This window comes from Lycium ferocissimum, chromosome 9, assembly GCF_029784015.1.
Source record: "Lycium ferocissimum isolate CSIRO_LF1 chromosome 9, AGI_CSIRO_Lferr_CH_V1, whole genome shotgun sequence".
Lineage (NCBI taxonomy): Eukaryota > Viridiplantae > Streptophyta > Magnoliopsida > Solanales > Solanaceae > Lycium > Lycium ferocissimum.
In genome coordinates, this window is record NC_081350.1 from 31,018,838 (window position 1) to 31,087,677 (window position 68,840).

The window sequence follows — 68,840 nt, forward strand, 5'->3', positions numbered from 1 at the left end:
GAATAAGATCTATGAATATTTGTAATACGTGGATTAAAACTAAATAACCCTTATGTATTATACAATTTTTTTTTTTAAAATGAAGCTCAAACTTGTACTATATCAAATGTTCAAGGCAGCGGAGTTTCTAGACATATTTCCAAATCATTATGGGGCTAAGAGTTTCATAAGCTAACACCTCAATTGTGGGCCGGGACATTTTTCTTTTATTTCGCGTCTGATATTCGGTGTTTGTACTGGAACTTGACGAAATTTGAATTCGCAATTGGAAGTCCCGCGTAGGAGATAAAGCTCTCCTTAATAAGGAGATATCTAATTAAGAATGAAGAAGTATTTAACACTCCACTACAATCATCGGTGTGATTGTGGGACATTCACTCTTATATATATATATATATATATATATATATATATATATATATATATATATATATATATATATATATATGTCCTAAGAGTGCTCTTACATGCTTACTTTCAGAATGTCCGCCTTGTACACTTCAGAATATTCTCGTTACACTTTTCATTTATGTATCTTGATATGACATTTTTCGCGATACACAACAAAAAGATCTATATATGCGGTATCAATAGATTTTTATGTCTGCTTAAAAACATATAGAACTGCTAGTACTTTTTATCTTCTTTTTTTTTTTACATTTTCTTTTTTTGCATAATAAAGATAAAGTTAAATGGATAAATATAGTCGGAGATGAGTATTCGTATAGTTGATCCCTACTTGCTTGGTATTTAGGTGTAGTTTTTGTTGTTGTGTCTTAATATAACTTTTACAATATGTTGTGAAAAAAATCTATTATGTTCATGTAATGAAATCAATTTGCTAAATAATTTGTGTTGAATATACTTTTCTATGTATCCATTATAAAATTGCATATCTTATTCTATTTTAAAGTTATTTTTAATATCTAAAATAAAAAAAGTTTGGGAGACGCCTGTCGCGTACATTGATTGATAATCCTGTCCTGCACATTCTACTATTTTAGAATAGCACACTTTCTGTCTATCAGTATTAAATAGCCAAACGAAACTTATCAAATACTAGTACTACTCTCGTGTATGGGATAAACTTGCCTACAGGTCGATCTTATCACTCATCATTGAATTCATTGCTTATGAAGAAGAATTAGGTAGAATTTATCACAAGGACCCACATGCATAAATAATCTCCACTTAAAATTCAACACTGTTATGAATCGCATAGTATTAAAATAGATAGTTGCTAAATGGACACACTAATTTAATCTAAATTTGGTCATACTTATATAAAAATCACTATAATCTCTATTGTTTAATTTTAAATTAAGATAAATTTTGAGAAGAGAAAATAGAAATGACATTAAATAAACATAAATTATTAAATTTGACCTAAATAGTCATATGAATTTACTCCATTTGGACCATTGTGGCCAAAATAATGTGGCCAAAAGATCTTTTTGATAAAAATAAGTTAGGTAAAGATAATCATACGTAAGTCAATACTGTGGATATATGGATTAGTAATGTAGAAATTACTTTATTAGATATTTGGTTCATTATGTTAACAGTTAGATACTTAGATATATAGGTGTATAACTTAAATTTGTACTTTAAAAGTTCTGAGGAGACTCTCAAGAGTAGCTTTTTAACATCAAATATTTTATCAATATATAACTAATCACGGTATTATTAATTATCCCACATTAGTCTTGGTTTGAAGAAAAATACATGAATTGGTTGATGTATCAGTTATACCGATATTAAATATGTCGAAATCGAAATTAGTAACCCAACAATGCATAAAGCAATTAATGCAAGTTCTTAAACCATGCTTTTACTACTAACTACAAAGCAATAAACATGCCTTTATGTATTATTTGGTTCTTTGCTTTTCCGCATACCTTATACCAGCATAAGATGTAAAAATTTATGTAATAGTATTATTTTAGGGGAAATAATCCATATAAACAGTTCATACATCTAGTTTTGCAGTCGATGTAGCCTATTGTATCATCGTCGTATAGATAATGTATATGTTCTATATAGCTATATATAAATATTAGATATACTCTGCATTTATAATGTATATGCTTTGTATAATTATGTATAAACGCATGAAACCAACTCAAATTGCAGTGTATAGATGATATATATGCAATGTATAGCTATATATAAGTTGCTCAACTTGTTTTGTAACTTTACATATACATCCTTACACACTATATTCCCCAGTGAATACACTAAAATTAGCAAACAAATGCAATATCGAGCAAAAAAACTAAAAAACAAAGAAATTTAAAAATTAAAAAATTATCAAATAAATATAATGTGTCACCTTTTTCTACCGCATAATTAATTTAATGTATTTACACGTTAATGATATCTTATTGATAAGTTTTACAATTGTTAAAGTTTCTTCGTCACACAATTAGATGATTTGTAACGGAAACTTTATTTATAAGGAAGAAAGTTAGGTAGAAAAATTAGCAAATCTAAAATGGACACAACTGATTCGATATATTATACTAACCTGATAAAGTATGGTAATTACTATTTGCAAAGATCATAAATTGAAAAATATTTTCGTATTTTTGTAAGTTTGTGAGCGTGTGATTTTATTTATAGATAAAAATTGATTTGTTTTGACATTTATTAAATTTTTACTCATTATTTTAGGTCAAGGTTTGTCCTAGTTAAATGTGATTTTTAACCGTAGCTTTAGACGAAAGTCAAGAAATAACCTACATTTACTAAAATGAACCTTAAGAATCAATATATACAATTCTTCATATATAGTTTATACTTAAAAAGATTAATTTTAGTTAACCAAAAGGGAAATTTTAAAAAATAATCCTATATGATAACACTGTCTTCATTTTTGAGACTATGTAGCATCATTTAAAAAATTTATATGGCATCATTTAATAAGTTTTACTTTCTGTACTTATAATAAATCATAGATATTTCAAAGATGACGTATAAAATTGTTCATATTTTTTAATGTGGTGAAATTACATTCTTGAAATTTTAATTAACGGGTAATTTAACTAAATAACCTTTTTTTTTAAACTCAATTAATAGTAATCTTTCTTTCGACACATTAATCTCTCTCAATATTTTATCAGAGCAAGGGTAAACGTGAAAAAATAATTAATTCTATCTTGATTTTCTAAAATAACAAATATTTTAGATGAAATAGCCAATAAAGACTAAACAACTTTTTAAACTACACTTAAAAATTGTTTTAGTACATTTCTTTTTAAACACATAATAAAATATAAATATAAAGTAAAATAAATGTCTACATGTAAGTAAAAGAATTTTCAAAAATTCATAATGCAAATATAAAGTAAAAGAAATGCCTACATGTAAGAATCAATAACAAACGAACTAACAATAGGCGGGGGAAAATCGGAGAATAATAAGCAACAAATAAATAGGAGAAAATGAGAGAGCAAGCAAGAAGCAAAAATATCTAGTGAAGAAATGATTTTTTTTTTTTTTTGTAAATGGATAAGATATAATAGAAAAAAGTAACATGAGAAATAAGGTAGGAGGTTTGACACCTTTTGAAAGTAGCCCGTAAGAATAAAAAGTAAATTTAACTTTAAAATATAAACTTAAGACCTAGAAGTAATTAATTGAAAAATTTGATATTAATTTGAAAACTTCTGTGAGGACTGCAAAAGGCCTTAGGTTGCCTCTTATATATAGTAGTAATGTTAATTCACATGAGGCGATCAGCTTGAAGCAATTGAAGCACAAAGTAGACAATTTCTTTAGGATAAATAGGCCTAACCCAAAAGATTTATTAGTGAAATAAGACGAATGTTTAAAGATCCATAATCACTTTTTACCCAAAAAATAATAAAAACATAAAACAGATCAATTCTTGGTACCTAGAGGTGGTGGGGTCTGATAGATTGTTTTCTCTTTTCTTTAATTCAACTCAGTTTGGTAGAATTTCTCGAAGAGATTACCATACGCCTTGTAAAAGCCCTTTCCTTTATCGGAGTATCCATAATACACTGAATTTGGAAAGAGGGAGAACAGATCAGGGACAGAACGAGAATTAGACGAATTCGTTGGACCGGAATTGGAGAAGAGTACCTAAAAGCGGTGCATGTTATATGTCAGGAGAGAACTTCGCGTTCACAAGCTCCTGAACTGAAGCTGTCGTTTCGGATTCTGGCACGCTGTTACCACCGACGAAAGAAATAATTGTTTTAGATTGCTGAAAAGTAGAGTCGACTAAAATTTCGATAAGTTAGATTGTCGCAAGGTACATATGGGTAAGAAGTAGATAGTTGGGCTAAAAATAGCAAATTAGATGCTCCAATGGACAATCAGCTTAATTTTCTCACTTATTTTATACAGGATATAATATGAAATAAGAATGTGATTATTAGTAATTAAAAAAAATTAGTAGCGTCAAGCACATAATTAAATTTGGTTTACAAAATAGTTGGCACTATTGACATAATTGGACAGGAGAATAACTGGATAATATTGCTACAGAAAAGGACACTTACCAGGCAATTAGGCATAAATGGTACATTATAATAGAAACTCTCATAGTAAGGTTCAAGAGGAGGAGGCGGCGTGTTCTTATTGAAATTTGAAAAAAATTGCGCTTTTGGCCATCAAACGGGCTTGTCTTTAATTTTTGTTCTTAGCAGTGGAGTTTATGTCTAGCGAGGCATAAGTTTTTTAAGGATGCATGCTAGATATAACATGTGGGATATTATAATGCGAAAAATAAACTTTCACCCCGTAGAAAAGTTATTTGCTATGAGGGGCAAAATTAAAGACCAGAACAAAATACGAACGAAAGTGCCAATGACCCGTGAAATTTACAAAATAAAGGCTACAGGTTAAATAATTTGAATTATCTAAAGGAAAATTTACTTGCCATAGCTATCTCTAAGACTTATTTATGAATAATAACTACCTTATTTTTTATTTAATGTTTGTAGCTTTATTTTTCCAAAATTACATTTCATAACTGGTCCAATAACTTTTGAAACACATGTACCTCTCAATTCTCCCTCACTACACATTTAAGATTTATCATCTTCTCCAAATCCTAAAAAAAAAAATTCTCTCTCCTCTCTCCCCTTCCCCTCACTGCCGCCTCCCTCCCTTTCTTTCTCTATCTCCGGCCTCTCTTCTCCTTCAGCCAAACTTCGTGAGGCAACTGAGCGTTAATGCTCGTAGAAACTGTAGCAACATCGTTGTTGCACAAGTTGTTGCTGCTTCCTAGTCGAATAACAACCATGACTTTACTCCGGCGGTGCGCTAAAGCCGTCGATATCGCTGCCATTGCTCCTGTTATTGATGATGATGAGGTGGCAGCGACGGTGGTGGAACGACGCCAAATCTGAGAATACACTCAGATCTGAAAAAAGGGAGCAGTGGGTTTCACCGGAGCCGCCACCACCACCAACACTATTACTACCATCTCCATCTCCAAACTCGAACAAAACCTTAAGGTTCTAGCTCTTCAGATCTGAACTCCATATGCTTCATGTATTAATGGTTTTTGGTGGTGGTTCAGTATTGTTTTTGGAGTGGAGGAGGACAGTGGTGGATCGAAGAAAGGCGGCGAAGGAAAGAGGAGGTTTTTTCCAGTTTGTTGTGGTGGTTCGGTAGGGTTTTTGGAGTGAAGCAGGATGGTGGATTGGAAGAAAGGCGGGGGAGGAAGGAGGAGGGTTTTTCCAGTTGTTGTGGTGGTTCAGTAGAGTTTGTGGTTGTGGTGTTTCAGTATATTTCTGTATATTTCAGTATATTTCGCTATATTTCAATGTACTGTTTCAGTATATTTTAGTGTACTGTTTCAGTATATTTCGCTATATTTCAATGTATTTCTAATTTACGACACAGTTTCTGATACATTTCATTGTATTCCATTGTATATGCGCATACTACAATTTTATATTTCTTAAACAATCAACCATATTTCATTGTATTCGAGTGTATATTTTTCTGTATTTGGAAGTATTTCTAAAAGTTTGGAATGGAGCAATTTGGAGAAAGAAACGTGAGTTGTTATAGAACTTCAGCCGTTGCGTGATACATGGTTGATTTAATTTGACTTACCATTTAAAATGAAAGAAGAGAATATGTTCCATAAATACAGCCTATTTTTACTCTGCCAAATTTTGTATTTTCGTGTATTTCAAAAACACGAAATACAACAAAAACCAGCAAAAAACTTTTGAATGGAGTGATTTTGATAGAGAGACGTTAGCTGTAATGGAACCTCATGAGGTTTGCATGAATCATGGAACCATTAATACAAATTACCATATAATTTAAAAAGATTTTTATTGCCATAAATATAGCCTTTTTTTTTTTATTCAACAGCTACGCTGTATTTCACTGTATTTCGCTATATTTCACTGTATTTCAAAAACGCGAGATACAACTGACATACAGCCAAAAGCAGCTACGAATTGTAAATCTTCAACTTATAGCTATAGCTTGTTAGAAGCTGTTAAAAGGTAGTTATTTGTGTAAGTTTTACTTATCTAAAATACTGAACATAGCCTTAAATGGCAAGATAGAAACTGGCCATCGCACGATGGACAATTTGCACTATTGGCCCTATCATCGGGTGGTCGTTAATTTTTGTCTCTCAAATTGATGGTCTTTAATTTTTATCCTTCGACACTTTAAGTAATAAAAAAGTGGTCGAAAATATTTCTGACATTTTGGAATCGAACCCCAATACAGTAAAAAAAAAAAAAAAAAAAAAATCTGCAAGGCAAGATTGTATAGAAATGATGGCTGTTTAGGCAAAGTTACATACAAACTATGCCTTTTCCAGCATAGTTCTATAGAATAACTTAATTTCTACAGAATTATGTAACTAAACACAGAAACTATACCTTCCGGCATAGTTCTGTAGAAATAATGCCGGACAAGGGATAGTGTCTATGTAACTTTGCCCGAATAGGCATAGTTTTTATAAAACTTTGTCTTGCGAAATTATTTTTTTGTCTCTGCTGGAATTTGAATCCGGAATCTCTAATTTTGTAGACCAGCAAATAAGGAACTTTGGCCCACAAATTTTCACTACATGAAAACTAGGGACAAAAATTAAAGACCAAGGCAAAAATTAAAGACCAGTCCATATGAAAGAACATTCCGCGGAAAAACTTATCGCACGATCCTCATTCTTTGATCCGAATAGATGTAAGATAACCCGATTTGAATCCAACTTCAAACCAAAACATCTAGTGGGTCGAAACCCATTTAGGGTTCAATAATAGGGTTTAAGGGTTTTCATTTTTCTCATTTCCCTCTTTGATTCTCAATTTTCTTCATTTCAACACAAATATTGAACAATTATTCGATTTTTTTTTTCTCTCACAGATGCAAAATCTCTAATGCATCAACGTATAGTATTATCCAGGTATCAGGTACTTAAATTTACTTCAGTTTTCTCACCAAAAATCAGTGCTTTATTTATTCCACAATTGAATATTTGTAACCCTAGAAGAAGTTATAGGTTTACTGTATTTCGTGCATTTAAGTATAATTCCACACACTCTAATAGAAGAACACCTAACCCTAATGATCCAACCACCTTAATGAAAGAAGACGGTATATCACCTCAAGGCAGAATTTGCATGGGCAGAGGACAAAAGTTAAAGACTACCAATTTGAGGGGCAAAACTTAAAGACCACCAATTTGAAGGACAAAAATTAAAGACCATCCCAAATGAAGGCTAATCCTCGCAACAAAAGTACTAGATGGAAAGGATATCCAACATTTTACTAGGCCTAATAATCTCAACTGGATCAATCTTATTTACCACTTCTAGGCCATAGGCCCTTATGGAGTCAACATGGTTCATATTTCATAACAATCTTTTTCTCCATCCTTCTATCAAACATCACTTTGATTTACGTTTTTGATGATCCAAATTCAGCACTCTATATCACAAATCTGGATCATCAACAACAAATTGTCTATATCAGTTGGTACATGCATCTCAATCTTTTTTTTTTTTTTTTTTTTAAAGTGCTAACACTTTACTCACTATATTCTCTTACACTTGAGAGGAGTATGTAACATCATTGGGTATATTGCCATTGTCCTCTATTTTCCTTAGCTAAATTTTTGCTTCTTCCACAAGTCCTTCTAAACAAAATCCATTTATCATTGTATGTGCTCAAGTCAGGGTAAACATTTATGTGGAGGGATTAAGGTACCTTATCAAAAATACCACGAACTTCTTCGAGCTTTCCAGTTTTGCAGAGCTCATCGATAACAGCAGTGTATATTGTGATATCCATATATTTTTTCTTTCCAAGTCATGGAAGTGTGACATAGCTTCTTCGATATGTCCATTCTTAAAATAACCATCAATTAAGATGTAATGAGTGCAAACATTAGGACTTCACTTTATTTTATTTTTTATTTTTATTAATATAGGACCTGTATTTTGCATCTCATTAAAGAATTTTTTTTAGCGCATTCAAATCGACCAACTTCAAATACACCTTTCAATGTGTAGATACATAGCGGACAATCTCACGTCCTAACATAAGCATCATCTAATTTCTTACCCTTGCAATATTCATGAATTAACATTTTATAGCCAGAATTATTAGGCTTCATACCCTTACCTCTCGTATAATCTATAGTTTTCTCAGCCAAATGTTATTTACCTCGAGAGCAATATCCTCTTATTATTAGTGTTGTATAGTTGAAATCACGAGGTTTTAGGCCTTTTTTCAATCATAACCTGTATTATGTTCTCTACATCTTCAACTCTCCCTTCTTCACAAAATGCATCTATAATTATGTTGAAGGTGTCTTCTATATCATTAAATATAAATTCAACCATTTCCTGTTCTCCATGTAAAGAATCAATCGAATGTAAAATAATCGAAGATATTATCTTGAGATATACCTTGCTTTTCCATTTGGTCGAAAATGTCAAAAGCAACATCAACCATTTCATCAACGGCGTCCCTGACGTTATCAAAAACTCATGTCATTGTATAATATAGTCGTTTCATTATTGCAATCAAATGAAGATCTGCTTCTTTAGCATGCCTCAATCTGCAAAATGCACTTAGAACCGTATCATCCATAAATTTACATTGCGATATATATAGATATTCTTCTTCACCAGCTTTGTACACATTTCTATAGCCTGTTCTTTCATATTTCTAGTAAAGAGATTAGAGACTGCTTGTCAGTGGGTTGAACGCGACTACATTTTAACGAATACCAGTCTTATAGAAAATGCTCAATAAGGAAATTCATTCATATCCAGAAAGAAAAATCTCCCAATAACAGTTAATCGCTATATCTCTTGTTTAAGTCATTCATAATTCATAATTCATAATGAGCCTGATTTTTCAAGTTGTGACCTTTGGCGCCGAACTGTTCATTTGAGTACTTGTTTGTAATAGCTAAAGCCAATGTCATATTGTAAAATGCATTTCAAAACATTTTTCTTTTTATAGAAGGAGACTTAAAGAGTATAAATTGTGCCATGTTGAATTCATCACTCAAGGAATTCCTCTATTTTCACAGTTCAGAGAGCCAAATAACAAAAAAGTTCATATTTTGAAATCACACACTATATATCATCACCATTCTAAAATTGATACAATTTAAAATATCAGAAATAATTCAGCAATCGTGGCACAACATTTCTCTTGATAACGGCTATGGTATACATAAGAAAAAAGGATAAGGGAGTATAGGCATTTAAGAGAGAACTTCCTAATGAGTAATAGTGGCTTCATTGTCCTCGGATTTTGAAGACTTGGCTTTGGAGTCATCAAGATAATTCTGATATACATAAGAAATAAATCCCCAAAGAGCAAGCAACAATGCAATGACTTTTTCCCCATCCATTTTATCATGGAAGAAAATCACAAAGAAGAACGTACAAACTGCAAACCCAAAGTACTTATCACATTTGAGAACAAAGAAGACACCTCAAATATCAACCCCAACATACCAACAGAAAAAATTTGCCAAAGAACAGCCGTCCAAACCAATGTCATCAAATATGAAATTTCCCCCTTGCGAAAATCGTTCATCTCTGCTGTCAGATTTCTTAATTCACCACTCGCGTATAGCCCCACAACACAAACACAAGTTGCTACGAATGACGGAAAAATTTGCATCTTCAAAATTGTATCAAATGTCTCACTTTTTATCACCCTCTTGAATGTTACTTCTAATAAAGAGAGGTATAACGCGTAAGTTGCTGATGCAGCCACCGTGCATACAAATCCGATTATATATTTCCCAACGGATAATTTTGTACTAGTGTCAGATTCAGAATGAACTGCTAATAATGCAGCTGAAATTGTGACAATCACAACAGAGTTGAGAATTAAAGCTGTGAATTTTTGCGCGTTTAGTAGGAACGAAAACAAGCAATTGAAGGCTAATTGAGATGCACAAATGAGGGAATAAGTTGAGACAGGAAGGTATAATAGTCCATATGAGTACATCAAATTGTCACCTGCTAACAATAGGCCAAAAAACACATAGAGGAGAAAAAGGGAAGATTTTGAAGGTTTTTCGGGTGATGAAGACGCGATTTTTTTCGGAGATTTAAAGAGAAAGAAAAGTGGAATCAGGATTGGGAAACCAGCTGATTGAACAAATGTTGCCATCCATTTACTATTTCCACCTTGATCATAGTAAAATCTTCCTAAAAGCATAGCTGCAGATTGGCCAACAATTAGGAAAATGATGTATACAAATATCCTAAACCACCATCCATAGTGTTTATTGGATCTTTTTGGAAGTTGTTGCTGCTGATTTGTATCATCTTCTGATATTTGCCTGCTTGATTCTTTGTGACAGCCCCCACAAAATAAATAAGTAGATAATCAAATAAGCAAAAATTATAATCAAGCACAACATGTGGCCAATTTTGTCGATCCTACAGGAACTAGAACAATTATCAATTAATTTATTCTTGATGGCTAAAAGTAATAAATTCCAGTGATTTGTTTTAATATCGCAGAAACAACAAATTAAAGTCATCTAAAGTTTGAATTGGGATTAAACTTGATTTGAGATGATTAATTTAGATTTTCTTGCTCCTTCTTTAAAACATGTTTTGGACCATAAATGTTAGATTACTTCTCTCTAATATAATCGCAGTTGTAGAATCTTTTTCTTTCTATTTGGAACACCCTATAAGAATCATGATAGGAACAGACCTATACATCTCCTCCTTTTCTTGAATCATTTTTACTAAAATAAGAGCATCGAATTTTGATCATAAAGAGTTAAAAAAGATGGGAAATTGAAAAAAGAACAAGGACGAAATTCAGTGACAAACCTGGGATTTGCAGCTCCACTTGCTGAGTAGAACTAGAAGGGTCCATGAATAAGTTGTGGTACATACAGACGAGAGTGACACTAAAATCTTGTTCTTTAATACTCAATCCGTCCAAAAAGATTATCTTAGTTTGACTTGACATAGAATTTAAAAAATATGTGAAGACTTTTAAAATGTATGGTCTAAAAATAACCTTAAATATTTATGTGGTCGTACATTATTCCATAAAGTTAAATTGTTTCTAAATATAAAAATATGATAGTTTTTTTTGAAAAAAATTAATAAAAAAATAAGACAATTTTTTTGAGACCGGAGGCAGTAATATTAGTTAAAAAAGAAAGCAAAGAACTGTAAACGTATGTGAAATATCACAAAGTCTCACAAGTTGGAAATTGGCTCTTTAGAGCCAAGTCAGCCAACTGTATCTCAGTGGCTGTATGCCACCTTTGACGAATTTTAGAGGATGAAAAAAGGCAGAAGTTGACTAATTTACTAAATGAGCTAGGCTCAAATGACATACTATTTCTTTGTGATTAACCACCTTTATAATATAATAATACTAATTTAAAAGGCAATTGATAGATACGTTTCTGTCAGGTACTTACATATTTATACTGGACAAACTTATGTGGTACTTCATAGAGGAACAATTTGCATGCATAAGGTTACATGACATCTGCATAAAATCCAGCATAATATATAATGTATGGTTAACATTTTGAATCCAGCATTAGCTATGCCGTGTTTGGTCGTTATATTTGTTACCAGCACAAATAAAATTTGCATAAGTTATGCAGAAATTTAAGTGTTGTTTTATGCGAAATACAAGGTAGAATTAGGTCTGTGAATACTTGTAATACATGGATTAAAACTAAAATAACCCTCATGTATTATACAATTTTTCAAAGATGAAGCTCAAACTTGTACTCTATCAAATGTTCGAGGCAAGGGAGTTTCTAGACATATCTCCAAATCATTACGGGGCTAAGAATTTCATAAGCTAACGCCTCAATTGTGCGCCATTTTTCTTTTATTTCGCGCCTGATATTCGGCATATGTATTGGAGCTTGGCGAAATCCGAATTTGCAATTGGAAGTCTCATATTGGAGATAAAGCTCTCCTTAATAAAGAGAAATCTAATTAAGAATGAAGAAATATATATATATATATATATACATACATATAAGGAGAACTGCACGGTATGAAGTGTGCATAGACTCTAGAGTGAATGTCCCACAATCACAATGATGATTGTAGTGGAGTGGTAAATACTTCTTCATTCTTAATTACATTTGTCTTTATTAAGGAGAGCTTTATCTCCAATATGAGACTTCCAATCGCGAATTCGAACATAAGAGTGCTCTTACATGCTTGCATTTTAGATTGCCCGCCTTGTACACTTCAGAACATTCTCGTTACACTTTCTTTTATGTGTCTTGGTACCACATTTTTCGCGATAAAGTGCATGCAAGTTGCAGATATTGAGAATAAAATGAGAAAAGAGCACTTGAAATAGCTAATTTGGTCATATTCTGTGTCGACTTTCAAATGTGCACCGGTCTGTATGTGTAAGACCATGATGAAAATGTCTTAAAAGAGGATGATGTGGACTCAAAATCACGTGGAATGAAATAATTTCGAAGGACTGACAATCTCTTGTAACCCATGCTAACTTAATTAACAAAGATAGACAACAAAAAGATCTATATATGCAGGATCAATAGATTTTTATGCCTGCTTAAAAATATATAGGATTGCTAGTACTTTTTATCTTCTTTCTTTTTTTTTTTTACATTCTTTTTTTCATAATAGAGATAAAGTTAATTGGATAAATATAGTCGGACGTGAGTATTTGCATAGTCGATCCCTACTTACTTGGTATTTAGGCATAGTTTTTGTTGTTGTGTCTTAATATAACTTTTACGGTATGTTGCCAAAAAAAATCTATTATGTCCATGTAATGAAATCAATTTGCTAAATAATTTTGTGTTGAATATACTTTTCTATGTATTCATTATAATTGCATGTCTTATTCTTTTTTAAAAGTTATTTTTAATATCTAAAATAAAAAAAGTTTGGGAGACTCCTGTCGCGTACACTGATAGATAATCCTGTCCTGCACATTTAACTATTTTAGAATAGCACACTTTCTGCCTGTTAGTAATAACTAGCCAAACCAAACTTATCAAATACTACTACTCTCGTGTATGGGATAACTTGCTTACAGGTCGATCTAATCATTCATCATTGAATTCATTGCTTCTATGAAAAAGAATTAGGTAGAATTTATTAAATCAAATCACAAGGACCTGTATGCATAAATGCAGTTAATATGTACTGCTGCAATGATGACTTTTATACCTTGGTTCCTGCCACATGATAAACGTTTGGCTGGTTGGAGAAATATTCTCCCCTTACAATTCAACACTGCTATGAATCGGACAAAAGGGGTTGCTCGGATGGTAAGCGCCCTCCACTTTCAACCCGAAGGTTGCGAGTTCGAGTCACCAAGGGAGCAAAGGAAGGAGCTCCTGGGGGAGGGGTTAAAAAAAAAAAAAAAAAAAAAACACTGTTATGAATCGCATAATATAAAAAGGCAGAATAGCTTGGGATCCCCTGAACTTGTCATCTTTTAGTGCACACCTAAATTATGTGTTGGCTTAATTATCCCCCTGAACTTAGTCATATGATAGTCTCGACCCCCCTAGACGCTGATGTGACAAAGAGCGTGAACACACACTCCTTTAGGCGCGTGGAAGGGTCAAAAATATAAAATCAGCTTCCAAGTGAAGTATTTTTCAACTATTAATCACCATATAATCAATATAATGATTTATTTGTTCTGATTGTGTTTCTTTTTTATTTTTCTTAATATTCATTGTATATTTTATCCCAATTGTATTTTTTTTCTTTTTAGATATAATGATTATTTATTTCAACTATGTATTTTTTTTCTTTTTTGGATCCAAATCTAAATAACTTAGTTGAAACTCTATTTATATTAGCCAAATAAAAAGAAGGTTTAGCAAAAGTAATGAAGTTTAGACGGTGTATTTTCTACAAAAAAAAATTGTGTATTTTTCTTTTCATGCAATTACTATTTATTTCAACTTTGCATTTTTTTTTCTAGTCAAATTCTTAAAATATTTGGTTGATATTTTCTTTTTTTTCTTTTTAGATACAATGATTATTTTTTTTAACTGGGTATTTCTTCTTTTCCTGGCCAAATATATAAAAATAACTTGATTAGAATATCATTATCTTTAGCCAAATAAAAAAAAGTATGGTAAAAAATATTGTTGTTTCAAGTTCTTTTTTTACAGATTTGGCCCGAAAAAGATGATCTAAATAATTGGTGAACTTAAAAATGTAAAAAAAAATATATTTTATTCTTAAAAAATGCCACATGAACAAAAAATTCCACATGGTAGCGCGTGTGTCACACGTCCATGGGTTGTCAGTGTCCAGGGGGGTCGTGCCTATCATATTGTCAAGTTGAGGGGGGTAATTAGGCCAATGTAAAGTTTAGGTGTACACCGAATAAAAATCGATAAGTTCAGGGGATCCCCAGATATTCTGCTATATAAAAATAAGTTAGGTAAAGATAATCATACATAAGTCAATAATGCATATATCGATTAGTAATGTAAAAATTATAAAAATAATTTAGGTAAAGATAAGCATTCATAAGTCAATAAGGCATATATGGATTAGAAATGTAGAAATTATTTTTATTAGATACTAGTATTCGTACCCTCGCGATGCGCGGTGAAATCGCGTCGGTATGAAAAGAATTAATTATTTAAAAGTACTATCTTATTTGTTTGAGCAGAGATTAATCTAATTATTTAAATAAATTGTTTTTGTTTCCTATGCAACGTATCTATCAAAATTAAAAAATTATAAAAGCCGATAGTAATAATTTACCGCCAAACTAAAAATAGTTGACACATGTCTTTAGTACTTATAATTTATTGTAAACACCGAGTGTGGATAAATTTTCACCATCAAAGACTACCTTAACAAAGAACACTCAGTTATACAATGCTGAAATTCCTTCAATCACCGTAAAAAGTTACTTGACAATTAATTTCTTTTTTTGAGATCATATTCTTAATTTTATTTTAGAGTACATTAGATCATAATAATTTAACAAAATATTTAATTTGTATTTTATTTAAAGAAAATAAATACATCATACAATCATCCAATAATTTTATTTATTTCTCATCTTTTTATTACATTTTTCAATGCTCAATACTATTATATTTGTACGTGATTTTATAATATTAGTATAATTTAGTGGAAACACCAAGTGTGGATAACTTTAGTATATTTGTCCACTACATTCTTTTTAAAATTGCGATATATATTTTTCTACCTTCTGAAGAAAATTATTTTTAAACTTTTATTCTATTATTCATAATTCTTCAATTGTCTAAATGTATTAATAATATATTTGAATATGGTTTTTTTAATTATAAAAAAATAAATTCAACATATAAATATCTTCATATATATTATCTCTATTATCCTTTCTGTACACTTTCTCTTCTTTTACATGATACATAAATTAGTTTTTCCTTTTTATCATGTCACCTATAACTTTAAATATCATATCTAAAATTATTATTTGAATTCGTATAAACTACAAAAAATGTAAGAAAAAAAAATATATTATATACTACTAATATTTTAATAGTTTTGTAGATTTTTTGAAAGAAATCATCTTTATATTTTTTTCTCCTCACTGTTACGGGTATAAAAAAAATACCTGAAAAAAAGGGAATTGTTGGGAGGGGAGTTCCATTTTTGGAGTTGACATCCCCTCCAATAATCTTTCCTCCAGTTAGATGCTGCCACCTATACAATTAATTTTTTAACAGTGTTATATTTATTTTACCCTACTCAAAAACTAACTGTAGTTAAAGACCCAAGTTTAGATATCATCGCCGCAACCCCTTACACACCCTGACCCCTTCTTCCTTTCCTTTCATACCAGTAACCCACAAGAAGGACTCACCACGTAAGAAAAGGTTTACAGCCTAAACAAAACAAACAGGAATGGATTTATACACCAATCAGGGGTTTTCACGGAAAATAGAAAAATCTAACCAAACCGAAAATTAAATCAAGAAAAAAATCGACATTTTTTGGTTTGGTTTGATTTTGATTTTTAATTTTAAAAACCAACAAATTCATTTGATTTGGATTTTAACCAAAAGATAACCGAACCAAACCAATAATATAAATATCTATCTAAAAATTAAGGTTGCGCGCGCACACACACATATGTGTATACTTTTATATACAAGTTTCAAGTTTTTATGATACATATTAATCATTTACCCTCTTGATTAACAATCTATGTGTTCGCCTTTATAGTAACGCAATCTTTGCCTATACTTTTTAGTTTGATTTGTAAATTTTCTTTTGATAAATCCAAGAATCTACATTAATTTCATGCGGAAAATAACTTGTCTTTGATTCCTTTAATTATCATCCAGATATGTTGGTATATTACAACTATATCTTTAATTTTTTGCACAAAAAAAGATTCATTGTAAGAACTTTTTTATGTTCCTTGAAAATGTCTAAATTTTTAATCGACACATAAATTTATTAGAGGAAGGTATATATATAACTTGAGTATTTATATTTTCTTCTTTTTTTCAAAATTATTTTGGTAGTGTTACGTTAAAAAATAGTCAATCTAATAAGTGCTTGTAAGTGTATTATCATATATTTAAATAAAAACCAAATAAACCGACAAAAATCAAAGTAATAAAAAATCGACGTAGTTGATTTGATTTGATTCTCACATTTGAAAAACCGACTAAATTAAGTTGATCATATTTTAGAGGAAATCTGCTCACACCTACCACCAATTCTTGAAACTTAACCTAAGATCTTCGGTGGCAACTTACATCGTCACTTTGTTAGTAAAGAATGCTTATTACTCATTGCATTTTCAGTGACTTTCTTTGTTAATCTTAGTCTTTCTTTGTTTCACGCATTCACCTAATTGGATGGTACTAAGGAGTATTATTGAATGTAATTAGTTTGCTTTTCCAAACTCTTTTTACTAACATGAGCAACTTTTGATTTTTTTTTTTTTTTGTAAGAAACAAACTTCTTATTTTATTTCATGAAAGCATCTTTTAAATGATTTTCTATGTATTATTTTAAATAACAACAATTTTCAAAATTAAAATAAAAGCATTTACTCATCAAAGGACTTTTTTGATGATATTATACACTTACAGAGAAGTGACTCGGAGAAACATGGTTAGACTATTTATTTCAACTCTGCATTTTTTTTTCTAGTCAAATTCTTAAATTATTTGGTTGATATTTTTTTTTTTTCTTTTTAGATATAATGATTATTTTTTTTAACTGTGTATTTCTTCTTTTCCTGGCCAAATATATAAAAATAACTTGATTAGAATATCATTATCTTTAGCCAAATAAAAAAAAGATGGTCAAAATATTGTTGTTTCAAGTTCTTTTTTTACAGATTTGGCCCGAAAAAGATGATCTAAATAATTGGTCAACTTAAAAAGTAAAAAAATATATATTTTATCCTTAAAAAATGCCACATGGACAAAAAAATCCACGTGGTAGCGCGTGTGTTACACGTCCATGGGTTGTCAGCGTCCAGGGGGTCGTGCCTATCATATTGTCAACGTGAGGGGGGTAATTAGGCTAATGTAAAGTTTAAGTATACACCGAATAAAAATCAACAAGTTCAGGGGATTCCCAAATATTTTGACATATAAAAATAAGTTAGGTAAAGATAATCATACATAAGTCAATAAGTTAGGTAAAAGTTATAAAAATAAGTTAGGTAAAGATAATCATTCATAAGTTAGGTAAAGATAACCATTCACAAGTCAATAATGCATATATGGATTAGAAATGTAGAAATTACTTTTATTAGATATTTGGTTCATTATGTTAATAGTTAGATATATAGGTGTATAACTCAAATTTGTACTTTAAAAGTTCTGAGGAGACTCTCAACGTAACTAATTACGGTATTATTATGTATCCCATGTTAGTCTTGCCGTCTTGGCTTGAAGAAAAGTACATGAATTGGTTGATGTATAAGTTATACCGATATTAAATATGTCGAAATCGAAATTAGTAACCCAACAATGCATAAAGCAATTAATGCAAGTCCTTAAACCATGCTTTTACTGCCAACTACAAAGCAATAAACACGCCTTTATGTATTATTTGGTTCTTTGCTTTTCCGCATACTTTATACCACTTAAGATGTAAGACCTTATGTAATATTACTAGTTTCAGCATACGCGCTTTGCGCGCGGCCATAGCGCGTACCTCATTTGACAATAAACATGCGCTATAAGAAAAGGAAAGTTAGACTTAATAGATATGAACTTCGTCGCTAACCCGTCCCTAAATTGCTCATAGCTAACTTTTTTTTACTAATATTTTATGAATCCGTCCCTAAATTGGATTAGCGACAAACTTTTCTCTTTCCGTCGATAATTTTTATTTATTTAAAAGTGAAATAACTTAATGTGTAAAAGAATATTGAGAATAGAAATAGATTATTTATCAACATTCTAGGAAATAAAAATGTAAAATCATACTTGACTTCAAAACTCTAAATGTTATTTATATTTTTAAAAATATTTAAATTTTCTATTATATATAGTTTTGTTTTGGGTGACCGACTTATATAGAGCTAAGTGCCAACATCACTCGTCGTTTAGTTTTTTGCTCTCTATCTATTGGGTAATTAAGAATTCAATGATCTGATCATATGGACTTTGTCTTTGAAATTTGATATGAAAAGTATCACGATTTTAATTTGAAATTAAATTATATTCGGAGTTCGATTCTCTTATTCTTCTTCTAGTTGACTTCATATAAATTTGAATTTTAACTACATAATTTAAATAATGAAAGTTTTAATAATCAAAATTTTAGTTGATTTGATTTTCAAAATATTAGCAAATAATTAAATTGCAATTTTATCTAATGCAACAAAAATTAAATAAATTATATAAGGACCTGATTAAATAAGGTAAAATTTTAGTCAATCCTAAATGGATTCATGACAAAAGTCTTATTCAAAATTAAATTTTAGGTTGTTCCGTCCTTTAGTATAGTTCAATATGTTAGTGTGTGTTTTTACTTGGATTCCACAAAAAAAAAAAAAAAATTAGGGATTTGTTTGAGTCTCCCAATGAAGCAAATTGGGTAGGTTATTGTTATTAACTATAATGTCAATTTAATGTTTGTTTTTCACTTAGATTCTAAAAAAAAAAAAAAAAAGACCAATTACTTCAAGTGTTTCGGTTGAGAAACTTGAATAAACAATGGCTAATGATGCCCTCTTGTAAGTCAAGTACGTAATTATAGGGAAAGATTTGTACAAGTAAAGCTATTAATTGGACTCTAGATGAATATTAGTCCTCTTTTTAATCACTTTTGTAATAAAAATAAAGAAGACATAAATAATTTTATAATTGAATTAATATAACTTAAGTAGTATACCGTTCTTATTTTTTTTCATTCAACGTTATACAAAATGCATTCTTTAGATTTGATGTGACGTTTTAAATTGGACTCCACAGATCTTCATTCTAAACCAAAACTAAACTAATATAAAAAATGAATCATAAATAACTATACACGTAATAAACTAACCTAAACAAATTACGAAGCAATTAATTGTGAACCAAAAAATTAGGGAAAAATTGTTTTAGTAAAAATCTTCCTCGATTCTGAATTTCTAAATATTAAGAATTCTTGCTTAGTTGAAATAATAAAACATTTAATAATCAAAATTTTAATTGATTTTAAAGTCTTAAATATTGGGGTCATAATTAAAGATGAACATGATAACTCACCTCCGTGACACTTTAACAACTAAGGAGCAAAATTAAATGCAGCAAACAAAATTTAGAATATCATAAGTCAAAATTATATTGATACACAAAGATACAAGGAAAACGAACTACATTATATATGAGCATAATAATGTAACACAAGTACTTGTAACAAATTAACAATAACATGCAGGAATATTGTAGGGTAGAAGATGATAACTTGAAATTTGCGATAAAAGAAAACTGAAATTGATAGTTTTGATAACCTGAAATTTGCGATAAAAGAAAACTGAAATTGACAGTTTTGCCATCGACAGCACCATAAGTATTTGATTGAGGCCAACCTCCATCAGTAGAAGGCGATGATTCTAGCGTACACCTGAAACAAAATTCATAAAAAATCAAGTCAATACTCATTACCCTAAAGACTAACAAATTATAAAAAAAACTAAAACAAAAAATAAAGCACAGACTTATTATGCGATTCAAACAGTACTATGCTTTTATGGTAATTAATGTTTTCAATACAAATATTTATTGTAAACTTTGTCTACTTTGAGAAGCACAAGAGGTCTTATCTTTATAAAAGACAAAAAGAACCTCATATTTATAGTACTCCTAATATTGAGTGAAATTGACGGAGACAATATTAGTCTTGCAAAATTTTTGATCGGTCAACTATGGAATTTTATTCTGGAAAAAAGGAAACTATGAGATTTTATCAAATTTAGTAAAGATATCGTATTAAGTTTTCTTCTAATTACCTAATAATTAAGTGATCTAATTGGTAAGTAGTTAATGAAATAAACTCGAACTCGATATTCTTTTACGTAGTTGTTTAGGAGAAGGGTCTCATTCCAAAAATAATGGTGGCTTTTTTACTTTTCTATAAAATAAAATAGGTGTAATATTATAAAAATAATTAAATAATAATTTGAGAAAAATAGTAAATGACGATTTTGTCTATTATAGAGCCATTTAATGAAGGGCAAAAAGTTCAATCAACATTTCTAAGGCTCTTCACACTTTTACTAGGGAAAAGGACACTGTGTGTCCACTTAGCCAAACTAATCCCACATTTAATCACTATTTGGGCTTAATCCCACTAGGTGTTCGGTCGGCCCAAATTAATGCCAAAAAATGGTTTGTCGGCCCAAAATAATGTCAAGGCTGGCCGACCCAATAGCCCAGGCGCTTAAAAAAAAAAAAGACTTTTTGTGGCGACTAAAAAGTCGCCACTAAAGGCCTGCTTCAGCATATATACATATGTAGGAATAATATATACACTTTATATACAAGAATTATACAGTTTATATATATATATACTGGAATTAATCATACATTTATTATACATAAATTATACGTTAATTATACATTTATTATACACTTATTATACAATAATGATATGATATTTATTTTTAACATATACAATAGTGATACATATTATATACCACAATAATACATTTTTTATACGTATGGTACACTTTCTAAACAAGACTGATACAGTTTATATACACATGCTGGAATTATATATACACTTTCTATACAAAAAATGATACATATTATATATAAAAATGATACAATTTTCTATTCTATACAGGGCAGTTGCACTGTGTTGATACACATTATATACACAAATGATACATATTATATACAAAAATGATACATGCCTTAGTGATTCATATTTTATACAGTTTCTATATATTACAGATAGGTATTGATACATATTTTATACACAAATGACACATATTGTATATAAAAATCGCCTCATACATTTTTGTGTTTGGGTTTTTATTTGAAAATTATCTTATTTAAGTTTTGGCTAATGGATGGGATTTGTTTAATTGCTACATTTTGGGTTTGGGAAAAATTGGGCTAGAGGATGGGATTATTTATGGCCGAGCGACCATATATGTCCTTTCCCCATTTATTATAGTATAGATTATTTTACGGGAAATAGCCCATATATACATCTCATACATCTAGTTTGCAGCCGGTGTAGCCTATTATATTATCGCTGTATAGATAATGTATACAGACGGCCCACACATCTAGTTTGCAGCGGATAGAGCTTAGTCTATCAACGGTGTATGGATAATGTATATCTTCTGTATAGCTATATATAAATATTACATATACTCCGCATATTTAATGTATATATGCTTTGTATAATTATGTATAAACGTACGAAACCAACTCAAATTGCGGTGTAGAGATATGTGATGTATAGCGATATATACGTTGCTCAACTTCTATGTAACTTTACATATACATCCTCATACACTATATTCCTCGGTGAAAACACTAAAATTAACAAGCAAATGCAATATTTCAAGCAAAAAAATTGAAAAACAAAGAACCCCAGAAAAACTCTCTAAGTGATTTAAGCACATATACGTACATATTTTTTGCAATTCATACGAGGCGATCAGGTTGAAGCATTAGTAAAAAGCACAAAGTAGACAATTTCTTTAGGATAAATAGGACTAATCCAGAAGACTTATTAGTGAAATAAGACGAAAATTTAAAGACACATAATCACTTTTTACCGTAAAAACAATGGAAAGGGGCCAAATATACCGCTGAACTATTAGAAAAGGGCTAAATATACCCCTTGTTATACTTTGCGATCAAATATATCTCTACCGTTATACGTTGGGCATAAATATACCCTTCAATTTAACGAAGGACACATGTCATCATATTATGGGTCTATTTTTTCTATTTTCAAATTAATTAAAAATTGAGGCAAACTCCATCAATGAAGCCGCCGTTGCCACCTTCCGCCGCCGCCGCCGCTAGTCAAAAACATATTCACCACCACCACGCCATCCTCCTCTGCCGCCACCTTCCGTAGAGAAAGCAAAGCACCAAACCAAAACACCCAAGATAACTCTGATATATCCCTGAAGTAGGATTCTTCTTCTTCTATTACACCCTGCATTAACAACAAAGCTCCGTACCAGCAGGTGAAAAGAACTTTCCTATGCTTCTTTAATTTCAAACAATTATTCTATTGTCAAACCTTGATTATCATTATGGCAGCATCCTTGTGCAAAACTTCATTGTACTTGTGACAAGAAATATTCTGCCATACTTGAAAGTATGACTTTCCGATCTTTTCATATAGTGAGAACGATAACATAAGCTAATTGGCAATTAAGTACTAACTTGTACACAGTTAGGGCAGCCGGTATCGCCAGAGCATAAATGGTTAACTAGTGTCGGCGACGACGGAGGAGGGTGGCGTGGTGGTGGTGAATATGTTTTTGACTAGCGCGAGCGACGGCTAAGGCGGCGTCATTGATGGAGTTTGCCTCAATTTTTAATTAATTTGAAAATAGTTAAAATAGGCCAATAATATGATGACATGTGTCCTCCGTTAAAACGAAAGGTATATTTCATTATAAAGATAACTCAGAAGGATATTTGACCTGCAGAAAGATAACGAGGGGTATATTTACCCTTTTCCAATAGTTCAGGGGTATATTTGGCCCTTTTCCATAAAAACAATAAAAAACAGAAAACATATCAATTCTTGGGTACCTAAAGGCGGTGGAGTTTAATCGATTTTTATCTCTTTTCTTTAATTCAAATCGGTTTGGTATAATCTCTCGAAGAGATCACCTTAAACCTTCTAAAAGCCCTTCCCTTTATTGGGGTATCCATAATACACTAAATTTGAAAAGAAGGATAACAGATCGGGGACAGAATCAGAATTAGACGAATTCGTTGGATCGGAATTGGAGAAGAGTATCTAAGAGCGGTGCGTGTTGTACATCGGGAGAGAACTTCGCGTTCACATGCTACTGAAATGAAGCTGTCGCTTCGTATTCCGGCACGCCGTCACCACCAACGAAAGAAAGAATTGTTTTAGATTGCCAAAAAGTAGAGTCGGCTAAAATTTTGGTAAGTTAGATTGCCGAAAGGTACATGTGGATAAGAAGTAGATAGTTGGGCTAAAAATGACAAATTAGATGTTTCAATGGACACTCAGCTTAATTTTCTCACTTATTTTGTACAGGATATAATATGAAATAAGAATGTGAGTATTGATAATTAAAAAAATTAGTAACATCAAGCACATAATTAAATTTGGTTTACAAAATAGTTGGCACTATTAACGTAATTGGACAGGAGCATAACTGGATAATATTGCTACGAAAGACGCTTACTAGGCAATTGGCATAAATGGTCCATTATAGTAGAAAGGGAGAAGGGTCAAATATACCGCGCTACTTTATTTTTATTAGTTAAATATATCCTTCGTTAGTGAAAGTTAACAAAAATGCCCCTGACGTCTTCAAACTTCACACTTATGCCCCTATTTGGATGGAAATCCCAAATCCTTTCAAATTACCCAATTTCAAAAATCACCCACTTTTTGTTTGTTGACCCACCCCGCCTGACCCGCCTATCATCATCAATCGTTCTAGCCTTCATCTTCCCACAAAGAAAAAAAAAAAAGCGAACACACACCCAAATGATAAAATCCCAAAACTCACCTCAAATTTAATCTTTAAATCCAATTCTAAATCTCGGTGCAGCCAGTACTTGGAGTCTATCAAGCACAAGTTGAAACTGAATCGTGTAAAAATGGGAACAATTCAATATGAAATAATTAACTGTAGAGATGGAGGTAGCTTGCACAGATTTCAGGAGATGAAGCAGTCCCCATAAGCAACTGCTTCTCTTTGCTTAGAACTCTTCTCTTTGGTTTGAAGAAACCGTTGATAATGGGGACTGACACCAAAACAGGTGATGAAGAGAAGCAAAACGGGACTTCGTTTGATGTTAATGATTACACAATCATCAAAGAAGGAGAAGCATTAAAGAAGGAGATGCTGAGATTCTTATGCATGCTAAAAATGAAGTTTTTTACAACAAAATCCAGGTCTTCCTTTTTTTTTTTTTTTTTTTTTAAATTCTTGATGTAATTTGGTATTCACTATCTATGTTAATTTTCAAGAACAGGTTGTTTCTATGGTTCAAAGATTTATACTTTGTTAATTACTCTGACTCCAAGTATTGGTTGCACCAAGATTTGGAGTTGGATTTAAACATGAAATTTGAGTTGAGTTTTGGGATTTTATCATTTGGGTGTGTTCTTGCTTTTTTCTTTTTTTCTCCATGAAAGAAGATGAAGCTAGAACTTAATGATGATGATAGGCGGGTCGGGCGGGGCGAGTCAACAAAAAAAGTGGGTATTTTTTTTTACATTGGATAATTTGAGAGAATTTGGGGATTTCATCCAAATAGGGGTATATGTGTGAAGTTTGAAGACGCTAGGTATATTTTTATTAACTTTCACTAACAGGGATATATTTAACTAATAAAACAAAGTAGAGGGGTGTATTTGACCCTTTTCCTTAGTAGAAAATCTCATGGTGGATTCAAGAAGAGGAGGCAGTGTGGTCTGTCTGAAATTTGAAAAATTGCACTTTTGGCCTTAAACGAGTGGTCTTTAATTTCTTATTTTAGTAGTCGAATTTATGTCTAGCGAGACATAAGTTATTAGAGGGTGCGAAGCATAACTTGTGGAATATTATGAGAATGTTTGAATTGACTTTTTAAAAGTAGCTTATAAGCCAAAAGCTAAAAATCATACATTGAGAATACTCAACCTTTGGCCTTTGACTTATTTTTGTAATTTTTTGACTCAAAAGTAAGTGTTTAAATTATCTTTTCCAAACTCCGCAAGTAGAAAATAGCTTAAAACCAATAAAGACTTAAAATAAGCCAATTCAAATATCCTTTATGATGCAAAAATATATATTTTTTCCATGTAAAAAAGTTATTTGCTGTATGGGACAAAAATTAAAGACTAACACAAAATAGGAACAAAAGTGGACCGATAGGGCCGTCATGTGACAAACCACTGACTCATAGAAGAACATGGCTTAAATAAAGTAGTCTGTAAAGACATGACTACATGAACATACAGGACTTACTGTACGAGCCTACTAGGTCATCATATAAACTTTTTCCCCGTAAAAGGTTATTTGCTATGTAGGACACAAATTAAAGACCAACACAAAATAGGAACAAAAGTGAGATGAATTGATTATATGACTCCCTGCAAAATATAACAGATCGCCTATGTGTTATTTCATAATCGCTCATGTATATAGAGGGTTATCTGAGGCTCATATACCTCTATTCATTTTCAGAATTGAAATTCACAAAATAACGGCTACAAGTTAAATAATTTGAATAAACTGAATATATAACCTTAATTGGTAGGATAGAAACTGGCCACATCCTCATTCTTTGACCCGAATAGATGTGAGGTAACCCGATTTGAACCGAAACGTCTCGTGGGTCGAAACCCATTTAGGGTTCAGTAATTAGGGTTTAAGGGTTTTCATTTTTCTCATTTTCCCTCTTTGATTCTCAATTTTCTTTCAAATTTCTTCATTTCAACACAAATATCGAATAATTACTCGATTTTTTCTCTCTCTCACAGATGCAAAATCTCTAATGCATCAACGTATAGTATTATCCAGTTATCAGGTACTTAAATTTACTTCAGTTTTCTCACCAAAAATCAGTTCTTTATTTATCCCACAATTAAATATTTGTAACCCTAGAAGAAATAATGGGTTTACTATATTTCGTGCATTTATGTATACTTCCACTCACTCTAATAATAGAAGAACACCTGACCCTAATGATCCAGCCACCTTAATGAAAGAAGATGGTATATCACTTTGTTGTAAAATGTGGATTGATAGTTTTCGAGAAACCGATAAAACGGTTACTAATTTAACTGATTATTTAAGGAGATTTGAATTGTGGGTATTGGCTTATCAAAAGGTTAGTGCTGATGATACCGGTGCGTATATGCCACGGAGTGGGATTACGCGTTCAGCACTTGAGGATTTATTGGCATTGAGAAATGCAGTTCTTGATAATAGATTTAAATGGGGTGCTAGGTTGGAGTTTTTTATTAGATCGCCGAGGGATAAGACGGATTATGAGTCGTTGTCTAAAAGGAAGATTAAAGCTATCTTGACTACAACACAGCCAAGTCCATTTCAAGATAGGATTGTGCAGGAAGTGTTGTTTATGATATTGGAACCGATTTATGAGGCTCGGTTTTCACAAAAGTCTTTTGCTTTTCGACCTGGAAGGACTGCGCATACAGCTTTGAGGGTTATTAGGAGAAGCTTTGCGGGGTATTTGTGGTATATAAAAGGAGATTTAAGTACTGTTTTGGATGGGATGAAGGTTGGGATGGTCATTAGTGCTTTAATGAGGGATGTTAGAGATAAGAAGGTTGTTGATTTGATAAAGGCTGCGTTAACTACTCCTGTGATAACTACCACTGATGATGGTGAGAAAAAGAAGAAGATAAAAAGAAAGTATCAGAAGAAGAGAGTTCTAGCAGATGATGAGCCGAAGCCTGATCCATACTGGCTGGAATCATTCTTTGGGTTTGCTCCAGAAGAGGCTGAGAAAGTTCCTTCGTGGGGGCATTGTGGTATACTCAGTCCACTTCTGGCTAATGTTTGCCTTGATGAGTTGGACCGCTGGATGGAAGGTAAGATTCAGGAGTTTTATCGGCCTTCGAAGAATGATGTCATTTGGAATAGTCCAGAAGGGGAAGTAGAACAAGGAAATACTTCTTGGCCCGAATTTGTTCCTACTAGTGGGCCTGACAAGACCAGGAAGATTGACTACATCCGTTTTGGTGGTCACATTCTTATAGGGGTAAGGGGACCAAGAGCAGATGCTGCAACACTAAGAAAGCAGTTGATTGAGTTTTGTGATCAGAAATACATGCTCAAGCTTGATAATGAGAGCCTTCCTATTGAACACATTACGAAAGGTATTATGTTTCTTGATCATGTATTGTGCCGTAGAGTAGTCTATCCCACACTCCGATATACTGCTACTGGTGGGAAAATCATTAGTGAAAAAGGTGTAGGGACACTGTTGTCTGTCACAGCTAGCCTGAAACAGTGCATTAGACAATTTAGAAAGTTGAATTTTCTCAAGGGCGACAGGGATCCAGATCCACAGCCGTGTTTTCGGATGTTTCACGCTACTCAAGCTCATACAAATGCTCAGATGAATAAGCTTTTATCAACAATGGTGGAATGGTTCAGGTATGCTGATAATAGAAAAAAGATTGTTAACTTTTGTTCTTATATCATTAGGGGTTCACTTGCTAAGCTCTATGCTGCAAAGTACAAGCTTCGGTCACGAGCAAAGGTTTACAAGGTTGGTTCTAGGACTCTTAGTCGTCCTCTGAAGGAGAAAAAGGGGCAGTCACCAGAATACCATAATTTGTTGAGGATGGGTCTGGTGGAATCAATAGATGGGCTCATGTACACCCGCATGTCCTTGGTACCGGAAACCGATTATACCCCCTTTCCAATGGCTTGGAGGCCCGATCATGAGAAGGCACTGCTGGAGTATATAAAGCTGAGTGACCGGAAAACTTTGGAGGAGCAACAGAACTGCCTTAAAGATCAAGGTCTGATCTCACCTCAGGATTACATTTCAATGCTTGTCTGGAACTACAAAAGAAATGCTGTTCCAGTAGATCAGAAAAGTTTGTTACTGGGCACAGGTGAGGAGAAAGTTAATGTAAGAAATGAAAGTGATGAAGTTGATGAAGAAGGGGTATATGCAGAAGAAGGTTAAGGGAGATTAGAGTTTTTGGAGGTCCTTTAGGCATTTTGTTCTTCCGACAGAAAAGCAGATACTATAACATTTTATGGTACTAAAGTTACTTGTGTTATCAAGAAGAGTGTAGCAGCTTGTATGTAAGTATCCAATTTTATAAAATGAGATATTTCCCCCATTCCCATCTCTGCTTCTGTTTGAGTTTCAGTTTCCACTAGCAAACTTTACCTTTTTTATGCTGCTTATTTATTCATAATAATCTATGAACTTAACTGCAGTGAACCACTCTCTGTTCCTTCTAGAGTGAATAGGGAAATAAATGGAAAAAGAAGGATATCCATTTTAATCAAATGAGATTGTTCCCCTTTTCTCCATCGCTGTTTCTGTTTTAGTTTCAGTTTCTACTAGCAAAATTTACATTGTTATGCTGCTTCCTTATTCATAATAATCTATGAACGTAACTGCGGTCGACCACCCTCTTTTACTCCTTGAGATACAGTTTAAAACATATAACTTGTACTTTTCGCTGCAAACATATTACATTCTGCGAATTTGCACCTATATGATTAAATGAATTTTCATGATCAATCATTTCCTTGTTATGTGTGTGTGTGTGTGTGTATATATATTTGCTAGTTATACCCAATCAGGCTTTGTAATGTTCTCTTCAATGAGTGGCATTACAAGAGGGACAATGTCATCTTGTACAGTCCTTGCAACCAAACCAAGGCAAGTGCCACCGGCCATTGCAAGATTCCAAGCAACTTCATCCTGATCCTGAACTTCTTCTTGCTTAAGAAGTGTCTCCAATAGCATAGGGACAAGTGCAGGGAGAGCCTGCTTGATGAAATTATAGCAAGGAACATCAGAATCTGTGTAAAATCACCCCCACAATATTCTAAAATATCAATCTCCTCAGCACAGATCGAGCTTCAAAATTCAATGGCTTGAAGAGCAACAGGTTGCCCTTTCTAAGTGCACACTATTTCTTTTCCACTGAAAATTTGGGATTTGCTAGCTAGTCTACATGGCTGTATCCTACTTTATCTTGTACATTTTATTTATCGAGGTATTCCAGAATTTTTTATGAACATCTACGAATAAGAAATAGAGAAGCTGCTGACGAATACCAACATTGTGGTATGACTACCAGATGTACAATAATAATGACAATTCTTCTTGTTATAATATTTTTGCAATAAATACATTATATAGGGTGCTTGAGGTCAAGCTACAATGGTAAATTTCACAAGAAGCTTTGGATGACTATCTGACTAAGTGTCGCATGGAGCATATGGAAAGAAAGAAATAGGAGATGCTTTCAGTGACAAAAAGAAAAGTGATTCAAGTTGTTAAATAACATAGAATTTTCCCTCCCCAAACCCCCCTTATCCCCTCCCCGCCACAAAAAGAAAAGACAAAGAGGGGTAGTGTTAGGTCAAAATTCTCAAGAGTTTCATTAGCATCTGATGCTTCATGCAATATACAGTTATTCGACATATTTGTTTGTACATGAAAGCCAATATTGGGTAATGGAGATACTGTCCATATGTGCAGAAATGATTAGCCTCCTATATCGAGCAGCGCATTGCTGATCCTAATGACTCTTACTGTTCTTTTCCATGCAGCAGAACAATTTCCCTTGGGATCGACAGTATTTGGAAACTTTTGTGATCCATGTCTACTTGAACTTCCCTTTGCTGGTATGGAATTCTCTGATAAATTCACATTTTGGCTGTTCTATTCATAAGATTGGATTCTTCCGTGTTGTGTCATTTGACATTCTGATATCTTGCGTGATGAGTACGGCTTACTTTTCCTTATTGTGTGGTATTCTTCTTTTCCCTTCAGTTTATTTTTATTTTCTTCATGTTTTTGTTTCCCTTTCCACTTCTGTAACATTTTGAATATGTGAATATCCTGGTGGAAAAATTATCCTAATGTTTCAAGTATTCCTTTTTCTGCAAGTGCAAGGAAGATTAAGTGCAAGACATTGTAGTAAATAAGCTTTTCCTCAAGTTTAAGATATTATCTTGCTCCTTCTATTTCTTTTCTCGAGGAAAATTCAATTTTGTTCCTTTATTAACTTTGTTTGCTCTATCTGTCTCCTATTATTTGACCTTGCATATTCAATCTTTAATCTATTGAGCTTTTAAGATTCACCCAATTTTTAATGGAACTAAGTAATTGAGCTTTGACCCGTTAACAACCCTTTTAAATGGCATATGTCTTTTGCTGCACATGCAATACTGATGTAGTCTGAGATTAGCTGTCTCGCAAGTCTTTGATACCTCTACAGCATTATCTATCCATCTCTATTCACTGAGGAGTTGTTTCTTGAGATATTCATAACGATTATGTTATTGTTGAAAGTGAAGAAAATCATAAAGAATATGGCTGGAAAGGAACAGGATTTGCTTTGAAGGGAAAAAGCAGCACGTATCTAGGATTAAGAATAGATGCCTTTTTTTTTTTTTTTTTTTTAAGATGCTTATTAAATTTGTATTTTTGGTGTAAAAGACAAGCTATGAAAAATATTGAGCAGTATATGAATTTCTTAGAGGAGACAGGGCGTTTGTAGTTTCCCTGGTATGGCAGGGGCTGTTCTTGTTGTAATCCTTTTAATAAAATTTACCTTATCAAAAAAAAAAATAATGGAAAATCATATTGAATATTGCATATAATATTCTTACAGATTATGTCATACTAATTAGGAATCCAAGATCTGAGAAACTTATCTTATTTATGTACCCTAAAGCTCCTATATGAGGAGCCTTGTTTTATGTACTAAGTTGTTCGCTATCAAATTCTACATGAGTTTCTCCCTTTTCTCGTCCCATGCATCTTTGATTCATTTTATAGACGAAGGTTTCAGTCTTGTTCATTTTTCTTTTGGAGATTGGACAAGAATTAGTACCATTACTGCAAGAGCGGCCTCAGGTGTGCTCTTTCTCATTCCACTTTCTAATAGATAAGATGTTAGTACTTCTTATTTACAGATAAATTGGAGCGGTACAGCATAGGCTAGCATGATCCCTGCGCAACGATAACATGCACCAAAGCATAATGGATAGATAAGTCACATTTTTAATCTTGCTTACTACTTTTGTCACTTAAATGTCCTCACAGTTATTTAACTGGTTATCTGTCTTTTGTGGTCGAATTTAAAGAAAATTAATGGAAAAGCTTGTACTTAGAAAGGGTATCAACATCATTATGCTTGTGTTTGCTGGACGTAGTGGTTCTTCATTCTTTCGCTGGAGAATACAATGTATAATCCTGCTACGACATTCATTGTTTAATGGAGACTATTTATCAAAGCAGAAAACTGTTTGTTTCTTTAATGACTAACAATGAAAGCTAGTGCAAGTTTGATATTAAGAAATGCACTGATGTGAAAAATTAAAGAGGCAGTGGAGTTGGACCAGCATATTAATCTTTTTGTTTGCTTGTTTGATAAATTAGCACAAGTTCCAATCACTTTCATTTAAAATGTAAGTACCCTGATCTCGTTTGGTAAGGGATTTAAACTGCTTTGTTTAATGCACTGGCCAAATTGTGATTTGTCGGATTGTCATACATGTCCATTTTTGAGATCATGCTTGCAAGATAACCCTGACTGTGTGCGCCAAGTTGTGCTATATGAGCTTGTCTAAGATAATGATTCTGTTTTTACTTGTTCATTCCATAGTGTTCCTCTAGCACAGACAAAAAGACACCATCTCACAAAAATATTAATGTACAAAAATTAAGACAAACGAGGGTTGAGAAAAGGGTATATATCAAACATGGAGCAAAACCGGAGTTATGGTCTTAACTATTCATTACCATCAAAATCTCATCCTTTACAATTATCCAAAAACTAGATTCAGTAAAACCCTAATAACAACTATTAATACTAAGGGTTACTTAAGACATAAGTAATTATCCAAAATACACTTAGGCTATAACTCTTATTAAATAAGCTTAATGGACTAGTTAGGCGCCATCCTTCTTGGGACAGCCCACTTCCTCCGTTGTGCTTCTTTATATTACTCTCTTAAGTCTTGGTCTCCTCTTTTGTAAATATCCATTTAAGCATATTAAGGATCCTGTGGTCTTCTCTTATCAAAAGGATCTTGTGGTCGCCCTTCCAAACTCTTCTAAATCACGCTAAGCTCTTGATGTTAATATGGAAGCCTCCAATCTCATGAGTGCCTCTCGTGCCTACATCAAGTTATTATAATATAATTATGATTTATGGTGTTAGCCTGTGTGCAGAAAATGTAGTGATATCTATGTAATGTGCATAGACTTGAACTAATCATTTGTTTCTTTCTGTCATAAGAGCATCAATGGAAGGTTACCTTGATGCGTTTGATCCAAAGAAGTCAGTCACACCGGCTGGAATTTTCAGTACTCGAGCTGAGGTGAGGGATTGTCCCTGTGATTGCCCTGCCTAACTTCTTAATGCGAATTATATTTTATTTTATCCTTGCAGTTTCAGAAGCACTGGAGCTTTTAGTTTATCGATCCTTGTATACGACCATTAATATGAGCATAAAATTGGCTTAGTTCCTTAGTATCTATATTTTTGCTAGCCTTGGGAAGTTCAGCTGCCCCCGTTTAGTAAAGAGAACATTTCAAGCTTAGACGTTTGCATGTTGCATAATTTTCTACTAGTTTTCACTTGTTAAGTCTTTATCTATTTGGTTGTGGTTATATCCCAAATCATGGAAAGAAAATCGCTATGCAAAATTTCTCTGAGAAGGTTCCATGAAGACATGCCAGTTTGGACCATTGTGAGTACCAAATGATCAGTACATGTGCCTGCAGCCTGACTGCAAAAATTTTATTCATCATATCCGATGTTTGGCTGGGGCGGTGCTTCCTAGATTGAATGAGAAGGGAAAAAGATTGCCATCCCATTCCTTGGTTCATTATCATGTCCATTTACTTACAAAATTTTGTTTTACTTCATCTTCGTGCATTAGGGAGTTCATTCGACAAATATATCTTTATGAGCATGCAATAAGACCCTGCCTTACGTTATGCCATACTGTTCCTAATGTAACATTTTTGAAATGTTCTGGTGTATGTTTTTCCTTAATGGACTAGAAAATATAATTTAAAGTGACCCATCTCGCCCATAATTGCATAGATCAAGATGCAGTTCGCTTTGTTAAATATCCAAATGAACATGGCATAGTGCTCTTTTTGTTACCATTTATCTTGTGTTCTTCCCCAGTTCTCCTGTAATTGACCTCTACTGTTTACTGTTTTTAACTTTGATGTGCAAGTATCCTTTTCAGGGGAAAAGGAAACGGGGGATGGGGATAACAAGACTTGCTGATCAGTATTTCTACAAGAATTTTAAAAACTCTTTGATGTCCCATGCAGTGCACAATTGATAGCTGCCACATCTTAAGAAGATACATTAGGTAGCTGAGAAGGAACAAAAGAAACTTGCTTAATGATACACCATGAGATGTCACTCAATTGGAAGAGATTGTTATTCTCCTTTGCTAGTGGTGTCAACTCACGTTTCTTCTCAGTGAATCCTTCATCACAAGTTGATGTCGCGTCCATAACTGTCCTCATGAATATATTAGCTGCATCAAATTGCTTATACAAGAATGCGGCAAAAGCATCCACCAGCATGGCAATAGCATCTGCATAAAGTTCCAAGCAATCTCTTAAACAGTCCATAGCAAAAGGTTCAAACTCTTTGCTGCTGAGCATCTTCTCTATGGTCGAAATCGTGTTGGTAGCATTTTTTAGAGCCAACTCCATCGCTACAAGTCCTATTCCTTGTAAGTTTGTAACATGACTTGCGGGAATTGCTTGGAGTGAAGTAACACAGAAGTTGTAGTTTATGTCTGTTGACTTATCTGAGCATTCTTTGCAAGTTGAGTTGATCAAGTCTAGCAGTGGTGGAGAAATCAGGTAACAATGTGTAGGAGTTACTATTGTTAATAGTAAGAATAAGCAGCAAAGTGAGAGGGAAGAGAAAGGGCAATGCCCCATTATTCTGAGTCTAATGTTTTGATGGTTTCTCGTGTTATGGTGAAGTGAAGTCATATTTATATACATTGAAAATAAAAATACATCAATTTATATAGTACAGAATGGAAATTTCCTGGAAATTCATCAAATGAACTGTGCAAACGTAACAAAGGTTTAGGAAATTTCCCTGTCAAGACTAGCAAAGTGAGCTATATAAATTGATGTATTTTTATTTTTTATTGTCCACGATAACTTGCATAGCTCGTCAGTTTTTTTTCCAAGATCAAGTACACGTGGATTTTTGCAGTTGTTTTGGAGATTTAAACATATTTTAGCGTTTTTTTTTTTTAATGTAAACACGTTGTGACATTAGCATCCAAAAGTGTAGCTTAATAGTCAATCAAATGAAATCTCCATTGACCAGGGGTCAAATCCTAGTATTGTTATCTTAAGTGAGAGATAACAAGTGCCTGTGGAATAGTCACAGTATGCCCATTGTGATCGGCAGATACTGGTAATGAAAAAATAATGTAGCCTCGAAAGTATTATACAAATCATCAATGTAAATCTTATCAAATTTAGCAAAACTGACAACGCAAAATCGGGTGACCATTTAAGTTCAAATTGTCAAACTTGCGACACTTTTATTTATTTTATGTCAAATTAAGTGTTTAACTTTTTTTTAGGCAATTGTTAAGTGCGGGTGAAAAATCAAAAAGTAAATTGTCAAATGTAAAGCGTAACGTTCATTTTATTTTTGTCTTTTGTGTTTTAGCTTAGGAAAAAAAAAAAGATTCTTGTTCTTTTTAAAAAATTTAGTGAAAAAAAAAAAAATAACAAAAGAGCTTTTCTATCATACCCCTCCTTTCCGAGTTTAGGTACCCATATTCACATACCTTGGTCTTGATTGTCATAAAAAAAGTTTATAACTTGGGAAAAATAGAAGAAAATAAAAATTCTAAAGAACTTGTAAAACCTTATTTTTCTTTTTATGTAAATCCTATTTTGTGAAAACCTTAACATTGTCCTGACACGTTTCACTTACATTTGCTACGTGCCTTTTCCAAACTTCATAGGCATTGTGTCAGCATTCGGTGAAGTTGGTCTTCAGTCAGCTCTCTCTGATCATATCAAAACCTGTATGTCTATACACAACTAATTTACACAACAAAAAAAAAAAAAGATCATTCAGATTGAAAGAAAGGAAGCAGAAAAAGTAGTGTATGTATAATAAAAATGTCATCAGCTATAGATCCACATAACAAGATGAGGGCTAGAGATGTTAACAAAGTGGCAACAGGACAACAAGCACCTAGGCCAGTTCATGAACCAGGCACTGTATCTAAATCTCCTCCTCCTTCCTCTACTGACCACCAGGTCTCTCTACTCTCTACTCTCTACTCTATCTCATGTATCTCTCTTTCTTTTCCTTTTGACCTGAAACCGTGCTATATATATTATATAGTCGGTAGATTCAGGATTTAGACGTTGTGCGCTTTGACTTGAGGAAGTGTGTCTTGAATGTATATTTAAGAGATAATGCATTTTTGGTAATTTTTAATTTTGATTATTGTGGTTGAACACATTTAATCTTCAATTAATTAATCTGTGTTTTTGTTTCCTTGATATAATAATTCTGTGATTTAGACTATTTCTATAATGGTATAGTTGTACACACTCAAAAATATGGACCAACTCTAAAACAGTACAAAATTAACAGAGCACACCAATAGTTAAATGGTTTAACACAATAATATTAGTTAAATTTGTGGGACTCATCATCAGATTATGGATTGAAAGTGCATATATAGAGATTAATTAAAGATAAAACGTGCTTAACCAATAATCACACGGATCAAAATCAGCATTTGTTGATATTCGAGGGACTAAAAGCATATTTTTCCTTATATTCGATTATGTCCATACTGTTTTTTTCGTACATACATAGGCACTACTAGAAACAAAGGTTTTTCCACCATGATCAGTGGGAAATGTGTATTATTTTTCGACCTCATTCCCACCAAACTAGCTCAGTGGGAAAACGCAGGGGGAAATAGTTTCCCTAGAAGCTTTCTAATTTTTCAGAAAACTTTTCAGTGGGAAAATTGTGATTTTTTAGTAGCGAGGGTTCAATTTCAGCTCACAATTCAGCGCTGAACCTCCAAACTCATTAATTGTTGGATCTGTCAGTGGCGCGGCCCTATAGATGTATCACGTGGCTGCGGAACCAACATATTCACTAAGATGATTCAAAATACAAGGAAGAAGTAAACGCACAAGGGACCCAAGGGGAATCAAGATGTACTATGTAAACATAAAATGTAATTGGGACCTTTATAAACAGCATAATTTTCTACCGAAGGCTTCGGTCCCCCAGCTCAGCACCCATATGTATAGGTCGTGCTAATTCTGACCTGCTGATTCTAAATTTTAAATCCTGCCATTAGACTCTCATATTCCTTAGAGTAGAGTAACTCCACTTGTTATAGCATTGTATGGTCGCCATAGTTGGGTTTCTATTTATATTTTCGTTTCTGTTGCTTTAATTATATGGCTTTGTGTTTGAGTGAGTTTATGGTGCGGTATTGATGATGATGCATGCAGTTTGACACGGAAGAGAAGGCTAAAGCTAATGCCATTGCTGATGAGATCCGCCATTGTTATGCTCGTTTCCGCCACTACCACAAGTTTGTTACCTATTTCCTACTACTTCCTTAGCTAGGTTCAATATTAGTGATGCTTATATCCAACAAAGAGTAGAACTATTATTTTGCTTTAATTAATTTTTCCGATAATTTTTTATATTTGATTTGTCATGAATAATTAGGTGCATTGAAGAGAAGGGCAGCATGTACTCGGAGTGCGAGAAGATTGGAAAGGCTTACAAATCATCTTGTCCTTCAGAATGGGTATGTAAATGCTGTAATCTTATGAGAATTTATATATCTTGTCTACGTGTTTTACATATATATATGTTTAAGGGATTGTCTGGTGTAGAAATATGCAAGGATTGTAATACAGTGCAAGCGGTAGTAATACATGGATTATAAAGAGATTTTTTCTATCAGAAGTTTGGTTTGTACTAAAAATGATATATATAGGGCAAAAATTTTGAGATATACGTGTATTTTTAAACTTAAATAGAGTTGGATGGGTACTGTGGATGATGAGTTTTGAGGAAAAGGCAGTAATTTTGTCTTAAAAGTGCTTAATCTATGTACTTAATTCATGTTTGTTATCCGATACCATATTAGGTAGTATTATTTATAATACGCCAATGGTGTATCAAGTTGTACCTGGAGTCCAGGATTAGCTATGCAAGACTCAAAATACAAACCGAACACTAGATAAAAATACCAGGTCATCCTATGCCGTGATTATTTCATCTTATGCCTCAAACGAATCAAGTTATGAGAGTTCATTCTGAACTTGATTTTTATGAAATATTCCAAAATGGTCATTTTTTGTATATAACTACTATTCCTGATGTTCTTCTTCTTACGGCTATATATACACATAGGGACTAATGAATGGTATGCTATGTGTGCTTGTGCAGATAGAGAAGTGGCATGAAGAGAACGTGGTTAGAATTCGATAGTTCTTTTTTCTCATAGGAGGGGCTTTTGCAGTCGCCTTAAACAATTTACCAGCTTTCAAAATGTTATCTTGAAAGCATAAAGGAAAGAAATTGCCAATGGAGAAAGCCATGATTAGCAGTATTTGCATTTGTTCTTTGGGGTAATAATTTTATGAAACGAAACCAGAACTATTACTTTTGTTTTCTATGTTACTCGGTAGTTCGTATAGAGCTCATTTTTTCATAGTCTCTACCATTTTTTTGGTAACTAAAATAGTCTCTGCCGTAAGAGCTAGTAAACTTGTCCGCTGTTGTAAAGAAACTATGTTAAAAATTCTTTTTAAATTTTCAAATCCAAATAGATTAAACCGAAGCCTTGATAGAATATTAGAACTCGTATTTAGCTCATTTGCCTAATTACATCTGGCATTTTCTATTTTATTATTGGTTTGATTAATGCTATAATGTTACTTTTATTCTTTCATAATATGATTGTTAACTTGAACTTGAAGAGCCTCCAAGTGTGCAGTATATGAAATACGTATAATCACTTTTTTTTCTATATTAAAAAATTAGTCACAATTTGATTTTTTTTCGCAATCCTAATGAATTTTTCTGCAAATTAATTTTTCATCTTCGAGCAAACTGAATTTACGAAAAAAATCTTAAACTTGGAAGATGCTTTTTAGTTATCCAAAAATTTTAAATTTTAAGTTTTAACACATTATACCATTAACAGTTTAAATATTTTTTTTACCACTTAGGTTTTAGTCATCAAGAAATAAATTTAATATTACATAATATTCTTATTTTTTTCTTAAAAGAACTAGTTGAAAAAGATAAAATTTCTAGAAATTTATCTCTACTAAAATATTTGGATGGGTTTAGTCATCAAGAAATAGATTTTAATATCACATAATATTTTTTTTATAAAAGAACGCGTCAAGAAAGATAAGAATTTTTAGAAATTTATCCTTTATGTGCACATGTCTAACAAAATTCGAACGGATTTTTCTTATGTACACTGATTAATATATGTATTTCCAACCTTTTCCCTTTCGTTAATCAATGCATTCATAATATTCTCCTCGCTAAAGATGAATGGAAAGCGGTAAAAATGCGAAATTAAATTAATCGACCCTAAATACACGAAATCAAATTGCGTGAATTTCTTCCGTTATTTTTGTTTAATTTAAATGAGAAAAAAAGATAAAAAGACATTCCACCTTTCTATCACGTCACTTCTCAGTTTAAAGATGAAAATAAAAAAGAAAATACAAGGATGAAGAAACGTAACTACTTTAATCTCCTAATTACATGCTTCAAGTTTCTCATAGTAAAAAGTTTCCTATTTGGAAATTCTAACAATCTTGTTCATGACATTTGAAGATTTATCTTCTAAAGATGAGTTTAAGGGAAGATGCTGGGTTATTGAGATTTTATCACTATCAACCCCAAATAATTAAGGAAATTTCATTAGAAAATAATTCATTCATGAGAGTTAACATAAACTTATCATTTTTCAAATTAAAGTGAAAGAAAGAGTACGAAAAAGAAATGAGTCTTACTCTGTTATAAACTCTTTGGAGTTCCACTGAGCATATGTACATTAATTTCTTCCAAAAGTTACATATAAAGGACGACTGAATAACAATTATAATTTTAATAACTCATATCAATTATAATAAATTATGAAATGGAGGAGGACAATAGTCAATACAAATAGAAAGAAAACATACCCGTACTTCTTGTTCGGAGTTTTTGCATTATCCACCCCCTCCCCCGCCTCCCACAACACACACAGGCACAGATATATATATATATATATATATATATATATAGACACACACACTAGTTGTCGGAGGCCCGGGCTTAACTCAAAATATAAATATAATGCGTAAGTTTAATCAAATAAGTATAAATTGTGTTACTTTTTTTAGTACGTAATTAATTTAATGTAATTGAAGGTTAATCATATTTTGTTTATAAATTTTCATAATTATTAAAGTTTATTCATCATATAATTAGATAGTTTTTTTAAAATAAAAATATTTATGAGAAAATAAATTTGGTAGGAAAATTAGCAAATACCAAAAGGGCGCAAGTAATTTTATATTCTATAAACTAACATGATAAAGTATGATAGTCACAACTCGTCGACGATCATAAATTGGAAATTATTTTTGTATTTTTATGAATTTGTGAGCATGAGATTGTTATTTGTAGATAGAAATAGATTTCTTTTGATGTTTAATAATTTTTCACTCATTATTCTTCGTGTCAAGGCGTTACGTTAGTCAAATGTGTTTTTTAACCTTAGTTTGGTCGAAATTCAATAAATAACTAAATTCATAAAATGAACTTCGAGAATCAATTTAGTTATTCATTTATGTTTTATGCTAAAAAAATAATAATTTTTGGTTAATCAAACAAGAGATCTTAAAGATAATCTAATCGTGACTGATAACTCTACCTTCATTTTCAACATTAAACAATGTCATTCAATAATTTTTTTATTTTCTGTATTTGTAAGCACATATGATATGACTAAAAATGTAAAATGTTGGAGGTTTAATAGAGAGAAGCATATGGAGAGGAACATATGGCGTAGGGCATGTTTAACTATAAAGTAAGACCTAATAAATGTTTTAGTTGGAACAAAAAAATTGGCTATAACAAATCACTCATGCCTAGAATTTAAAAAGTCTTTTCATTAAATTATCCTTAATTAAATATTATCAATTTTATATGGTTTCTTGATAGTATATAAAAATTAACTTATCTAAATGAGGATACATGGGCCCCTTAACTTTTGAAAAAAATTCTTGATAGCTGCCAAGTGTCCTTCAACTTTGTTGCTTTTTGGGGTATAATTGCCATCAAACTTTTAAAAATTTATCAAATTAAATATAGGTAACTATGTAAACAAAGGCCAAAATAGGGGTAAAAATGAAAGTTTTGAGGTTGTGAGGACTACAAAACTCATGGATCCTCACTTAAATCACCTTAATTAAATAGTGCCCATTTAATATAATTTTTTGATTATGTAAAAATTCACTTATCTAAATAATGATAAATTTGGTATATATATAAGACTATTAATATATTCTTAATTTTATTAAAAAAAAATTATTTGGACTAAATGTGAAAACTAAGAGTACCATGGAAAAAAAAGATTCACAAAAAGTATTATAAATATCAATATACCACAATTTTAGGGACCCACATAGAAATGGGTAAGAAAAAATGAGTGGAAGAGGAGAATAGGCTAAGAAAAGTCAAAAGGAAAGCCACATGTCACAACATTACAGGATCAAATTTTTTTTTTTTCTAGGACGACAAAAAACTTGAGTCCTCACTTATATTAAGTAGCAATATATATATATATATATATATAAACAAAATATACAAAGCAATTATGATGAAGAACATGGAATGAAAAACGGGGTGGGAAGATGAAGAGTGCACGTAGTGTGCCTAATTAATACATATAAATAATATAAACAATATATACAAAGCAATTATGATGAGGAACATCGGACGAATATGGGATGGGAAGATGAAAAGTGTGCACATATTGTGACTAATTAACCGCACTTCATCATTAATGTGGTGTAATCAGAATGTCATCCCATTAATTAATTGAGTAATGCAGCATTTTATGTTACAATGACATACCATTTCATTTAATTGAGTAGTAATTGATACATTTTATTTTATACAATAAAAAATAGTAGAGAAGTAAGGGAAATTGTCAAAAAAATGAGAAATTAGATAAATAGGAATGAAGACCATAGAAAGGTGCCACATAATCTTGTTTATGCCTAGTTTTATATTATATATAGATTCCATCATAAATGAAAGCTTATCATTAGACATAAAATTGGAAATGATTTGAAGATGGAACTTCCCAGAGGACGATGCCTTTTAAAATCAAAAGTAGTGATTATATTCCACTCAGGTGTAGTATATAAAATATTATGGTGAATGGCTTGGTGATAGAGGCGGATCCAGAATTTAAATCTAAAGGTTTAATTTTAAGATTTTTAGTATTGAACGCATTATATTTTTAAAGTCATGAATTCGTATCTATTATTTATTATAATTTTCATAATTTTTTACACATAAATTTATACTCCGCGTGGAAGTTAGGGGTTCAATTGAACTCCACTTGTTATGCTAGATAGGCCACTGCCGACATGAGTAAAAGTTAAAAGAGGTGCATCATATTAGTTGATTCTTTTTTCAAAATAGATATAGATAATATTATCAAACCAAGATTAGGTTAGTTCATCTAGTACGACCTGGTAGTAAACAATTTTTAAGAAGACTGTGCTGGAGAAATATGACACACTAGCCGGCACCTGTGGTACTAACTACTAAACATCAACTAATAACAAACAAAATACCAGGTGTTGACTTCCGTGCAAGTCATATTACGACGCAAGTCATATTTCAATCATAATCCTTATTGATATGCCTTTGAAACTAAATTCGCCTTCGATGTGTTTGTAAATAAAACTTCATAGGTTTTCACATATTATGATATGGGGAAACATTTGCCTGAAACATCAAACAAGAGGCATCCATTGTACCATGATATTAATTCTCGATCTATGTAATTCTACATTCAATAGTCAAACTTCTTGTTAAAAGAAGCAAAAATTTGAAATTTATGAATTTTGAACTTGTCATCAAATTTATAGTGGCTCATTTTTGTTGCTAGGTCCTAAATAAAATGCTACGCATATTGAATGATTATTTTTTATAACTATAACGGGTGTGCAAAAAGTGATTATAATTAAATATACACCTGCAACAGAGCCAACAAAGCTTACAAACAAAAAATAACTATAATATTTATTTTTATTTTTAATAAACTTTATCCATTAATCGTTGTAGTCCTTGTAGCGAATGGAGGAAAAAAAAAAAAACATCTCATCTCAAATAGTTTACAGTAAAACTAGTCCTTGTTCATCTAAATTGGAACAACCGTTAGGGGGGTTAAGTTACTTGGCTAACGATGTATTTTGAACGATAAGGGCAAACGAAGGGTAAAGCTAACCAACTGCGATTAGTTCGAGGGCTATATTAAATCATTTTCCTTATATTATATACTCATTATATATTTGTTAGTCATCGAATATACATCAATGACGAAACAGACACACACGGTGAGGCAAAAATTTTTAAACTGTTGACTAGAAATGTTAAAATACTCAATTATTACTCAAAATGAATGAGAACAGTAAACATAGCTGAAAGATAACCATTGTTTTAGAATTTCAGACTCACAAGAAAAATTTCAGGATAATACTATTTTCAATTATTACTCTCCGGTTCAAAAAGAGAGTCCACTTAGCCATTTGCACACCCTTTAAAAAAATATTAATTTGTAAGCAAAAATAGATAATTTGACTAAACTACCTTTAATTAAATAGGTATTGAGATATGATCACTTAACACTTAATGAGAGAAATCTGAGAAAATAAAATTAATTATTTCTTGATTTGATAAGTGAACACTCTTTTTAAAAAGAAATAAAGGCTAAATGGATACTTTTTTTTTAACAAGAGGGAGTACTGAATTAAAAGATGATTTGTGGATGTTGTGAGTACAACATATGCCTAGCTGCCTAGTTTAATTTAAAAATTCACAAATAGCCATTTTTAAATCATACTATGCAACTTTGTATCCAAACGCACGCTCAAGTAACTAGAGCTGGGCATAAATACTGAAAATCGAAAAATTGGATCGAACGGAACCGAACTTCAAGAAACCAAAACCGAAAGAACCAAACCGAACTAGTTTGGTTTGGTGTTTGGTGTTCACCTTCAAAAAATCGAAACCGAAATAGGCGAACCGAACTTTGATGAAACCGAACCGAAGAATCGAAATTTATACATTACCCAAAAAAATTAAAATAGTCCAGACCTATTAAGTTTAAGCCCACAAAAAACCCAATTGTAATAAGCTCTCTTTTGCTTTTGTATCTCTAACTTTCCACTTCAGTTGAGAAAATCAAATATCCTTAATAAAGAAGGGTGTCTAGGATGTGTCTTTAGGATTAATATATGTCCTTTATGTGTTTTCTTAATTATTTCATCGTATGTATATAACATCTAGAATCCTATATTATGGTTATCGTTTTACGTTCGTGTATCCCGTTTATTTGATTTTGATTTTAATTTGTTAGTTTTATGTTTTGTTGCTTTTGATAATATGAATTAGTGTAAATGGAATCGCTTCTAATATTTGAGGGTAAAAATAATTTTGAAGGGCTAGGATGATGCCACGTGGCAACAGTTAGACAGAAGGGTATAATTGACCCCATAGTATAACTGTAAGGGTATGGATGAACTATTTTTCAAAGTTCAGGGGTAATTTTGGCCCTTTTCCGAAAAAGAAAACACCCTATTCTAATGAAAATCAACGCGCCACCTCGAGTCACGTGCCCCATAGTCACTACTCACCAGGCCAAACAAAATCACACCAATCACACAAACCACCACGTCTCATCTCACGTGACCGCCTCCCATGAAAATTTTAAACTGTATGACTAAAATGCTAAAATACATAAATTATGACAAATAAATTGAGAATAGTAAAATAGCTGAAAAATAACCATTGTTCAAGAATTTCAAGCCAATTACTAACTCTGTATCAATTTATGTAGTACACTTTTTTTTAGTCAGTCTAAAAAAGAATGTCACCTTTTAAATGTGAAAATAATTTAACTTTGTAAGATGATTTACGGCCACATAAATATGTAAGACTTGTTTTGGACCACAACTTGTAAAAGTGCTTTTTTTTTTTTTCTTAAATTCTGTTCCTAGTCAAATGGTGCCACATAAATTGTATTGAGACGGAAGAAGTATTATTTTTCAATTATAAAATTTAGGGGAAAAGGGTCAAAAATACATCTTTACTTTGGGGAAAAGGCTAAAAATATTCTCCGAACTAATTTTGGGCCAAAAATACCCCTCCCGCCATTAAAATTTTCAAATATACCCCCCTCTCTTAACGGAAATTCCCAAATTCCTCAAAAATAATCCGATTTTATTTTTTAAACTTGTTCCATTATTCAAGCCGACCCAACTAATAATAACCCGATTTCATTTCTTTGAGAGAATTGGAGGAGAATAAGAGGATAGTATGGGTTATTATAAGTTGGGTCGGGTTAAATAATGGAGCGAGTTTAAAAAATGAAATCGGGTTATTTTGGGAAATTTTGGGAATTTCCGTTAAGAGAGGGGTATATTTGAAAACTTTAATGGCGAGAGGGGTATTTTTGATCCAAAATTAGTTAGGAGAAAATTTTAAGCCCTTTTCCCGAAGTAGAGGGGTATTTTTAACCCTTTTCCCTAAATATTTTCAAATTTTATACTCCCTCCGTTTTAATTTATGTGAACATTTTCGGAAAGACGAGGGTAGAACTTTATAAATTTGACATAGATTTATCAAATTTGTAAAAATAAATTTTATTTATTTAGAAATTACCTAAAAAGTATTATAAATAATGATAATGTATAATTTAAATAATTCAGAAAAATGTAAGAAAAATATGATCAAAGAATCATCTCGTATGCTCCTCAAATAGTAATAGGTTCACATAAATTGAAACCGAGAGCGTAAGTAACAAGAGGCACAAGGTGTAATTAAAAAATTCACAAATAGTAGCTACTTTTCAACTATACTATCCAAATATAACATTTTTATAATTAAAACGCACGCTCAAGTAACCACGCTGTCTGTCCAGGAAAAAAGACAACAAAATCAACGCGCCAAACGCGCCACCTTGAGTCACGTGCCTATACTCACGAGACAAACCCAAATCACCCAATCACACAAAACCACCACGTCATACCTCACGTGACCACCCCACCGTTTCACCTCTCACCTATTCGTACAAAACATTTCAATATCTCTCCCTAATAAATTTCCATACACTGTAAATCCTTAACACACTCCAAATCCCCCTAAAAAAAAAAAAAATAGATATATATAATAAAAATTCCTTTTTCTTTTTCTTTTCTTCTTCGTAACATTCAATTTCATAAACCCTAACCCTAGCTCTGTGATCGTAACAATGGATTCTCAAGCGAACAATTTATACGAAACGGCGTCGCAACCAGATACAGGCAACGATGCGTATACATTTCTAGAATTCAACACACAAGGTGAAGAAGAATTCGATTACCCTGAATTTCACCAACTTTCACAGCCAATTCGATCATCAACATCACCATCATCGACTACGTGGCCTACACCTTCCGAATCTCCTCATGATCGTACGTTACCGTCATCTTCATCTGACGTGTCACCGTCATCTAAGCCACGTGGCAGTACTAGTAAAATTACTACTAGCAGTAGTAGTAGTAGTAGTAATAAGGCGGCGGTTGCGGTGGCGGTGGATGCATTGGCGGGGTTGAATTTTGAAGAGAGTGTTGGTGATGATGAGGGTTTTGGTGTTGAGTATGGGAAAGGTGATTTTGGTGTTGAACATGCTTGTAAGTATTGTGGTGTTGCCAATCCTGCTTGTGTTGTTAGGTGTAACGTCCCGTCGTGTCGAAAATGGTTTTGTAATTCCAGAGGGAATACTTCCGGTTCGCATATTGTTAATCACTTGGTATGTATGTATGCTTAGATTATCGTATTAATTTGTGGCAGTTACTTTATCATGCTTTATTTATTTTTTCGTACTGCTTTGAATTGGTCTTTGTGCCGAGCGTTGTATGTCTGCGTACACTTTACCCTTCCCAGACACCACTTGTGGGATTACACTGGTTATGTTGTTCTTCGTTTTAATCTACAACTTATCTTTTCTAGAAAAGGATGTAGAATTCATACAACCAACTCCAACTAGTTGGATTGTAGTAGTTGTTTAACTTAAGGAACTGAGCTTATTTTCACTGATGAAGAATTCGTTCTGCCTCTAAAAATGTTTTCTTTGCCTTTCGGATACGCTGTTGTTACGGATGAGGTCTTTTGCTGTGTTCATTTCTTTCTGTTGGACATGGCAATGGATAGTCAACCCTGGGGGAATATGGAGCCATTTTTTTTTAGACCCATGTCTTGTTTTTGGGATGCTAATATCCATGACATCTCCAAAGTTTCTCGAGGGCCTATAATTTGTGGTGTCCATTTCGTCTTGTCCTGATAACAAGATTCTTGTCTGATTGTTGAAGATTTTATTTCTTCTGCAAGTCCAATTTTTTAGAGTAGAGAAAATATGGAACTGATGCTTGTATATTATCAAATATCAAAGCTTAAACCGAAGGCATTACCTACTTATCAAAAAAAAAAAAAAAAAAAGCGAAGGCATTAGCTTTTGCTGATTGTTAAGGGAGTTAATTTACTCTATTAGATGTCTCTTTTTTACATGTTCAATGTCAATTAGACGTGAGTTTAACTGATAAAATAGGACACATATTCACGTAAGTGCGTGCTACATTTTGTTTCTTGTTACTATAGTAAACTTTGGGATATCTACATGCATTGACAAAAATAGATTATGAGCTATATTTGGTTGATAGCTGTATCTTGGCTTTCCCTGTAGCTGGTACATTTGTCCTTCTTACTTTAGAAACAAGGCATTTGGAATTTACTGAGTTTAATCTACAACATTCACTATAGGTCCGAGCGAAACACAAGGAGGTATGTCTTCATAAAGATAGTCCACTGGGAGAAACAATTCTAGAGTGCTACAACTGTGGATGTCGGAACGTCTTTCTTCTTGGTTTCATCTCTGCCAAGACAGAGAGTGTCGTTGTTCTCCTCTGCAGGGAACCATGTTTAAATGTTAATGCGTTGAAGGATATGAATTGGGATCTGAGTCAGTGGTGCCCCCTTATCGATGACAGGTGTTTCTTGCAGTGGCTCGTTAAGGTTTGGGATACTCTTTCTTGTTTCCCCTTGTGGTGCTTTCTGAGTTTTGCTCCTCTCCTGTTCCTGTAACCTGTTGCCTGCTGCAGGTCCCATCTGAGCAAGAACAGTTGCGGGCACGCCAAATCAGTGCGCAACAAATAAATAAAATTGAAGAATTGTGGAAGACAAATCCTGATGCTAACCTGGAAGATCTGGAGAAGCCAGGTGTGGATGATGAACCTCAGCCTGTTGGCTTGAAGTATGAAGATGCGTATCAGGTGTCTTTGATATTGCTATCCTATTTTGTTTAGCTTTTTTTGTCTAATAAATGCTCCATAATCCTTCTCAATATTTTTTATGACCTCAAAAAAAGGATGCTCCGTGAAATTTTCCCTGGATTGTACTCGTGAATTGCTTCTGTGGTTGACACGTTAACTAAGCTTGGCTTTATCCTTCTAATGTAGTATCAAAACATATTTGCACCGCTGATCAAGCTTGAAGCTGACTATGATAAGGTATGTCAGCCAATTAGATGACTTTAATTGCTGAATTTTGATTGCATTATGTTCCTTCTTTTTCTTGGCTTTTTGTTCCATCAAAAAGGCTTTTTGCTTTCCTTTAGTGGATCATTTTCCTTCTTGTTTTTTTCCTTTCCTTCTTGTTTTTTTCTTTTGGATGGTGGAGTACTCCCTTTTCTTTTGGCTGGTGTAGTACTATTAAAGTTGCATGTTAGTAGGGTCTGTCGAACAGTCTTTAGTCATATTAACCTTACCTTTGCTCCTAAATGCGTCTAATCTGTAAATTATGAAATACTTTACATAAGACACTGGTTATGTTGTTGTTTATTCTTCTTTTATGATTGAATTCTGTAGTCAATCAATCTAAGACACTGGTTCCTCTTGGGAAAGATATGCTCTTACCTTTCAATAACCTTCTGATAGTGTCTCTTCTCCGTCTTGTAAAGTTCTATATTGGGGTTTAATACTGCTTAACATAACAAGTTTTTATTTCTGTTTGGTAGATGATGAAAGAGTCTCAAAGTAAAGATAACTTGACTGTTCGATGGGATGTTGGTCTCAACAAGAAACGCGTTGCATATTTTGTTTTCCCGAAGGTATATTATTATCCTCAAAAGTTGCCTCTAATAGCTCTCATCAAGCATGAGATTCTTGTGATGTTACATTGTTGTCATTACCAATTCTTTCTTGAAGTGGAATTTCCTTTATGTCTTCACTCATCTGGACTGAACATAGGGTGCTGTTCTTTTAGGAAGACAATGAGTTACGTCTTGTACCTGGTGACGAGCTACGACTGCGTTATTCAGGGGATGCAGCTCATCCAGCTTGGCAGTCAGTGGGGCATGTGGTATGGACCTTTGTCTTGATCTCTCACCCTGTTTAGAAGGCAAAAAATATGGAGTCTCCTTAAGGCTGTAAATACTCTTAAGACGTACAAGACGACTTTGAAGGAGAAGTGTATTGGCTTTTTCATTGGTGAATTGTTTCTTCCATTTTCAGATAAAATTAACTGCTCAAGAAGAGGTTGCCCTTGAGCTTCGTGCCAGTCAGGTACATTAGTTTTAGGATTTCTATTCTATTTCTTGTTATCTTTTTTCCCAACTAACCCAAAGGTTACATCACATTTTGTGTTACATAATTCATTTGCAATGTTCCTGTCTTGCAGGGAGTTCCGGTTGATGTGACCCATGGGCTCAGTGTTGACTTTGTTTGGAAGAGTACGAGCTTTGATAGGATGCAGACTGCAATGAAAACTTTTGCTGTGGATGAGACAAGTGTCAGTGGGTGAGTCAGAATGTCTGAATTTTGTAAAGAAAATTAATAGAAAAATCATACATATATTTTCTTCCTCTTGTTCGTGTTATTCTGCTTAAATTTGTACTTTCACATCTTACATTTTTCAATAGATGGATCTCATATTTGCTTTCTTGACTTTCTTCTGAATGTTGATGCATCTGTGGCTGTATTTATGTTGTAAGAATGACTGTTCATGCTTTACTTTGCTGTTGCTGAATGTTATTGATAATTCACCTTGCTTTGCTGTCCAGTCTTGGTGTCACTAGGAAACTCTGAAATAATACAATACAGCTGTAGTTTTTCATACTTGTGGACTTTTAGCAAATACTTTGTTTGTGTCAACCATATTATAACTTTTTGATTAGGATACTTATGTTTGATTCATTGATTCCACTTCACAGGTATATTTACCATCACCTGTTAGGTCACGAAGTTGAGATGCAGATGGTCCGGAATACACTTCCTCGCCGTTTTGGTGCTCCTGGTCTTCCAGAGCTTAACGCGTCTCAGGTTGGCAGCTCTGTCTTTCTTTGAACTTGCAGTTCCTCTTGTTGTTTCTCAAACAGCAGCTTTGTCTATCTAGTTTTGGTATCTATCTTCCTCCTACCAGTCTTGTCAGGAATTTTTTTAATATATATTTTGGGCAAGTTGAACTGTTGCAAGTGCATGCCATAGAAATAGAAGTGATGGGATTTATACATGTGCATACTTGCTCATATATAGAGCTACACATGTTATGATAGGCATGTTAGCTGACTTTTGAGATTTTTGGTAATGATAATTTTAGTTGCTTGGTTCGTGAATGTCACCATGTGAACTATGCATCACCAGCATCCTGCATTTAATTTGTTGGTGGTCTTGTTTGGTCACTCTTCTCATAAGTTTTCCCTCCACTCATCTGTTAGTTAATTAGTCTGAAGGTGGTGGCTCAAATCCACTTGCTCCAACACCCAAAAAGAAAAGGGAAACATGCCCTATGGAAGGAAACAAATAAGAGGAATAATAGTCTTATTGTACTTGTTCATATTTTTAGGTTTTTGCTGTAAAAAGTGTTCTCCAAAAACCCGTCAGTTTAATTCAAGGTCCGCCTGGTACGGGAAAAACTGTCACTTCCGCTGCCATCGTGTATCACATGGCCAAGCAAGGCCAGGGTCAAGTAAGCTTAATTGGTCTACAACTTGACTTTGTCTTCATGGTTAAGTGTTAACCTCTTGATTCTAAGTGTATTCTGTATGTTCCTTTGACTATTTTCATCAGGTTTTGGTGTGTGCACCCAGTAACGTGGCTGTGGACCAATTAGCAGAGAAAATAAGTGCTACTGGTCTGAAGGTGAGGCACCAGCATTTGTGTGTAACTTCCTCTCATTCACTATTTTTTGGTATAGGAGATTCCAAGATTATGCATCTGCAAGCACCATCTTAGTGCTCTGCTATTAATATCTATAAAATACTTACCAGTTCCCAAAAAGAAAAAGAAATAATGTTCAGTCACTGTTTTTGCTTGGTTATCAACGCATGTTTCTTTTTTTTTTTTTTTTTTGAAAACGACCTTTTTTGTTTGAAAACTATTTCTTTGTTGTTGTATAATGGAAGTAGCCTACTGAATTTTGGATTGTTCTTCCTCGTCTTTTTGACATAACATATTCCGTTTTCCCCTCCGCTACCCCCTTTCTGTGTGTTGATTGGTTAGGAGTACTTCTCCATAACCTGAAGGCGCGTTGCTGATTGTTATATAACCACACAACTAAAGGAAAAAAAGAAAGAGGAATCAAAATCCAAATATTAAGAACAATAGGGATCACAGATAATGAACAGGAACGTCATCTACCGTACGATTCTTCAGCTCTTTTCTTATGAATTCTTTTCTCCCAGGTTGTCAGGCTTTGTGCTAAGTCGAGAGAAGCTGTCAGTTCTCCTGTTGAGCATCTAACCCTTCACTATCAGGTTAGTTCTTTTGCGAATTATCACACACATATCTATAAGTTTCCTTTCAGAACCTTTATATCCTTTTCTCTCCTTTCATTCTTCAATTCTTCGTCCATGTAGGTTCGTCATCTTGACACATCTGAGAAGAGTGAACTTCACAAGTTACAACAACTGAAGGATGAACAAGGTTGGTGTTCCTTCTAGTTTGTTTATGTTTTACGTGGTGTTCCAATTTATGTAAGTATTTGTTAGCTTTTGAAGTCTTTGGTTTTCTGAGTACATACTTGATCCTCTATTAGTAGCATTGATAAATGTGTGCATATAATCCAAATTGTTTTGATTTGACGTTCAGGAGAACTCTCCAGCAGTGATGAGAAGAAATATAAAGCTCTGAAGCGGGCAACAGAGAGGGAAATTGCTCAAAGCGCTGATGTGATTTGTTGCACTTGTGTTGGTGCTGGAGACCCTAGATTGGCAAATTTCAGATTCCGTCAGGTTGGTTTGCCTTAGCTCTTTTTCCATATTTCTTATCCATTTAGTTTTGCCACATTTTTTGTGTGCTCCTTTATTCATCTGGGTCCTTCCTTGCTGGTTTCAACATCTCTGCTATGTAACCTTATTGTAGGTGCTCATTGATGAGTCCACTCAAGCAGCTGAACCTGAATGCCTTATTCCTTTGGTTCTTGGAGCGAAGCAGGTAACTGCTGCAATTTATTTCATATTGATTTATGCTATACAGATGGAAGATACTTACTTTGATCTATGTGCTAGATCGTCCTTGTTGGTGATCACTGCCAGCTTGGACCTGTCATTATGTGCAAGAAAGCTGCACGTGCTGGACTTGCTCAATCCCTGTTTGAACGCCTTGTGCTGCTGGGTGTGAAGCCAATTAGGTTGCAGGTGATTTTCTTGGCGGTTTTTCTGGTGCATTAACTTTTCTGGGGGTTGGGTTGAATTGTGAGATCCAGTGTTTGCTCTTGTTCCTCATGCAATTGATATAGAGATTTTAAAGCGCTCATGTATTTTATGAAGACTCAGTCCTCCCTTCTTACCCTTTTTTTCCCCTGCGTGGGGTGTTTAGGGACACCAACATTCAAAATTTCTTCAACGGGCCACTATCTTTTTTTCCTTCAGTGTGGAGGATTAGAAAAAGAAAAAGACCTTTCTAGTTTTAAGTGTGATTTTCCTGTGCTTAATTCCAAATTGTGTTGTAAGATAGCAATTCCCTATCCTGCTTAAACTACACCTCAGCTGTTGAGCTTCCATGCACGCCATTCTAGAATTTTGCATTTACGCGACAAACAATAGTTCATAGATACTCTGCTTCCGTTGCTTTCCTGATTTAATGTTCCTCTCTAATTTATTACATTAACTTTAGGGGTTGTCGTGTATGCTGTTCAGACTCCTCTTTACTGTAGTATTTGTTTGTACCTTCTCTTCTGTTTTCCTTTTTTTTTTTTTTTTTTTTTCCTGTAACATTTAAGGGTTTATATTTTGCTCGAATGGTGTATAATGTTGGTTCTGCTGACGATTAAAATGCAATATCAGGTACAATACCGTATGCATCCTGCACTATCAGAGTTCCCCTCAAATAGTTTCTACGAAGGTACTCTTCAAAATGGTGTAACCATCAACGAGAGACAATCTTTAGGCATTGATTTTCCTTGGCCTGTACCAAACCGGCCCATGTTCTTTTATGTCCAGGTATTCTCTAATTTCTTTTTAAAAAAATAGTGTCCAGGTAGTATATAGATGACCCTGTTTCTATTGTAGACATCCTAGGATCCTTATAAGATGAAATAGGATTTAGAGAGAGTCTTTGTTTTTACTCTTTTGGATGTAGATTCAATGCTGTAAATTTTTGGATGCCAGCACTTTGTGCTGATGATTAATATACACGGTCTGTTACCTTGTCAAAAAAATAAAAAAAAATAATGTCCAGGTATCTAGCTGATTTCATGATGTCTTTAGAGTGAAAAGAGATATTTTGCTTCTGTTCTCTTTTGATTATCCTAGATATTACTGCTATGGCTATGAAGATACTAAGGATTGTGTGTTGTAGAGATATAGCCATATAGGTTGACGATTTCTTTTTCACTTTCTATTTTGTGTATTCCCGTTTTGTGGCTGTATAAAGTCAATACACGGTTGTTTATCTCTATAGATGGGACAAGAGGAGATCAGTGCTAGTGGAACTTCCTATCTAAATAGAACTGAAGCTTCCAACGTTGAGAAGCTAGTGACTACGTTCCTCAAAAGTGGTGTAGTCCCTAGTCAGGTATGTGGTTGTTTAGATTTTTAACTTATCCTTTGGATGCTGAGGAGTTGCTACGAAATTTCTGCAAAGTAAAAATTAAAAATGGGAAATCATTTTCAAGCATATATTTGTTTAAAAGGAAAAGTGAAGTCTAAGAGAAACCACCAACAACAACAACATACCCAGTGTAGTCCCACAAATGGGGTCTGGGGAGGGTAGGATGTACGCAGATATATATATATATATATATATATATATATATATATATATATATATATATATATATATATATATATATATATATATATATATATTATTATTATTACCTTACCCCTATCTTTGTGGATAGAGAGGCTGTTTCTGATAGACCTTCGGCTCGAAGTTAAGAGAAACCATGATCCTTAAAAATTACAATTTAATTTGAAAAAAGTTTTCTATTACATAGTTTTAAAAACTGTACTCACACTTACCTACTTCCAAATGCATAATGGCAGAGAAGTTTTCTTTCCGGTACTATCATTTCCTTTTCTCAGCAATCAAAAGTACAACCTAAGAGTTGAATTTTCATTTTGCCAGATTGGAGTTATAACACCATATGAGGGTCAACGAGCATATATTGTAAATTACATGTCTAGAAATGGTTCTTTAAGGCAGCAACTTTACAAGGAAATTGAGGTAAGCTTTGAATAGAGGGGCTCCTTATGGTTCTCTTGAATTCTTCCATCAAACTGAGTAATTTTTATCTTCAGGTTGCAAGTGTAGATTCATTTCAAGGAAGGGAAAAAGATTATATCATCTTGTCTTGTGTCAGGAGCAATGAACATCAGGTTGGTATTGATATCCATAATTAAGTGTTGTCACTTACTTCCATGTTGATACCATTTTGGTCAGTGTATTGATAATTTTAATCTTGATGTGATGTTTGCTCCTTTTTTCTCCACTCTTTCCGCAGAACATATGCCCCATGACCTCCGATTTTTTGCATTTTTTCATTTAAAATGTGAAAAGGCTAGTTTCACCCCCTTTTGGTTTGGGGTAGAAGAGGTGGATTCAGTTTCTTATATTCTTTTGGTGGTTCTGGCCATGAGGTTATGTAAAACTGCATTTTAAAATAAAAAATAAAAAATGAAGTTATGTAAAACTGATAAATATGCTGGCTGAAACATCACATATTGCCAGTGTCTTTTATGTAACTGCTGACTTATAGTTTACTTGCTATTCCTTTCAGGGCATCGGGTTTCTTAATGATCCTCGTAGGCTTAATGTTGCTCTTACACGTGCTCGTTATGGAATAGTTATCCTAGGAAATCCCAAAGTGTTGAGCAAGCAGCCTCTCTGGAATGGCTTATTGACACACTACAAGGTAACTTCTTAAAAATATATGAAATGAAAATGCTCAGGTACTTTTTTCTTTCATTATTTTCTGTTCTAATGCTGGTTTTAATTGCTTCTCACTTAAAATGCCGCATTTCGTGATTATTCTGAACTATGGTGTTTGTTGAACTGGAAAATTGACATTTTTCTCGTTACGTGTTATATTTGTGCCCTTGGAAGAGGGTATTGTATTGCTTAGTTTGTTTGATGGAACCATTGTTGTCTTAAACTTCGGGAATAATTTATATATTTGTTTTAGTGTATTTCGCCTTGACATGCTCAAACTCATGTTTGTCAATCAGGAGCATGAATGCTTGGTAGAAGGTCCTTTAAACAACTTAAAGCAAAGCATGGTTCAATTTCAGAAGCCAAAAAAGGTACTTATAGGCGCATATATGTTCTAAGTTTGATGTTTGTGCTTATGCCTCAGCAGAATGTATCATATTGTGGTTCTGATGTGTTGATCTTGTGTCATTGGTTTTGCAGATCTACAATGATCGCAGGCTTTTCTTTGGTAGTGGACCTGGAATTGTTCCCGGTGATAATTATGGACCTGCTGCCTCGTCAAACCCCAATGCTGCCAGGCGAAATAGTCGACCAAGGGGTATATTGGATTTTATCTTTCTCCTATTGGCTTATGTTACATTCATCATTCAGTAGCTTTGATGTGTATATTGGGAATGTTTGATATGGATGTGACTATTTTCGTATGGATCCTTCAAGAAATGCAAAGAATTTGCTAAAAGTTTAGGGGACCTGTTGTCCATCCCCATCTCCTATACTCATTACTCATGCCTGTTTCCTGTATTTGAGATGATGATTTTCCCCCCAGTGGGGTATCATATTGATGCGATTAGGGATAGCCCCATATACAAGCATATACAAAGTAGAGGATTTAGATAAGAATGTGATTCTCTACCAAAAGCACCTAGCCGTAAATATTATACAACAATATAAATGATCCTCGTAATATGTGGAATGCAGTTATGTGACGTGGTCTCCAAGTTGAGCAGGTTTCATCTGATAAGGTGTTAGAATCCAAGCTACCTCCTCTCCTTGCCAAGTTTTCTTAAATTGGTGCCGGAAAACTGGAAGCATGTGTTATGGTCCAAATTACAGTCTGTATTCATGCATCTAGTCCTTGTTGCTCAGGTTTTTAACTTTTTATCTCTTTATAGGTTCTTACATGGCACCTGGTCCATCCAATGGTACTCACAGACCTGGTATCTATCCTTCTGGTTATCCAATGCCTCGAGTTCCCATCTCCCCTTACCATGGTGGCCCTCCCCAACCGTATGCTATTCCTGCTCGTGGTGCTATACACGGACCTGTAGGAGCTGTATCTCATGTTCCACAGCCAGGTAGCCGGGGCTTTGGGGCCGGGCGTGGGAATGCCAATGCTCCAATTGGTAGCCATCTTTCTCACCAGCAAGCCTCTCAGCAACCTATTGGGAGTCATGGACCTAACTTCAACTTTCCTGCACTTGAAAGTCCAAACACTCAGCCGTCTGTGGGAGGACCTGTATCTCAGCCTGGATATGCTTCTAATGTTAGTAAACCTGTTAAGTCTTTAACTATTCTAGCACTTACTTATTGTTCCTATAGTAATCATGAATTATTTATTCTAAAACATGATAGATGACCGTTCAAGGACCAAGCCAGACATTTCGTGATGGATTTTCAATGGGCGGCATGTCACAGGTAATTGATTGTGTTCATCAATTGTTGTTTGCTTCACCGAATATCACACTGACCCTTATTTATATTTTATCAGGACTTCTTGGGCGATGATTTCAAGAGCCAGGGATCCCATGTTCCATATCATGTTGCTGACTTCTCTACACAGGTATCTGTCCCCCACATTCTCTAGCGGGCAGTTCATATGAAACTGTTATTTACTACCTTATTTTGGATAATATCTTGATGTTTCCACCTCTCTCCAGCGAATTTGTATGTACATTGTATTTTTTCTCTCATATGAAACTGCTATTTACTACCTTAATTTGGATAATATATTGATGTTCCCACCTCGCTCCTACTAAATTTTACGTACATTGTATTTTTTTTTTCCCCCTTCTTTTTAAGTAGTACTAACTCAGCTTTGTTTCACTTACGTTCAGGCTTCACAGAGTGGATATGCTGTTGATTATGTAAACCAGGGAGCACAGGCTGGTTTTCCAGGGAATTTTTCGAACCAGAATTCACAAGCTGGATACTCACGTTTTGGTTCAGGAAATGAATTTATGTCACAGGTAAGCTGTCCACTCCTTTGGCCCCTTCATTTCTTGCTCTTTAAGGTCTGTTGAGGAAAATGTAAGGTGTCGCTAGGGTCTGCATAGGCGGTGAACAACTCTGTGATTTGGTTTCTTTAGTGTTGTTTCTGTTCCTCCTGTTTACCTGGGTGTTTTGCTTATCTCATCATTTTGATCGCTGTGCAGGATTACATGGCTCATGGATCCCAAGGTCTCTTCACACAAGCTGGATACAATAACCCATCACAAGATGACAGTTCACAGAACCATTTTGGCATGTCCAATGCAAATCAACTTCAGTCTCAGGTTACTGCATTCATTAATTCTGCTTCGTAGTTAGCAAAATTATTATAAGACCTCCAGATATGAAGTATGCATCACGTGAAGTCTCCAGCACTGAAAAGTCCATTTTTTAAACCAATATCAAGATTTAGGGGGGACCTTTACGTGTTGCAAACTGTTCCTTTTTATTGGTTAATTCACTGGTCTAATTGTGTCAATGTCAAATTTGTTTCTGTTTTTCTCCAGAGTCTGCTCAATCCACTGTACTCCCAGCCTTTTGGACACTACAATACCCAACCGTTGAATATGCAAAGTTCCCAACCTCAACAGCCACAAGCCCCACAAGTCCAAGGCTCTCAAAATCAGAAACTCCATTACAATGGTTGAAGACCACCGGCTTGTTATGTAATGGGTCATATGGTTTTGCATCCAGCAACTTGGTTTGTGCTGTCATGTGTGACTCTGTTTATCACCGTAAGATGGAGTATGAGTGCTGAAATTCAGATCAGCTGGTGGCAAGCTGATGCTTCTGAATGATTTGATTCCGAGGGATGAAGTGGAGGCAGGCTCTCTGGTAAAAGAAAAGCACAGGCAGCACATCCGGTGCTGAGAAAGGTAAAATAACAGTTGTTATCTGCTTGAGGTTGCGTTGTGCAAGAGAAGTAAACTGTTTATTCAGGAGAGACCGTTACATGGTATGGTATTAGTCGGAGGTTGAGTTGTTATTGTAGCCGGACCTGGAAGCTGCTAGCATTGTCGTCCTGTACAGAGTTCTGGCGAAAGTCAACCTAATCCTTTCAGCTCTTCCTGACATGTAATTAGTACTCTCACTATTATGTAGACGACAATGGATGTGTTTGTCAATAATACAGCAGTACCACTACTGTGATTAGTTAGGTACTTAAGGCCTTAAGATCAAATTAATCTGAATTTGGATCATTAGTGGAGTCATTTTTTTGGGTGGTTGTCTGTCAAAGCACTTGGTGGTATAGTCAATGAAAGTATTTTAACTTATTCTCCTAGTGTTTAGCACCGTGTCTCTGGCCCCATTATTCGCTAGCCATTGATGGATTCCGTATTTGCAATGGCCGCAGATGAAATGCTGCTTTTTAGCTCGATCTGTGTGTGTAATTGAATTCATATCCATAGTTGTATTTATCACTAAATTCAAATGGTGTATATTGATACATATACAATTTTCTTGAAATCATAGGTCCACCTCTGGCCATTCCCCTTTACTACCTTTTCCAATTCGTCGTTTATCATCATGTGCCGGTGGCGTTCCACTACTTTTTGGGCAACAGAACAAACCGATGGAGTTATATAGTAAAAGTTCAACGGTTGCAGGAGTTCCAATTACCTTCTTTCTTTTCTTGAAAATTTTACCCTCATTATTGTAATGTATGTCAATAATGCAGGGATTGATAATATAGAAAATCGAAACAGGGATGCACATAATGAATTGTTTATGAGGGCTTTACGGGGAAACCAGCTAGTCCTAAATTTCCAAGTCATAATTGCAGAATCCACAAGACCCCATATGTACCCAAACTGTTCAACTCGGGAGTGTTGACAAAACGTAAAAATCTAGTCCAGATGTGGCAAATATATATATAGAAAGCCCTGCCTCAACCTTTTTCTTTTTCCACTTGAAACTATAGGTAAATCTATCACTGTTGCAAAATGGGTTTGATTTGTTGTTTTGAGAAATTGATAGTAGAGGTTTGTTCTTTATGAATTTGAAACTTATGTTTGAAATTTGAGCTCATCTTAAGTAGATTTTAGGCGTTGAATCGTCTGATTGTTGAAATTAGAGAACAAGTTGTTTCTGAGCAAAAATTTGTCCTGCAGGCATTTAGATGAAGTGCACGTAAAAATGACTGAACGGTCAGCCATATGTGGCTGAAGTGCAATCATATAGATCTACCTTCAAACAAAATTTGTAATCTCAGGACATGGATTTTTGCAACTTCAGCTCCGTATGTCTAAATTTGTTTCGAAGTAGTAAATTTGCAAAATTTTATAAACTTAGGACTTGGCTTAAAAAGCTGCCCTGAAACTGGCTACCTGTGCACTTACTCCTTACGAAACTTAAATGGGCTTCTTGTGGGTCTAGCCCATATATTGGGCTTGACCAATAACATTTTTTTGCGCGGATTGTTCTTCAAAGGCGCTGGTCTTTGATTTTTGTCCTTCACTTAAAAAAGTGGTCGAAAATATCCCAAAGTTCTTGGTTCGAACCCTCGCTCAGTAAAAAAAAAAAAAAAAAATTCGCAAGGCAAGGCTTAGCGAAAATTCTGCCTTAAAGCAGAAGTTTGTCTTGCCAGATTTTTTTTTTTTTTTTTTTTAAATTCTGCTGGAATTCTACAAAAGTTAGGCCCTAAGTTTTGTCCGAATAGGCCTAATTTTGCTACGAAATTCTGCTTGGAGAAGTTTTTTTTTTATTATTATTTTACTGAGCCGGGTTTCGAACCTAGAACCTTGGGGTATTTTGGCGTAGGGCCAAAATTAAAGACTAGCAATTTGAGGGACAAAAATTAAGGACCAACCCCGAATAAGGCCACTCGTGCGAATTCCCTTTGGAGTTTGGACCTGCCCAATACATTTGAATAGATAATTGGACTTTGTGTTGCTTATTGGGCCAAAGGTATTACACAGACAATCGACCTGTCAGCATGAAATTTGGGGAAATACTGTGTTATTTAACTAGTGAGATGGCCAGACAAAAAACTAGTGAGATAGTGGTATTAAATTATTTGGAAAAAAAAAAAAAAATCGCTAGTGAGATAGGTAATTTAGCTATCCTTCTCTCTCTCTCTCTGTTTTTTTTTTTTGGTTGTATTACGCTATGCATGAGGTCCAGGCAAACGTTTTTGCCTAATAACTTTGAGCGCAACTTGCATTTAAAGACTCAATGATTCACGCCTTCATGAGATTCTGTGTGATCCACACCAATTACATCATTTCTTTTTTTTTTTTTTTTGGGTTAGCCAATTTTGTCAACACATCATTTGAGTATTTATTAACTTGTTGAGGGGTTTGTTTTATTATGGCCAAATCTATCGATTTAACACTGTGATCGTCAATTTTTCAAAGACCTACCAAAGTGGCTCTTATTTAGACACTTCAAAGTGGGTCATTCCTATTCCACTTAGACACTTTTTGCAATTATCGGAGCAAAACCAACACCAAATCGTCTCCCACGTGGATTAAGTGGCCAATTAAATTGTGCCATCTCATTTAAATTGTGCCAACTCAATTAAATTGTGCACGCAACTCATTTTTAATTGTAAATTCACTAATTTGTAAATTCGTGGAGTTTTGACCATTAAAAATTGGGGCTTTTTGGGTGTTGGATGTGCAATAAGGTGGCGCCTTTGGTGTTAGTTTTGCTCGATAACTGCGAAAAGTGTCTAAGTGGAATAGGAATAACTCAATTAATTGTCTAAATGGAACAAGGGTCACTTTAGTGTGTCAAGTGAAAAGGTTTTACGACCAATGTGTACTGTCGATATTTTTGACCTTTTATTATAGTACGAAGTAGACAAAAAACTAGTGAGATAGTGGTATTAAATTATTTAAAAAAAAAAACTAGTGGGATAGGTAATTTAGCTATCTTTTTTTCTCTCTCTCTCTCTTTTTTTTTTTGTTTTGTGGGGGGGGGGGGGGGGGGGTTGTATTACGCTATGCATGAGGTCCAGGCAAACATTTTCGCCTAAGAATTTTGAGCGCAACTTGCATTTAAAGACTCAATGATTCACGCCTTCATGAGATTCTGTGTGATCCACACCAATTACAGCATTTTTTTTTTTTTTTTTTTTTTTTTTTTTTTTTTTTTGGGTTAGCCAACTTTGTCAACACATCATTTGAGTACTTATTAACTTGTTGAGGGGTTTGTTTTTATTATAGTACGAAGTAGTTATTAAAAGAGTAAACGGGGTCCAACTGAATGTCGGCAATTAACAATGAGTCCTGAGCCAAAATGGCTTTTTTTACGACCATTACACCAAAATGGCATGCCTTTTTTTTTTTTAAACCCAAATGGGTATTTCGTGCAATGTTGCACGAAATGCAACAAATTTTTGTTTTTTTTTTTTTTTAATTTCGTTTTTAATATAAAAAACATCATCTTCTTCTTATTTAACCCTCCCCCATTAAAATACACCATAACTTGAATTTCAAGCTTTTTGTTCTCCTTCTTTTCTAATTGTTAAATTTTCTCTCTCAATTAGGGCTCGTATATATACTTCAAAACCTAACAATAAATTGTTCGAATTAAGCGAATAGTAGTTAGTATCTCACGTTAATGACAATGGGTTCGTGCCTCCGTGGTGTTTAACAATTAACATACCGCTATACAACGCAACCCATAATTAGTTTGGAATGACAAATACATATATATCTTCAAGGCAAAGTCGCCCATAAGGCATAAGTATGCCCCCATCGGCATAAGTTTGATAATTAGCTAACAAATTTATGCCGACGGGGGCATACTTTTTAATGGGCAAACTTGTATTTGGACCCGCATAACTTTGTGAAGGAATTATCAAAGTTATGCGGACTTATAACTAAACATAACTAAAAATCGCTTTCTCCCAGCACTTTTAGTTAAACACAACTAAAAGTCTGTCATGGATCCTAAGATAACTAAATATAACAAAACACCAACTAACATTCAATGCAAACCGAACAAAACACCAACTTCAATGCAAAATATGGACAATAAACCAAAGAACTACCAATGCAAAATATGGACAATAAACCAAAGAATCAAGACCAATGTTGCCGAAATGCAACAAATTTTGTTTTTTTTTTTTTAATTTCGTTTTTATATTAAAAACGAAATAATAAAAAAAAAAACAAAAATTTGTTGCATTTCGTTGGACAGTGCACGAAATGCAACAAATTTTTTTTTTTTTTTTTAATTTCGTTTTTTATATTAAAAACGAAATTAAAAAAAAAAAAAAAATTTGTTGCATTTCGTGCAACATTGCACGAAATACCCATTTGGGTTTAAAAAAAAAAAAACATGCCATTTTGGTGTAATGGCTGTAAAAAGAAGCCATTTTGGCTCCGGACTCAATTAACAATGTCCAAGAGATTAATGAGTCATTTTCAAAGGATGATTTAGTGTTGCAAAATAAATATACAAACAACATCACCAATGTTAATATCTTACTTGGTGTCTGCTTTCTTGTTCTTTAATTTAGCATATTCAAGTTGTAATAAAGTTTTGATAATATTATAAGTATTAAGCATAAACAACAATTTGAAAATCACTCAAGGACAATCCTTTATTTCTTACTTCACTACTAGTTGTATATGTCATGAGCAGTGACTTCAACTTTTAGATCTAAATAATAAATAAAACAGATGCCTCTTCTTGAATAATTTAAACTTTACTTTCCACGGAAAGACAAAAAAAAAAAAAAAAAACTTTTACTTTCTAGATGAATCGATTAACACAGTGCAATATACTATTTGAGATGCAAATAGAATTGCATATAAAATTACATAGTTGAATAGTTCTGTACTCGTCTTTCATCATTACCAGTGGCAGTCAACCAGTGACCTTTAAAATAATATTTTCTTCTCAAATACTTTATAATTCTTTAATGAAGTGAATAACACGATTCAGCAACTTTATGCTAGAATATTTTGATAGTGTAGAACAACACGTAGAATCAGTTTAGTAAACAAAAAAGTAAATGTATGAAATTTACGGGTATAGTAAATTGATGAGGATATGTGCAACCTTTTGAGTACCACTGGAAAGACAAGCTTTACATTGTCGTCTAATTAAATTTTAGTCAAATTAGATAAAAGAAACTTTTTTTCTTGAACATATAAAACATTCATCTAACCGTTCAAATGTTTAAATTTTGTGCATTGACACTGGCAATATATGTACTACTCCACTAGCCCCACTTTACGTGAGACGATTCACAGTGCAAAATTTAAAATATTTATTTTTCGTGTAAATTTATATTAGAATTTTTTTAAATTATTTTGAAATAATTTATATATTCGAAATTATATGAAAGATATGATAAGAGACGTTTGGACATAAAATGTGATATTTGAAAAAAAGACATACTTGAAAAAAAAGTTTAAAAAAAGGCGTTTGGAAATCAACTTGAAAAAATATTAGAAATTTTGTGAGTGGAAAAAGAATTTCACTTAAAATACTGGTCAAAACCGCTTATTCAAACTTGAAACTCATATTCAAATACTTTTAAGAAAATAAGTCCGATGTAAAACCAAACGATGTTTTGAATTTTTCCTTTTGAAGAAAAATGAAATTTTTGGATGGACAAACGGGAACTAAGTCTCTATAACTAACAATGCAGATTATATAAAAGACATATGAAAAATAGCCGTAAAATAAAAATACTTTGACCCTCCAAATAGTAATTGCATCATATAGCACCCAAGAGCGTGACCTGATAGTTAATAAAGTGGGTTGAGAACTGTGATATCATCTCAATTATGAAAGTTTACAAACAAGATATTTAGATTCAAACTTTTGTATCATATTCGATTAAATAATTATTTTTAGAAAAAACTCTACCAAAAAACAAAAATGTCATTTACTCACGCCTTTATAATTAGCTATGATTGGTCGCAGCTCATTTTCTCCATGGAAGTGCCACATTGCACCAATTGTGACTTAACAAAGACCAACGTGCCACCTTATTACACAAATTGTGACCATCATTATTATACTACTTAATTGATCAAAAAATACTTTTATATAAGACACTTGAAAGTTTTTATCAACGTTATTGAAACTAAACTATTACCTAAGTTAGTGCAAAATGTTAAAATACCAAAAAATATAAAAGAATTTCCCTAAAAGTTTATCTCTGTAAAAAACAAGGACTTACTTATCTATAAATTATTTCATTTAATTTTTTGGGTCCCGCGTCACTTCGAGTCTAGTTCAATAGATTTGTTGTGCGAAGAGTTCATTATGACTCGTAATCGTCTTTCTTAACAATACTAAGAAGTAAGTATTCGAAGAAAGCGGATTATTTGTTGAACTATAACATAGGATTAAATAATTAATTTCTCTTGTAGTATGAACGGAGCCTACACAGAAAGTATCTTTATGTACGTAATAATTTAGAGAACAACACGTAGATCCATTTTCTTAAAAAGTTAGTGCTGAATATGTGAAACAGATAAAATGGATATATGAGGATATGGAGAACATTTTGAGGGCCCAAAAGGAAAAATTGACATGCCTTTTACTGTTCTGCAATTCCACCTCCTAAGAATCTACTACTAGTCAAAAGTGTTTTTTGCCACTTTGATGTTTGAACCGCCCTCAGCCCCTATCCAGACTAAAATCAAATTGATTAGATTTACGAGTGTGTTGAGTACGTAATTAAAACATACTCTATTACTTATCTATTAAGAAAGTTAAATTAACTAACATGAGAAAAATTTTCTCCATATCGGACGCACCCCATACGTCAACTTTAAATATAATTGGGCTCGTGACAAGTGGCAACACCACTGATGATGACTCCACGGTATACTATGGCCTTTATTTTATGGAGGGCCAGAGCCACAGACAACTCTCCTGAATTTGTCTACAGATTTCGCATAGACACCTGAATTACGCGTTGTACCTATTAAACATTTAAATCACTCCAAATTTATATCACATAAATACTTTTTACTGACATGGCAAAAAAAGTGAAGCACGCTTTCCTTAGGCCCGTCAACTACTCTTAAATACTAATCTTTTTCTTTTTTTTTTGGTTAAAAACTTACCTCTTTTAAAATATGACTTTAATTAAATTAAAAAAAAAATTGGCCCATGCGTTTAACCCCTGCGTCAGTCACCCCACCCCCACGCCCTCCCCCACCCCCAACCTCTTCGTCTTCTCCACTTTAACTTGTGTTCTTTAGTTATTTTTTCTGTTCTTTTGTTTTTATTTCTTTTGATTCTTTATATAAAAATAATTTGTGAATTAGATGTTTCTTTTGATCACTACTTTCTTTATCTTTTCTAAATCTGAAAAGCACTATCACCATCTTGTTCATCGGAAAAATGCTCACCACTACTACCACTCTTTTTTTTATTAAGTGTGCATTCTCACCTTTCATTGATTAACTTATATTTAGCAAGAACTTAAAGATTGCAGGGCCATAATTTTAGTGGCCGGCGGCCGCCGGCGGATTTCGACAATGAAGAAAGAAAAAAGGAATCCTAAGGAGAGGGGAAAGAAACGGATAAGAAAGAGGGGTGGGTCTTAAAGAGGCATTGGTGGACCTAAATGAGGGAAGAAAAGGGGAATAATTGTTGGTGGGGTAGGGGATGGCTGCTAGGGGTGGGGGGACGACGGAAGGTGGTGGTGGATTGATGAGGAAGAAGAATAAAGGGGGTGATTGTTTGAGTTGGGGTGTGGGTCCAGTCCTTTCTTTTTTTAATCAGTTAACATTTTCTAATAATTATATTGAGGCCAGATGCCACGTGTCATAATTTAATTTGTCAATTTTGCCACATCATACGCGTGTAAACTACACACACTCATATTTTTCATTGATTGTAGAAAAGGTGTCTAAGGCCTCATTTGTTTTCATTAAGATTAAGACGTCTGAATCTTAATGCACATCTGAATGATTAAGACGTTGTCTCTAGGTCTGAACACTGAATGATTAAGACTGTTTGTTTTTCAATATCTGAATGTTCATAATGTATTTATTTAAATATAATAAATATACAATTCAAATCAAAAAGTAACTAAATAGTAGAAAATAAATAAAAATTTAGTAAAATAAAATATTAGTTTATTAAAAAAATGAAACATTTATGTTCACTAGTAATGGAGAGATGTTTTGTAGTCGTGGTGGGTGGTGAGTGGCGGTTGAAAGGGTGAGCGGCGGTGGGTGGTTGGGGTGAGGGGTGGGGAGGTAATGGGGGTGGGGTTGGTGCGGAGTGGGGGTGGGGTTGGTGCGAGTTGGTCGTGGGAGGTAGGGGTGGGTGGTGTGGGGTAGGGGTTGATGGAGGGGGTGGTGGGGAGTGAGGGGGGGAGTTAATGGTGGGAGGTGGAGGTAGTGGGGAATAGGGGTGGGTGGTGTGGGTAGGGGTTGGTGGTGGGGAGTGGGGTGGGTAGTATGGGATTGGGGTGGTGGTGGGGTGGGGGTGGTGGGGAGGAGTGGTGGAGAGTGGGGGTTGGTGTGGAAGGTAGGTGGGTGGTGGGGTTGAGGTGGATGGGTGGGGTTGGGGTGGAGAGTGGGTGGGGAGTGCGGTTGAAGTGGAGGGTTAGGGTTGGGGTTGGGATAGGAGAGTGGTGATAAAAAAGTTCAAATACAAAAATACCTCTTAATGATATTAAGACTTGGTTCAAGATCTTAATGATTAAGGCACTATTCGGACTCGAATAAATGCTTGGGTCTTGTCTCGAAACAAATGCACTTAAGGTACGGCCGAACCATTCAAATTCAGACCTCCAATAAGTGCAAACAAATGAGGCCTAAGTGGTTTAAATTCAGAATTGTTTAGGTGTTCAATAGGTACAATCGTCGGTTTAGGTGACCATGAGGAATCTATGGACAAATTTAGAGGGTCGCCTATGACTTTGGCCTTTTATGGAGTAACAATAAATGACATTATATTCATACTCCCTCCGTCCCATAATGAGTGTCACCTTAACAAAAAATACGCATATTAAGAAATCAATAATGTAATGTAAAGTTCAGTAAATTACCCTTATATAATAAAAATAAATTACATTTTCCTCTTGATTAAAGCATACACAAGTAGTAATCCTTTTGACATTGGGAATCCAACAATATCAAGTTACTATGTGTTTTTTTTTTAATCATCATTTAGATGTTACTTTAACTTGTCAGTTTTTGTATAAGGGTAAAGTGGGAAAAACTAGTCAATTTATGTCTTGATTTCCTAAGATAATACTTATTATGAGACAATTTTTTTAGTTAAGGTGACACTTATTATGGAACCGAGAGAGTAACATATAGATCATTGAAAGTTAATTTCAACGTTTCAAATTCCAAACCTCTAATACACTGTTTAGCGCCTTGACCAATAAGCATTCAACTCAGCTCATCAATGAAAATTTTCGCTGTGCCTTGACAATTTTCTTTAATATTTTCCAACATTTCAGATTATAGAAAATAATGACTGAAATTAAAATACATTTTGTGTTGAATTTAGGCCTGATAATTTTATATCAACAAAGAATCCATTTCCAATTTTACACACGAAATATTTGAAACGCTCCAGTTTTAAACGAGTAGTGCTGAATGTATGAAATTTATTACGAATGAATAAATGCAACTTCTTGTGTGCCATTAGAATACAAAGCATTTTACCAGTACTCCTAAACTACAATTCGCTCTTATTAAATTCAGTCAAAATAGCTAATTAAAAACCGTTTCTCTCTCAATCAAATTCACACACCGAATTAAATTATTGTAAAGTCAGATGTTGTAGTGAGATGATAAGTATTTTCGTATTTTCAATTAGAGTTGTGGGTCGAGTTTAGGGTGAATCGATGCAATAACGATTTTATTTCCAAAATGAGATTTTTTTACGCTAATTCAGATAGGCGGGCTTCAAAATGAAACGATGCTGGACAGGGGGGAAAAAAAAGAATGAAATTGACCATGACATCAATTTTTAATTGGTTGTCTTTTTATTA

The 68,840-nt window shown here is 33.6% G+C and overlaps 4 protein-coding genes and 1 pseudogene across 22 annotated transcripts; 3 read left to right on the plus strand and 2 right to left on the minus strand.

Annotated features, from left to right (window-relative positions):
* Window positions 1–9,731: 9,731 nt before the first annotated feature.
* On the minus strand, window positions 9,732–11,490 carry LOC132030249 (probable purine permease 11; annotated as a pseudogene).
* Window positions 11,491–26,425: 14,935 nt separating this feature from the next.
* LOC132030251 (nuclear intron maturase 2, mitochondrial) lies at window positions 26,426–34,893 on the plus strand. 18 transcript variants are annotated; one of them, XM_059419809.1, is made up of 6 exons: window positions 26,426–26,484; window positions 26,661–28,968; window positions 29,465–29,789; window positions 30,457–30,531; window positions 33,089–33,237; window positions 34,208–34,893. In XM_059419809.1, exon 2 carries the CDS (start codon window positions 26,675–26,677, stop codon window positions 28,844–28,846), a length of 2,172 nt encoding a protein of 723 aa, XP_059275792.1. In that variant the 5' UTR covers window positions 26,426–26,484; window positions 26,661–26,674; the 3' UTR covers window positions 28,847–28,968; window positions 29,465–29,789; window positions 30,457–30,531; window positions 33,089–33,237; window positions 34,208–34,893. The 18 variants fall into 18 exon arrangements, with proteins under 18 accessions (XP_059275792.1, XP_059275780.1, XP_059275786.1 ...); XM_059419797.1 differs by having other exon boundaries at window positions 26,436–28,968; window positions 31,828–33,237; XM_059419803.1 differs by having other exon boundaries at window positions 26,436–28,968; window positions 33,156–33,237.
* On the minus strand, window positions 34,167–34,869 carry LOC132030253 (putative invertase inhibitor). Its single transcript, XM_059419811.1, has one exon. The coding sequence runs from the start codon at window positions 34,832–34,834 to the stop codon at window positions 34,232–34,234; it is 603 nt and encodes a 200-aa protein (XP_059275794.1). The 5' UTR covers window positions 34,835–34,869; the 3' UTR covers window positions 34,167–34,231.
* A 1,005-nt stretch (window positions 34,894–35,898) lies between the features above and the next one.
* LOC132030254 (putative cytochrome c oxidase subunit 6b-like) lies at window positions 35,899–38,636 on the plus strand. 2 transcript variants are annotated; one of them, XM_059419813.1, is made up of 4 exons: window positions 35,907–36,190; window positions 37,418–37,500; window positions 37,641–37,722; window positions 38,370–38,636. In XM_059419813.1, the coding sequence occupies exons 1-4, from the start codon at window positions 36,050–36,052 to the stop codon at window positions 38,409–38,411; spliced, it is 348 nt and encodes a 115-aa protein (XP_059275796.1). In that variant the 5' UTR covers window positions 35,907–36,049; the 3' UTR covers window positions 38,412–38,636. The 2 variants fall into 2 exon arrangements, with proteins under 2 accessions (XP_059275795.1, XP_059275796.1); XM_059419812.1 differs by lacking the exon at window positions 38,370–38,636 and having other exon boundaries at window positions 35,899–36,190; window positions 37,641–38,276.
* A 7,766-nt stretch (window positions 38,637–46,402) lies between these two features.
* On the plus strand, window positions 46,403–59,190 carry LOC132030255 (regulator of nonsense transcripts 1 homolog). Its single transcript, XM_059419814.1, has 29 exons — window positions 46,403–47,019; window positions 48,027–48,278; window positions 48,365–48,535; window positions 48,722–48,772; window positions 49,279–49,371; window positions 49,527–49,622; window positions 49,775–49,825; window positions 49,941–50,059; window positions 50,473–50,581; window positions 51,105–51,227; window positions 51,329–51,400; window positions 51,943–52,014; window positions 52,117–52,183; window positions 52,349–52,491; window positions 52,622–52,693; window positions 52,768–52,896; window positions 53,545–53,700; window positions 54,161–54,274; window positions 54,830–54,928; window positions 55,003–55,080; window positions 55,482–55,616; window positions 55,930–56,004; window positions 56,114–56,231; window positions 56,806–57,176; window positions 57,266–57,328; window positions 57,402–57,473; window positions 57,748–57,879; window positions 58,066–58,185; window positions 58,408–59,190. Exons 1-29 carry the CDS (start codon window positions 46,480–46,482, stop codon window positions 58,546–58,548), a joined length of 3,834 nt encoding a protein of 1,277 aa, XP_059275797.1. The 5' UTR covers window positions 46,403–46,479; the 3' UTR covers window positions 58,549–59,190.
* Window positions 59,191–68,840: the final 9,650 nt, after the last annotated feature.

Coding starts and splice junctions, on each gene's coding strand:
- LOC132030251 (XM_059419809.1), top strand. CDS start 26,675: ATGCATCAACGTATAGTATTATCCAGTTATCAGGTACTTAAATTTACT.
- LOC132030254 (XM_059419812.1), top strand. CDS start 36,050: ATGTCATCAGCTATAGATCCACATAACAAGATGAGGGCTAGAGATGTT. Junction 36,191..37,417: donor CTTCCTCTACTGACCACCAG/GTCTCTCTACTC, acceptor TGATGCATGCAG/TTTGACACGGAAGAGAAGGC. Junction 37,501..37,640: donor CGTTTCCGCCACTACCACAA/GTTTGTTACCTA, acceptor ATGAATAATTAG/GTGCATTGAAGAGAAGGGCA.
- LOC132030255 (XM_059419814.1), top strand. CDS start 46,480: ATGGATTCTCAAGCGAACAATTTATACGAAACGGCGTCGCAACCAGAT. Junction 50,060..50,472: donor GATGAGACAAGTGTCAGTGG/GTGAGTCAGAAT, acceptor TCCACTTCACAG/GTATATTTACCATCACCTGT. Junction 56,005..56,113: donor AATTTCAGAAGCCAAAAAAG/GTACTTATAGGC, acceptor TTGGTTTTGCAG/ATCTACAATGATCGCAGGCT.
- LOC132030253 (XM_059419811.1), bottom strand. CDS start 34,834: ATGGGGCATTGCCCTTTCTCTTCCCTCTCACTTTGCTGCTTATTCTTA.